Genomic DNA, 72,089 nt, shown 5'->3' with positions numbered 1-72,089 from the left:
GTGTTTGTTGTCCTCTTGTCTCATTCCCACCAAGGAAATTGGACACTGAGATGGGATAGCAGAGTGCAGGCTGTAGCCTCAAAGGTCTAGTGCGCTACAGGTGCCGTGCCCATGGACAGCCATATCCAGATGAAAATACCCATCGTCACGTCTGTGTGTGCGCGTGCGGAGTGACGTCTGGAGAAAGTGTTAAGGAGTGATGGAAGGCAATGACGAGAACCGTGAAGACAACCTCGTGTGAATAGGAGGCTGTGGAACTCAACCACTCCCCTCCAGCTCTTCTTTACCTTGTCAGCGCCAGCCGTTGTTTCTGAGGGCATCAGACTGGACCTCAGGATTCAGTTGTCCTTGGGGATCAGTGTACATCTCCAGCTGTTTTGCAAGCCACTGGGCTTCACAGAATGCCAAGCATTTTTGCTATGGAAATGCTCTGTGTGATTCTGATTATCGCTCTCTCCTCCGATGTCTTCCTGGGCTGCTTTTCGTTTGCTGCTGTTTGTCCACCTCTTTTTGCCTTGGCCCAGGTCCATCTCCTTTTGTCCACTGAACACTCTTTTCCAGGTGGCCCCCATTATCCTGCTCTGCCCCATCTCTTCTTGGGGCTCTCCTCTCCCAGATCCCTGCTCGGTGCCCTCTTTGTCTGTGAAGTCTATGTGAACACCACATGCTGCTACCGGGTCCCTAATGGTACAGATGGTTTCTTCCTTCATGGTACTCGCTACCTGGAGTTCTTGGTGGTGGGCTTTCATTTTATTATTCAGTCTGCTGTTGATATGTTTTGAGTTTGGATTCAGGTGGAGAGGACAGTGTTCTTCTTTATGGTGGCTTCTGAAGTCTGTCACCACTTGCTTAATAAGAGTCAGTGTGAAGCCAATGATTGTTTTAGTAGAGGATCTTTGCATTCTTGGTGTAGGAACCAGATGCTAAGGGTATATAAAGTTAACATTCTCTTAGTTCCTAGCCAACTCTTCCACTGGGAATTGTAGATTTTTCCAAGTCATTCTCTTCTGTCCATTTCATTTGTCAAAGCTTTTGGTGCTCCGAAGGCAGATGACTGGGCAAAGTGTAGCCCAGATGAATCGAATCAGCTGTTTGGCAACAATTCCCATGAACAGGCAGTGTCAGACAGGAAGTTCAGCACCAGGCATCTTTGGGGTCGGAGGTCAAGTAGGGATCTCATTTATCTCTGCCAAGTCCACTGCCCTCTGCCCTTCCCAGCACTCTTTGCCTGCACCCAAGAACCTAATTTGTGTTTGAAAACCAGCAACAGAGGCCCCATGGCCCCATGTTTCAGGCTTAAGCCAGACTGTAGAGAACACCAGAATTCAGGTGGCCATCGTCTGGGATCCAGAGATGTGCCCCGAGCTGCTCCTGAGGGCAGCCTGGAGGCCTGGTCTCCTTCCCAGGCGTTTCTCAGGAGGTCAGAAGCAAGGATCTTGGTAAGCGGGAGGCACGGAAAGGGTGACTTGAAACGGGGCAGAAGAAAGCAGGCTTTCACAAAGGGAAGTTGCTGATTCTGTCTGTGATCAATCATGCTTAACAAAGAGGCCAGTGACAGAGCCTTGCCCACCCCAGGCGTCGCCACCCCACCACTGTCCCCAGCCTATCAGGAGATACCAAGGCCATTTCAGTGAAGGACCCTATTCCCGAAGCCAGCTTTTCCCAGTGCAGATGAAACGGGTGTGCTGATGACAGCACTTTTTTTTTTTCAATTGTGGTCCTGGGTGGCAGGAACCGCCTTCATGAGGGGCCACCCATTTCCCCTGATGCGTCCCCCCAAAATGTCAACCTATACCATAAAGCCGAAAAAGACATTTCACATACATAAAATATGTAATTAAAATGATGAATTATTGTAAGATAGAATATTAGCCTTGTGACATTTTAATCTGAACGCAAGAGAGAGGGAGAGAGAGCACAATCTGAAGCGCTCAATTAAATTTAGAATTTCCCCCCTCCATTGTTATGAATAAATAGGAAAGATTCTGTAGCAGTCAGTGGAATTATTAATTGCAACTAGTGTAGAAGGTGCATGCACCATATCATGAAATGGAATATCATTGTTAGTGACTATATTTCTTGGTAATTAAGGCCCAGACTAATGATGCAAGTTTTCTCCAGCATGATTTTCATCTGATTATGAGCCTGCTTCATTAAGAGCACTCAGACTAACGAGCTGTAGCTGTAATAAAGTAATTTTCTGTCTTGTGCTCTGATTGATAAAGAGTTTCTATAGCTAAAAGGAATTGAAAATATAATTATAATTAGAAATGGTTGAATAAAGTTATTACAGGATTGCTGAAGGGTACTGCAATTGACACCATAATGTTTTTTTGGAAGTGAGCATCTTAAAATTAGACTTTATAAAGCAACAAAACTCCTTTGCTAATAACTGGGCCGAATGTTGCTGCTTCCATAAAACGAACATTTAGATTAAAGGAAAATGAGACTTTCCCACATTGTTCCCCACAAGAAAAACACATGCAGGAGGGATGCCGCCGCCTCTCGCCCGCATTCTTCCCCCGTGAAGCAAGGCTCACAAACGTACTTTTTACTCCATTTATAATCATTTTCCTTCTGCCAGATGTTGGAAAAAGATCTTTTTGATTAAACTGATGTCTTTTTAAGCGTACAGTATAAATTTGGAGTTCCTCCTTGCCAATGTGCAAAGAGTTATGCTGTCTGTTTACATATTTATATTTATGAAGCCGTGGGTTTCGGATAATTTTTCAAATTGTATAGAGGTATTCTTTTCTGTCTTTGCCATGCATTGCTTGATATCAAAATATAACTGGGGAGTGTACAAGACTCCAGCCCCCTCCTCTGGGGAATGCTAATCAACTTTTTAGCCCAGAAACCTTATTTCTTTTTATGATGTTCACATTTATAAACCATGAAAACCCCGTTAGTGCAATCCTTAGTGTGTATGTCATTGGATATGTCTGCAATATTGACATATAAATCTATGGCAGTGGTTTTATTTAGAATTAGCTGATATACTTTGTGCTCCAAATTAGTTTCACATATTTAATTTAGTCTCTTTTGTCTCATTTTAGCTCCCTGCACTGCAGGAGAGACATACATATACTTTAAAGCTATATGGTTATGTAAATCTGTTTTATGCAAACCCATCCAGATATTATTGGGTCTGGGATGAACTGAGGAGCGGCTCTTCTTAGGTTCACACTTTTGATGGATTATTTCAAAACAGTTTCTTCCCTGTTTCTGACCATTAGAAAGACTCAGAATTTTTTGAGACCCATTTTTTTTTTTTAGAGTCATACAGGTATGTTATTGGAATACCATTAGTAAGATTAGAAAGAAAAAAAGGGCAGAATTTTATTGGTTGTTCATTGAAAATGTTAGCTGTGATTAGTTACATAATCCTACATTAACCTGTAAATTAAAATTCCTTGGTGCAATTTGATGGCTGATTTAATTTTGTCTTTCTTTGTTTGCCGCGGGCTAATTCCATTATGAATTCTTTATACAGCCTTTTCCCTCAATGATTAGCAGCTTCTACTCAAGGTCTGATTACCATTGTACACTTAGCACTACATAAAGCCGGGGATTAATATTCCCCCGAAGAATTGTTGCTATGGATCTGCTCTATCCCTTCTAAGAGATGTTTCTGCAGCTCCAATTGTCCATAAATTATGATCTCTGGTGAGTTATCAGTGGGAGTGAGCGGAGCTTAACAAGCTGAAGAGTGCATTCTTGTTCAGAGAGAAAAAAGGCAAGGGAAAAAGAGAAAGAGATTCTCAATTATTAATTGTGAGGTTGAGTTACTCTGAAGTGGTATTTTTCCCATCCCTGCCCTTGTAGACATGTACAGATCAGCATGAGCTTGCACGCTAAAGTAGAAGCTTTAAAAATCTTTCAATATTTACTGATCAGAACATAGGAGAGGGTCCTGGTCAACTGTAAACGAGGAGAGAAAACGCAGTTCTGCTACCCAGTAACAGCAGACAATCGACTATGTTGTGTTTGCAGAAGTGGCATTGTCTTATTTGACATAGTGTGACTTCTACACTTCTTGGTGTATGGATATATATCTAGGTACCATTGTTTTATTTTTTAAAAAAGATTTATTTATTTTTATTTTATGTGTATGAATGTTTAGCCTGCGTGCATGCGTGTGCACCACATGTATTTTTGGTGCTTGTGGATTCCAGAAGAGGGTATCAGATTTCCTGGAGCTGGAGTCTGACAGTTGTGAACTGCCACGTGGGTGCTGGGAGTCGAACCCAGGTCCTCTGCAAGAGCAGCAACTGCTCTTGTCCACTGCACAATCTCTCCAGCCCTGGCACCATTGTTTTAAAAACTTCGCTGGGCACTAGCAAGAGACTGACATGGGATTATTGGCTTATGTATTTTTTTTTTCTTAAGAAGCTGGTATTTCTAGGCAGAGTTGATCTGTGGGTTGATTTTGAAGGGTCTCTGTTGCTTTTGTTGGTCTGAAAATTGGCCGATGATCACAGTGGGGCATGCTTCCCCCAATGAGCCCATCCCAGGGGGCACTTGGGATAAGGCAGTGATCAATTTTCCCGCTGTACAGCGCTGTCTATGGGGCAGCTTCTCACTCCTCTGGAGGACACTGGTCCTACGACAGGCAGCATCTTAAAGGACTTGGGGCGGGAAGTAGGCTGAGGTCATCAAGCTGCTGGCTTGCTGGGTCCTACCACTGCACATCCCAGTCCAAGGGATGTGCACATTTGAGTAATCTATTGTGCAACATGGCTTTCTCCTTTTTAAATCTCTTTTCCTCTCATTTAACTTCTTTCTTCCCCCTTTCTTCCCTCCCCTTCTTTTTGTTCTCTTCTTGGTTCTCTATGCTTTTTTAATTTTATTCCTTTAGATTTCTTCTTCTTCTCTCTCTTCTTTTTTAGTTTCTCTTTTATTTTTTATACTCACCCACACCCCACCAGTTACCCACCCCCTCCAAAGGCTATAGTCCTGAAAATACGCTGGCACTTTAAAATTGAAGCAAAAAGGTGAATTATATTGCTGCTTGGAGTCGGCTAAGGGCAGAGTCCTGAGGGGAGTGAGATAAAATAACAGTCTGAGAAATGCACTTAACCGAGCAGACAGGCAAAGAATCTTTCCCAGGAACAATTGCTTCCCGGTTGGTTCTCCAGCTGCCAAAGCAGCTAATCATTTACAAAGTGAAGATGATTCTGTTGTTGGGAAGATGGCTCCTTTGATTCATCCTTGAGTAGGACTCTTGAACTGTGCTGAATAGTTCCTGGAATGGGAAGTGATGCCTATTTTATCAGGAACCTAATTATGGCAGTTTGGGCACACACATGTATACTCCTTGCAGCTTGTACATTATGCACACACATGCATGTGTGGCAGGAGGCATGCGCACATGCATGTCCATGCAATCTGGCTGATGATGCTAAGAAGAAAGCTCACTCAGCAGCTGCCTATGGTTTCCAAGCTCAGCAGAGATGGGGGTACATTGGTTATTCCTCTTGTCCTTAGGACCAAAAACTGACAAAAGGGACCTGAAGGAAGGATTTCATTCATGATTTGGGGGCACAGCCTGTCACAGTGGGGAAGGCAGGGAGGCTAAGAGTGGCTGTGAGAACTTGTACTCTGGCTTCCTTACATTGCTCCGAACCAATGGGCAAAAACAAAGATCAGCTGGAAGTGGAGCTGGGCTAACTGCTAAGACTATTCCCTCCCGGTGACCCATAGCCTTCAGCTCAGCTCCTCTTCCTAAAGACTCCACAGCCTCCTAAAACAGTATCATCAGGTGGGAACGCAGGAGACTGTGTGGGACATTTCACACTCAACCACAATAGTGGTCTGTGATGCAGAGCCCAGGACACACAAGAGAGTATGTGCATGCATCTGTGTGTACATGCATGCCTTTGTGCATGCATGTGTATGTTGTGTGTGTCTCTGTGTGCACATTTGTGCAAGCATGTGTGAGTGTGTGTGTGTGTGTGTGTGTGTGTGTGTACTAGGACTGCTGTGAGACCTTAGTTACTGTTCCTTGACACGTGTTCTCATTATCTTCGAAAGATGCTGTGGAGATGACAATCTCGTCAAGGATTGTTATGGGAATGAAATGTCACATCATTTGGGAGACAGTTTTTGCCCTCTGATCAAACACCACTGTTCCATGCCATCCTTAATGCTGGAGCCTTTGTATTCTGTAAGGCCAGGAAGCAAGCAGTGAGGGGTTGGAGCTTGGTAGAAGCCTGCTCATGGTAGCCTCCTTCCTGTCATCTGGAATGTCAACTCAAGACCCTGTTGGGCACGTCAGTTTACTCAGCATCAGGGACAACATAAGGGGACCAGGGCTAACTTCCCGAAAGAGCCCAGCTCTCTTAAGCACGAAGTGCTGATTTCCTAAGGACACAAGACAGCATGGTAGACAGAGCATTCTGTTCTTTGTTGTCCCCAGCACAGGACACTGGATGCTCAGTGCTCTGTGCATAGTTTTTACCATTCACCCCTCCCCCAAGAACCAGACACCTTAGGGAAACAGCGGAGCTCCATGTGAGATTTGCCAGTTCATTGGACTTTGCCAGCCACACACAATGCTCTTCAGGTCCCCCACCTTTATTTATTTATTATTATTATTATGCTGGGGAATGCAGGGCCTTGTACTTTTAAGCAAGGACTCTACCACTGAGCTACATTGCCAGCTCAGGAGTTTTGGCAAGCCCATTTTTAGGTATTCCATGATATTCTAGTGAGGCTTGGGGTCCTACCGATGGTTTAGTGGCCCTTAGAAACTGGTCCCCGCAGGGCTTCCCACTGAGCCCATCCAGTCTTCAAGCTCCGTGTGTGAGTTGGGTTTGGAGTAGGTCAGCAGAGCTGAACCTACTTTATCCGCCTAACGATTTGTTGGGAAGCCCACGTGGAAAGGGAGATAGAACAGCAGAAATGTACTCGACTTGGAACATTACGCCTTCAGTTACTGGAGGGGAGCTTCGCTTCCTCCTAAAGCACAGCAAGGCACGCACTTCCCACGCTCGGCAGGACCCGGTAGGTACGGTACAGACCCCGTGTTTCCTGTGTGGGCAGCAACAGCCACTGAAGCAGGGCTGTGCAGTCTGCACTGCTGGTGTCCTGCACGCCCAGGGCCTCACGCCCTGTGCGCAGGCAGCGGCTTTCTGAAGGTGTGAGGCAAACAGGCAAATTGCACGCTTTGGGTGAGTAGAACAGAAGCCAGGGAAGTGGCTGTTTGGCTGCTGTTTTTCTAAAGAAGGTCTTGAAGTGACTTACATTTTTCTTAAAGTTTTTTATTTGATATGTACAAGTGCTTTGCCTTTCCGCCTATCTGTGCACCCCATGCATGCCTGGTGCTTGCAAAGATCAGCAGAGGGCATTGAATCTCCTGGAACTGGAGTTACAGATGGTTGTGAGCCACCATGTGGGTGCTGGGAATTGAACCTGGGTCCTCTGTAAGGGCAGCCAGTGCTCTTAACCACTGATCCACCTCTCCAGCCCCTTGGAAGTGACTCTTATGAGACCATTATCATAAATAGAGCAGCTTTTGCATCCGGCATTCCAGGTGCTGTTCTTTTTCTTGCCCATTCTAAACATGGGGTCCTTTGAGTTCCATAGCTCGATGGATTGTGGTCATCCTCAATGCTTTATTGACGAGGAAACGGAGGCACAGCCTGGCTACAAAGTTAATCTGTGTAAATGACATGTCAGTGACATGTGGCAAAGTCAGGATCTGAGCTGCAGACATTTAATTCCATCATCTCTGTGGCCCTCCGTCTGGAAGCCACACAGGTGGACGTGTCATTTGAACTGGAGGTTTGTTTTATTTATTTATTTATTTGTTGGTGTAATGCATGCCCCACCCCCACCCCGCTTTCTTGACATCAATGATTTGTCTCTGTAATTGAGACTCCCCTCCACTGATTCACTGCTTGGTGCTTCCTGTCCCTGCCTCATTCACATCTCACACCCTCACCCTGACATTTGCATACCCGCCCCCTCTTAGCTCTTTCTGCTGCCTCCCTTGCCAGATACAAATAATGACTGTTCTTTTGCTGGTCCTTGTTTCTGGTGCAGTGGGACAAAGAGGGGACCAGAGAGAAATGTTTCTCAGAGCATGGCTGTGGCAAGCATTGAAAAGAGGGAGCCCTGGTAACAGGTCCAGGGGCAGAGACAATTTCCTTGCTCTATTGATGTCTGTCCCAGGGAAGAGATTCTCAGTAGAAGAGCCAGCTCTGGTTTAAACAGTGTGTGTGTGTGTGTGTGTGTGTGTGTGTGTGTGTGTGTGTGTGTGTGTGTTTGCATGCGCATAGTTTCCATGGGGTAGAAATACAGAGCCCCAAGCTAAGTAGCATCTTGAATAGTAGGCACAGACAACACCATTTATGGCGCAAGTTCAACGTTTTCCTGCCTTCTAACGAGCTGGTGAGAGGGTAAATGAAAGGCCCAGGCAGAGGGCGCATGTATTCTGTGGGAGTACATTCTGCAGGTGTCCATTCCGGGGATGCTTCTCTGCCTTTTCCTCCCTCTTCATTCCAGCTTCAGTTTAAGTTTGCTTTGGAGCCAAGGAGGCTGGATAATTTCCCTTTGCTGTTGCAGGAAGACTTGCGTCAAATTGCATGCAAGTTGATTCTGCTGATTTGCATGTCAGGAAATACAATCCGATAAGGATGTAGATGTACGCCATTGTTTTCCTACCTATTGCCTTTTTGTTTCTTATTTGGGGAGAACCCACTAGAAATAGTAACTTAGGGAGGTTTGTTCGGGTGGTTACATTTTTAGAGACTTCTTGTTGGCTAACTCAGGTCTCCGTTTGTAGTAATTCATTCAATCATGCTTATGGTATGAACTTTTGAGCATTTACATTAAAATACGATACGAAGAAGAGTCAGCAACGGGCCTTGTCTTCTAGGAAATTACAGTGGAACACGTTTTAGAATGCAATTTGGAGTTATTTTGAATTTGAATGAATTTTCCATATAAACAAGGTTCCAACACATTACAATCACATAACATGCTGTCGATTTATCGTTTACAAAATACCATGGCAATCCCACGCGAGAGAACAGAAGTTTCTTCTGTTCCTTATGCAGTTGTAACAATACAACTGGGAAGCATTTTAAGTGCTGTTTTTCCATTCTGTGCAAACCCAGAGCTGCCGCATGTAGACCCCGAGCTTCGGCTTTGGGCAGTTGCTGTGAGGTAGGATTACCAAGGTGTCAGGATGAGATCCGAACTTTGGGCCGGTGCCCCTGTCAGTCCCAACACTGTGCACACTTCTGTTTGTCCTGTTGCACTTGATGTGCCTAAGCTATCCTTTGTGGACCAGAAGTCTGGTTTCTTACAACAGCAAACAGGATAATCCAAACTTTTGATATCTACAAGCCTCCAAGAGTTTCTGCAGGGTTCAAAGTTTGACCCTACAAAATGCTCATATAATCATTTAACTGCCTCAATGAGTGGCCTCTGATTATTAAAGAGTTTTAAAAGAGTGGATGGGAGCATCCAAACAGGCTCTAAGTGTGTGTTTCATCAAAGACACAGTACAGTTGACAACTTTATTATACTATGTTTTTTTTTAAAAACTGAGAACAAAGTGGTCATGCAAGTTCATCTTTTTCAATTTACAGACGTTGGCTTTTCAAAAAATAGGGATGACATCGTCATGGATGGAATTACTGGCTGCTAGGATCACGCTGGCTAGAAGGGTCTGTTTGACTGAAGGGGAAGTTGGTAGCTGGAGTCTTTGGGGGGCACTGGAGTAGCGGATCAATGGCAAGGGGGGGGGAAAGGAAGGAGGGGAGGGTTGCTTAGGGCAGCAGCCATAGCGTACAAGGGAGAGTTCTAGAAGACATGAAGCTTGGTAGCTAGAGGAACAGGAGCCTTCAGCTGCAGGGACCCTTTGTAAGCAAAAGGCGGTAGTGGGAAGCCACGCAGAATGCTTTCATTCTAGTAATCTAGAGAGGAACAAGGTGGCTGGGTGTGGTCGCACATGCCTGTGACCCCATCACTTGGAACACCAAGGCAAGAGGATCCTAAACTTGAGGCTAGCCTCGGCTACATGGTGAGTCTACATGGTGAAACTGAGCTACTGGGGAAGACCTTGTTTCAAAACAAACAAGACAAACAAAACAAAATCCCAAGGCAAAGGACAAAGTGCTCCTTGCTGAGGAAGAGGCAAGGCTATGTTTGGTGAATCAAAGAAGGCTTTAGATGTGTACAAGCTGGAATGAGACTTGAACGGTGTGTATGCTTTTCCTTTCCACACAGACGTTGGGGAACTGATCTAACAAGAACAAATGAAGTGATCTTCTGGTTCATGAAAACAGAAGCATGAAGGCAGGACATGGAAACCTGCCTTTGGAGACAGTGACCCCCTAGACACTGTCACTGGAAGGCAGGAAATGTAGGTACGGCTTTGGGGATAGTGATCTGCTGGACTCTGTAAGTTGGCTTGCAGTTCCGTTGAGGAGAGTAGACCCAGAAAGCTAGGTGTAGGCAGGCGAAGGATTTGGAATTCCAAGTTAAGCTGTGATTTCGATTGAAACGATTAGTCCTGCAATTTGGCAACGGGGACCTTGGGACTTAGAAAGACCCAAAATGACGTTACGAGGCTGTCATATTTTGTGTGAGGGTTTTGAGGGCATGGATGAGGGTGGAACAAATAAGAAAGAGAGGTGGTGATTGACTCAAGAATTGATGTGCTTCTGACTTAATATGACTGAGTTGTCAAGCGTAAGAGTAGGGAAAAGACCAAGAATGACTGAAGAATGATAGTAACATAAGCATAAAGAGGGGAGGGTGAGAGGAAGGAGAAAGATAACGTTTGAAGGTCTGGAGTTCGAGGTGTCCACAGAATGCCCTCATGGAATCCCCTGGAGTCTCAGTGATTTACAAGAACTCCTTTGGAGAGAAAGAATGGAGGCATACGCATTTACGAGAGGACAGAGGGAAAAGGTCAAAGGCTGTGATTTTGAATTCTGGTGATTCATACTTTTAGGGCTTGGGGGAGGAAGATGATCCAGTGGCAAGAGAGACAAGAAAATGAAGTGTTCTATAGAGATGACAAGGAAGGAGCTGGCTTCGGGAAGGACGTGGGGAGCAGTTGGGTCACGTGCTGGGAAGCAGTGGAGGATGTGGCTATTAGAAGTCCCCAGAGACCCTCACATGAGCGGACCCACTTAGAGAGCTGCTGGGACGCCCCCGTCATATTAACTTGCGTGTCTGCAGCAGGGGAGGCAGCGTGACTGCTGGGAATTGGTCAGTTGGGGTGGAAATCCAAGCTGGGAAGGGCCAATGGTAAGAAGCCAGCCAAGGAGAGACAACACAGAGGCAACCCACTCAATCAGCATGGTCTAAGAAACTGTCATGAAAGTTTTTGTTAGCTTAAGTAGATGGTGTTTCCAGAGCCTGGAGAATGAGAAGGGCATGCCAGTTGATGAGGAGTTGGGGACATCGAGGATGCTCTTAAGGGACAAGGCTGAAATGGCCAGCCTGGGATTTGCCTGGGTGGGGGACCGAATGGAGATGGCAAGGTAACTCAGGAGCAATCAGTGTAAGCAGAAGGGCAGATGGTTGACTTTCACAGTGAGGACACAGAATCTGCTTAGCTGGACAGCGTGCTGGGAAGCTGGGATTCAAGGAATGAACTTGGGAGGTTTTTACCTTTTGTATGGGGGAGCTTCCAGTATGTCAATGTCCCTAATGGATGAGAGATGCCCGAAGAGATGTTAGAGTGGAGCTGAGGTCTTTGGGTTCTGTAGGCAGCACTAAAGTGATTCCCAGTGTGGATTCTCAATGCATCAGAGTTAAAGGCAGAGGACAGAAAAAGAAGCTACTCATTTCTGAAGGCCTGTGTCACGTGGCTCTTTCTGAAGAGACAAGAAAAAACTATTTACTTCAGATGCACCAAAGGTAAAACAAAGAAATGTGTGAGCCCAAGTCTAGCCTAATTCAGGAGTCTGAATGCCTCATACAGCTGCATCAGTGAAATCCCCACAGCAGCGTGGGTGGCAACTCAGAAATGCTACATCCCTAGAGTTCTCTGCCCACCTTCCAGCCATTTCCACCAAAAGCCTGGTCCTGTTTACCACTTACATAAACTTGGGGAGGGACTTTGTGAGTCTTGTAACTTTAATGATCCTCCTAAGCCTTGTTAGTTTCCTTAGCTTCTTGAGTTATAAGCCTCTCTCCTCTCTCGGGGAGAGGATGCTTCAATTCAGAAGAATGTCTAAACAACCACCTACTATGTACCAGGTACTGTGACAGAATTTTCTCATTTTGTATAACATTTAAGCCTCAAAAGAACCCTGCACTGAGAGGTAATAGTGCGTTTTCTTTACAGATGAAAAGGAACTCTTGCAAGATAGCTTAAGTTCTCCTGGATCAAACTGCTGGAGATAGACTATGAATGAGAGTCTCACCCCCAGCCTGTGTTTCTCTATGAAAAGAACCACAGGCAAAAAGCTGATATTATCAAAGCAGGGTCTCCCTGGGGTCAGTAGACAGTGGTGTTAATATTTTTGTATAAATGTTAACTATAGAGTGAAGGGGAAATTGCACTGTCAAGTGTGACTGGGAGAGAGGGGTGAGCACTGAAGCGTAGCACACGTAGCAGACAGTCCCAGGTCTTGTTCCCGTAATGGATCGCATCTGCCAGGGAGATGCACTGCTGCACTCAAGAGAGATGCTAGAGGGGTGTAGATGCACACAACAGTGCTAATCGCGGGTGCCCTCAGAGGTGCCTACCTCGGGACAGGGGAGTGCAATTGGGTCCTCACTCTTCCTCCCGTTCTAGCCAACTCAGAGAATGAGGCGAACCTCTGAGAGCCCATGTCCATCACTGACCTTGAGGTGTTTGAGACAACCTTTATCCGGGGGGAAAATATCTGAAACTTGCTCTCATTGAAGACGCTCTCCGCCCACCACTCCCCAGCAAGTTGTGCCTCAGAAGTTCAAGAGTTGCTTCCCAGTAACTGAGAGTAAGCGAACCCACAGTGTGCCTTTGGGTCTCCCTTTTTCTTCTCAGTCAGGGGGCGCAGGCTGTCTATAGCTCCCTCTGGTAACAAAACATCTAAACACATTCAAAACAGGGTTGTTCTCTTTCCCTTTACCCTTGAGCAAGGCACAGGAAATACCGTGAACTGGCAGACACAATCTTGCTAACCCTTTCTCCGGCATCCTAGCTATGCGCCTTGTAGGAAACCCTGCTTTTTTGCCTCTGGAGGGATGCTTTCTGCTTTGCATTTGGGGGTCTGTTTCTAGGAAGCATGTGGTCTGATTTCCCTAAGTACACACTGTTCAGTCACTGTAGAGCCAGAACCTGATCCTGGCTTTGTGGAAATGGTTTTACTTGCCATGTGAAGAGGCCAGAGACCTGAGCTTTGCAGAAGATCTTGGATGCTGAGGAGAAGACTTTATGTGGCACGTGTGCCATCACTGACCATTTCCCTCCCCTGTGCTAGGCATCAACAATCAATTGTGGCATTCAGATCTAGGCTCTGTATTATTCCCAAGTTCACAGCAGCCACTGCTGACTGCTACATCTGACCTGTGACCATGAGCCCTATTACCTCTAACTCATCAGAACAGTTTCTTGGTGACGCCATTTTTGTGTCTAATGTCAACCTCAGCATATTTTAAGATATTCTTATTTACCTCTTAGAAAATGCTCTTCCATATAATAGACTGTAACAGAGCACCCGGTTGTTTCGGGGTGAGAGGACAGGCTATGGGAGGGTTTCAAAAAGGTTACTGGACTTTGCTAACACTCCTGTTTTCAGGTTGGGAAGGTGTAGGGCACATTTTTCTGTTTTCTGTTGAGGCTTTTACTTGCCTACATGATGGGAGGAACTATGGGGCCAGCCTGTGGGCTAGAAAGAACCAGCAGTTGGCAAAAGGTAGCTGACCTTGGATCCTCATCCTTTGGGAGCAGAAAGATGGCTGAATTTCCTGATGACAGAGAGGCAAGCCTGGCACTCTTGAAGGTGAGGGCCTTCCTGCTGACCCTGTCCTTCCCATGACACCCTTCAGGCTTGGAAGGAAGATGGCGTCCCTTGGAGGAAAGCAGTTAGCTTTTCCCTAGTTCTCTTTTTCCAGTCACCCCCGAGCTGGGCTGGCCATGTTCCTAGAGTCTGCTCCCCTAAGACCTTGAGAACCAGGCAAATAGCAGTCCGTCAACATTTGTCTTCACAGATGGTTGACACCAAGGGACTTGAAGTATATGTGCCTGCATTTGGTTGTAGGAACTGAGGTAGAAGGACTTGCCCAGAATCCTTCTGTCCAACACTCCAAGGGGTTGGCAGGATGGGAACGGACAGTGTTACAACACCTGGTCCCTGTAGGTGATCTAGTGACCTGAGAACTGTATTACAGCATTTGTACCGGTCTCTGGTTCTGTGCTAAAATTTATGAATTTATTTATACATTTAATCATTCAACTGTTGATGGCTGTCTCCTCCATGCTGAAATAGATGTGAACATGATATTGCCTTCAAACTTCTCAATACCCACGTTTGGTGGAAAAACAGACCCAGATGCCATTGCTTTGAATAAGCACAGCAGTGATGGAGAAATGCCCTGAGCCATCTGAGATTCAATGAATGTTTTCTGACTCTGGTAGATAAGGTAGAGGGCTGTAGGAGGAAGCACTCTGAGAGGCTGTCAACCTGCACGGTGATGGCTAGCTATTAGAACGGGACCCCCTTCTCTTCCTGTCTCCTGGTGTGCCCCCAGGTGAGACAAGGGAGACTCTTTGGTTATGTAACACACATCAGAGCCCGGGTGATGTTTCCTTGGACATGAGAATGCGCAGGCAATGTGCTGGGACACAGCCAGGTGCAGTCATTGCTCTGCAGTGAGTCTAGAGTACAGCCTGCTGCTTTCCTCTTTCTTTTCCTTTCCCCACCAAGGACATCTCGTCTAAAAGCTATGTGTCAACCCGTTTCTCCTCTCTGTCGGCACCACAGTCTTACTTTTTAGATCTTCCTCCAAACTCACTCATTTCCATCACTTTTTCAATTTCTACCATACTATTGTCCTGACTACTTTCTTTTCCAGCATGGACTCTGTGATTTGATGTTAAACACAATCTCTTGTCAACACCTTCACACTTTGGTCTGTTAATTCTGTCATATAGTTTTGACAACTCCCCACCCATGCTTATTGATGTTAATCTACTCTATAAGCAAATGAGCAAAGGGGGGAACAGATACATCTCAGAGTTCAAGGATACATCTTGAATGGGGGACCAATACTTCATAGAAGTCTGTTCTACCCCTACAGGAGTCATTTCTGATCACCCTCTCCCACCAAATCTTTCATTAATTTCAACTGAAGTACATTTAGCAAACATTGCTGTGTGTCTGGCACAGTGATGAGCTCTGGGGACAGAGCACCAGGCAGAAGTAATGATCACCTAATACAAAAAGCAAAGTAAGAGACTTGAGATGAATTGACAGAAGGTCTGGCTGATTGCTTGTGTGGAATGCTTTGGGGAAACCTCACTGAAGAGGCATTAAGTAAATATATCTGAAGGCCAAGAAAGACCTAGCAAGTGAAGATCAGAGGAACATTCTAAGTAGAGGGTAGAACTCTCAGAGATGGGATTGGGGTTGTCTTGTTCATGAATGTGACTCAGAGGGCAAAGAAGAGAATCCCATAGAATTGCAGATATTGGGGATTGGAGATCCAGGAAGTTGTTTTTGATGGTGATGAGTTCCATGTTCAAGAGAAGTCCCATCTCTATTGGAATGGCAGGTACATGGGAAGTGTTTCATAGGTGACTGAGAATGATGGAAAACGTTCGACATGGTCACTGAATGGGGAAGGGGCTGACCAAGGATAGCAGTAAAGATTGGAAGTCACTCTTTAGTCCTTCTGTGATGGGGATCATCTATAGCTGTGCTATGACGGGCACAGAGAAACTAGCTTTTGGTATTAATTTTGGGATGTTGGTTTTAGATTGGATTCGGGGGGGGTGGAGGATGAGGCAAAAGAAAGGAGCCTACCAATGAGTAAGGAGTTTGAAGATCAAGCCTAGAGCCCAGGCTGTGAGAGGAACAAAGCTAAGTATATGAGAGCCTGAGACAAGGCAGAATCATCCTTGAGACTGAAAAGCAGCCATAGAAGTAATGTTCAATAGAAATTTCATTTATTTTTTAACCCAATAACAGAGCCCGAGCTCAAGCCTGGAGCCTGCTTCTGCTATCAAATTGAGATGCCAGCGTGATACATGGCAGGCTGGGTGATATTAAGGAGTTCTGGTAAGGCTTCCTTGTTTAAGTAGAGGCATTTTCTCATGTTCTAGCAAGGCCAGAAGCAATGATCTTGCAGAAGAGAGAGAAGCAAGAAAGAGGGAGAAGAGAGCAAGTTGCTACAGTGAGAGTCATTGTTGTGTCTGTGATCCATCATGCTAAGTGGCCAGGGACACGGGCTTGTCTTCTCTTCCCAGAACACTGTCATTCTATCAGCTGAAGCCAGGAGAAGGCTGCTATCAACAGAAGACACTGTGGTTTACGGGAAGCTCTGTTCGCTGTAGCATAGCATCATTCTATCTGAGTGTGAGCCGCCTGAGTGAGTGTGAGCTGCCTGAGGGTGAGCTGCCTGAGTGTGAGGGTGAGGCGCCTGAGTGTGAGTGTGAGCTGCCTGAGTGAATGTGAGCCACCTGAGGGTGAGCCACCTGAGTGTGAGGGTGAGCCACCTGAGTGTGAGCCACCTGAGTGTGAGGGTGAGCCACCTGAGTGTGAGACGCCTGAGTGTGAACCACCTGAGTGTGAGCCGCCTGAGTGTGACCCATCTGAGTGTGAGCCACCTGAGTGTGACCCGCCTGAGTGTGAACCACCTGAGTGAGTGTGAGCCGCCTCAGGGTGAGCCACTTCTTTCCAATTCCTTTTGTGTACAGGCAGTGATCATCTCACAGTGCACCACATCCTTTGGAAGATAAGCTTCTCTTCATTTTTCATTGTAAAAATAAAAACGTTTCCTAGTTTTAGCCTTTGCCCAGGGCTTGCTAGGTGTGAAAACATGCAATAAGCAGCCTCACTAGGCCAAATCAAAGTTCTGAAGGAGATCGTGTCCTTTCACTGGAATCTTTCTTAGACACTTTTGAAAGAGTGCAACCTTTCCATTGTTTTTTATTTTTTTTTTATATTTACCTTTATTGGACCAAAAACATTATCAATGCAGCATATATTTAATTTGTTTTCAGATTTAGGTGTTGATGAGTAATGGTTGATTGGTCCTTTATCATTGTGTCCAAGGGAAGCTGAGGCATTGATCTTTAAGGCTAGTCCACAGGATGTTATTTAGTGAACAGAGTAAGAGTATTAAATAAAAATTAGTGACTGAACAGTTGGAGACTGAATAAACAATATCAAACAAGGTTTTCTAAATGCCAAATTTCTGAAAGGTTTAGCTATGCTAGGAACCAAAGAAAGCTAGGAGCGTTGAGAATTTTCAAGTTTTAGGTTAAGGGTGAAATAAGTCTACATCCTTTAGGATACAGGTTCCTCTATGTTAGAGAGTCTTAGGAGAAGGATATTCCACAGAACATACTTTAGGACATACAGCGTTGGGGTTTACAGGAGAGGATTCTGTGTACAGAAGGACATTGCAGTTCAATACACAGTGACAGACCTCACACACTGGAAGCCAAGATGCCAAGTTCTCCTCTGGTTCTATTTACTCAAGTAGTTTGTGCATTTTGAGATCCATCTATATATCTGTCACTCTTAAGCTGTAACTTCTCATATATTTCTTCTATTTGAGTGGCTTTGAGTTATACAAAGGTGTGGTTGATAGCACCTTCTAGATTTGGATCCATCTCTCCATCTGTTTCACTCAGTGCACCCAATACGGTGTCTTTGCCTGTGTCCCCGTCTCTCTTCTTTGTCTGCCTCTCTGTTTTCTCTTCCTCCCCTTTCTTTCTTACCCTCTTTCATTTACATTTTCATTTTTCTTTTCTCCTCTCTCTTCTTCCCTCCTTCCCTCCCTCCTTCCCTCCATCCCTCCCTCCCTCTCCCCCTCTCTCTCCCTCTCTCCCTCTCTCTCCCTCTCTTTCTCTTCCTTCCTTCCTTCCTTCCTTCCTTCCTTCCTTCCTTCCTTCCTTCCTTCCTTCCTTCCTTTCTTTCTTCCTCTCTTTCTTTTCTGAAATACAGGAACTCTGCTGAAGGGAATCTGAGCTTGCCCCTTTGAAGAGGCCACCAGTCAATAGGAGCGCCAGCCTCCAGACCATGAACGAATGAGACTTCATATCATTCTGTGAGCTTCCAAGTCTTCCAGGTGAGCTCCAGACACTTCAGAGCAGAGAGAAGCTGTTTCTGCTGGGCTCTGTCTCAAATGTTGCTCGGTGAATCCATGGACACAAGCAGAGTTTGTTTTATGGTAGTACATTTTGAGACAATCTATAACATGGCCACAGTAATTTAAGCAGGAGGATAAACCCCAGGCCATTGATTTAACATTGGGGAGCTTTGTCTTAGTTCCTTTTCCTGTTGCTGTGATAAAACATCCCACCAAAGAAACTTAAGGGAGTAAGGGTTTGTTTGGCTCACAGCTCCAATTTACAGCCCATCATCTTCTGCAGTCAAGGCTGCAGAACTTGAAGCTGCTACTCACATTCCATTCACAGTTAAGAGCAGAAAGCAACAAATGAACGCTTGCAAGCCAGTTCTTAGCTTGCCCTGTCCGTTTTATACCAGTCAGAACCCTCTGACCAGGGAGTGGCCCGACTACATTTAAAAGGGGTCTGTCAGGGACAAGGACAGAATCTCTAGTTAGTGGAAAAATACAGACCCCCCCCCATAAGACAGGGAACTAGATCATCTTATAGTCAGGTTGTCTCGCAACAGGACATTGAGTCAGAGCCCTTGACCCTTTCACCCTGTAAACATCCTATACAAACATCCTGTTAGCTTGCCCCACCTTATACAGATGACAGCTTCTTGCTCCCCCCACCCTGCAGGAACTATATAAACCCTTCTGGAAGAAAAATAAAGTTGCACCTTGATCAGAATCTAGACTTGATGTATTTTCTTTTGTATCTCCTGTCCCTACATTCCCTCCTTAGGGTGGTCGAGAATCCATTGTAGCCCTACAGGTGGGGCAGGGGTCTTTTTCCCCGTATCCATTAGTCTAGTTAGTTCCTCACAGGCATTCTAAGAAGTCAACATTAGTCTAGACAATCCCTCACAGGTGTGCCTCAAGGCTTTCCAGTGGATAATACTAAACATCACGGGCCCTCTGTGTTGTATTTTAAAAATGGTGGGAAGAAGTCACACCATACAACAAGGCCCATGTGGGAGGTTTATTGAGGGGAAGGGAGAGAGAAGGGGCAGAGAAGCAGGCAGAGACTGGTCTCTGGGGATGAGAGAGAAGGAAGAGAAAGAGAAAGAGATAGGAGGTGATCAAGGCCCACTTTTTATAAGGAAACATAGCAAATGCACACAGGGGGTGCTCTTTGTGACTGCAGCTGAGGACATATCCTGTCAAGACCCTAAGGGCAGACCAGCACAGATACCTAAATGCTAACACTCTGCACTGTGATGACAGGCTGCTTCTCCTCCTCCTCCTCCTCCTCTTCTTCCTCCTCCCTCCTCCTCTTCCTCTTTTTCTCCTTCTCCTCTTCCTTCATATATTTATTTATTTTACATTCCAGCTGCAGTTTCCCCTCCCTCTTCTCCTCCCGGACCCCTCCCCCTTCCCCCCTCTGTTCCCACCCCCAATCCACTCCTCCTCTTCCTGTTTAGGAAAGAGTAGGTCTTCAACAAAGCATTGCATATCAAGTTGCAGTAAGACTAAGCACCTCCCCACATATTAAGGCTGGGCAAGGCGACCCAGTATGAGGGAAAGGGTCCCACCAACTCTTTTGCAGTCTTTTCTTCTATTCTGTAACTATTCCCTGTGGACTCACTGTTGAAACTCCAACTATATTCACTTTTGGTGCCCTAACAAAAACCACACTTGTATTCCTGTACATTTTCTACTTACCTCAAATTAAACAATTCTCTCCTACCTGGAATCCCAATGAACTATATCTTTATGTAATTTATCCAACTAGTTTTTAGAGTTTTTTTTTTTTTGAGACAACAGTGTATCCCATTCTTCTACTTCTTTCCTCTCATTCCTGAACTTCCTTTAGGATGTAATGGAGACTATTCTGAGCCCTGTGCATCCTCCGGGCCACACTGTGAGTATCATGATTTTGGACAGGAGGAGGACAGTATACTATTGAGAAGATCCACATTAAATCTAGAGGAGGTCTCTCTAGGCTTCTGTAGGACAGGGGAGGCGAGCTGGTGAGGGAGAGGCTAGTTCTTTGGGAGCAGTTCTCCATATCAGAGGATAACTATGTACAACTTGATTTGCCCAGCACAAAGTTAGTAGGCACATGGCCAAAGAAATGAGAAATGCAGACATCATAGGGAACTTAGAAGTTCCTGGGGAATGTTGAAGGATATCTGAGAAGACAAGATACCCATGTTCATTGAAGTAGGGTGTGTGTGTGTGTGTGTGTGTGTGTGTGTGTGTGTGTGTGTGTAGGTACTTGAAGGAGTCATGTTAAATGGCACCTAGTGACCCAAAGTGAACTAATGAGCAATCTAAATGGAGTAAGCAATTGCCAAGCCTGCTGTGGTTCATGGCCATCCTGGCCTTGCCACCATGGGATCAGCCACCTGCAGCTGAGGACATCTCCAGAGTTATGGTAATATTGTTTTCTCTTTCTTTCAGGCCTTGGTCTCCTGACAGTGCCCTCTGTTGGCAGAACCATACAGGAAACAGGTGGGAAACAGAACCTGGGAAAGGTAGTTCTGACTTCCAGCCCAACACAAAGACACATATAGACACACAGATACACAGAGATGCACACAGACATATAGACTAACAGACATATGACAGACAGACAGACACAGACACAGAGGTATACACAGATGCACACACACACACACAGATGCACACAGACATATAGACTAACAGAAAGACATACACAGACACAGATGCACACACAGAGATATACACAGATGCACACAAACACAGATGCACACAGAATTATAGACTAACAGACAGACACAGACAGTTTCACTTCCTATTGATCTTGATCACATTGCATCATAACCAAGGCCAGAGAACAACGAATTATTAATGCATGCATATTAGCACTCAGCTCACGTTCTCCAGTCCTATAAAATCTAGAATCCCCAGCCCAGAGAAAGGTGCCACCAACAATGGAAGTGTCCCTCTACTCACTGAGATAATTGCTCACAAACATGTCTACAGAGCAACCCAATCTAGACAGTCCCTCACTGAGACCCTCCCCTTCCCCAGATCTTCAGATTGTGTCAAGCTGACAATTAAACTGTTAAGGCTGAAGGGATAGCTCAGTGGTTAAGAGCACTAGTTATCACTCTTGTACAGGACCTGGATTTGGTCTCTAGTACCCACACAGATGCTCACAACTCCTTGTAACTCTAGTTCCAGGCAATCCAATTCCCTCTTCTGACCTCTGTGAGCTCTTACATGTATGTGACGCACATAAACTCATACAGCCACACATACATATACATTATAAATAAATAAATCTTAAAAAATAAAAGTAGCCATCACAACATACACACACACACACACACACACACACACACACACACACACACACACACATCAACACCCACGCACAGAATCACTGAAGACAAGCATCTCTTTCACACATGAACAACTATGGAAGCTCCACCTACCTTACCCTTGGCCTTGCTTCTGCCCATACTCAATGATATATCTAGAAGGACATCTTAGAGCAAAAATTGAATTATGTCACATCTTTGCAAAAACTTCCCCAGTTTCCCTAAGGGTAAGAAGCCATTATTTCACATACAAAATCTAGAAGGTTCTGCCCACATTCCCCTTGGATGCTTTCTCTGATACAAGGCTTCCTCTTAATTTCTGCAATGCAACTATAATAGTCTTTCAGTTTTGTGAGGACGTCGTTCCTCCCCTCCCGTCCCCTTCCCTCCCGTCCCCCCTCCTGTCTCCTCCCCTCCCTTCCCCTTCTCTGTCTTCTCATGCTTCTTTCTCAGTCCTCTTTACAGAGAACCCATGAATCCTTTACTTGGAATTCAACCCAGTCATCCTTCTCTCATGAAAGCTTTCTTTTCCTTTCTGACTAGGTTAATTACATGATTTTAGTACCAATATTTCCACCTATTAACTTTAATTTTTTTCTGTGTCTTTACTCTCTTTTATCTATGCACTTTAAATTTCATGAACTCAAGAATTACATTATTATTTTTGCTGAATCACACTCACTCAATACCCAGCACAGTACCTTGTACACAAAAGATTCTTAATAAATGAATAAATGTAAGAGCACATGGGTGTATAGATAGTTCCTTCTCTGAGTGCAGGTTTAAAACAGCTTGCCAGTTGTCTGTTTTTTTTTTTGTTTTTGTTTTTTTTTTTTGTGGTTTTTCGAGACAGGGTTTCTCTGTGTAGCTTTGCGCCTTTCTTGGAACTCACTTGGTAGCCTAGGCTGGCCTCGAACTCACAGAGATCCGCCTGCCTCTGCCTCCCGAGTGCTGGGATTAAAGGCGTGTGCCACCACCGCCCGGCCAGTTGTGTGTTTTTATTGTGCTCTTGAAGTGTTGAATTCACTCCTGGGCTATCCCAGGCATCCTTGAATTATTAGAAAAATGACAATCATTTTCTCTAACTGTTCTGTTTAAGAGCTATGCCTATCTGCATAAAACTGCAACACTGTAACATGTCTCCAAAGCTATTTTGCTTTTTTTCTGACAATCCTGAGATTCCAAACTCTCCCTAAAGGCCCCAGCCTTCATCCGGAACCCTCCCATGGGAGAGGCCCTCTGAGAATATTGCCATTGGCTTGCTGGGTTTTTTTGAAGACTCATGTGTTTAGGGAATAAAAGTCCAAACTGAAATTGTTTGAGTTTGCCACTGGGGAGTTAAACCACTTGACTCTAAGATGATGGCAACAGAGACACATAGAAAAATAGATGAGCACCTGAATTGTGAGAATTCCCCAGGTCTCTCTGGAAAGCTACCAGAGGAAGTGGGAAACAAACCATTCAGTTCTCTCCAAAGGTCCACACTGGTGTCAGAAACTGTTCATTTGCTTATTTCTTTGGATATGTACATATATAAAACCTTTCACCTTTAGAAGTTGCCTTGAACCAGTGGCGGATAGTCAGTTTATATGATGGCCACGTTTGGTGGTGAGGTTTGTGTGGTGGCCATGTTTAGTAGCGAGGTACCATCTGGACTTTCAGTTTGTTATGAGAGCACACCTTCTAGGCCTTGGTTTTATAGAGGACAGGTGAAGTGGGCAATAAGACAGAAATATGACACTGATCATGAGTGATGGTTGGTGTTTATTCCCTATTCCTAAGCCACAGGTAAGGTGTCCTAGTCAAGGACTTTGGTTGACTGGAGACTCGGTCTCTGCCAGATGGAGGAAATAGGAACCTGAAGGCATATATTTTTGCAGTGTTTACAGTGCATGAAAGTTTCCTTAAATATATAATCAGAGGTAATTAGTGTACGTGGTGTAGCAAGGGATATAAACACTATTGACATGCTAGTCTCGGAATAGGCACCATCTGAGTTGATTTGCCTTTGACAGTTCCTGATTTTCGATATTTTTGATATTTTGGGAAGCAGATGTGATGAGGGTAAAGAAGTTTCAGCTCGAGAATAACATCCCTTGGTTCCAAAATAAGAGGGTGCCTGTTTGCGCCCTCCGCCTTCTTAATTTGCAGAGATGCATCAGCCTGGGGAGGGTATTGTCAAGGGCTCGGTAAGGCAGGTGATTCAAGATGGCAGACTCTACTAACGACCATACTAATTAGCTTAAAGTAAGGATACTGCAACCTGCCACAATGATTGATGTCTTTCTACTCTGGGTTGAATTTCTTGCATCTATCTCTTCTGGTCTTGAGGCAGATCTGATATCAAAGTGTTTTGTTACACATCTGTCCAAAATCTATTAATAGTCATTGCTAAAACTAAATGCTAAAGCATTGTGTAAAAATATAAAACATACAGACATAAGACAATCTGATTATTAATACTTTCAAGTAGAAACAAATGACATTTCTCTATTTAAGACACAATGGATAGCTCCACACACCTTTGCCATTGCTTTTATGTGTGATAGATGTGCATTGGGTTGTGCTGGCCTAGAGTTAGACTCAGTATCATACATGGATAGGACTGAGTCTGAGGCTTGGTGCCTTCATTTAGAGTCCTAAGGAGATGCTGCTGGGTCTCACTGCTTGAACTGCTACATAACAAATCATCTAGGGGCTTAATGGCTAACAACAACATTATTGGTTTGGAAAACGATGTTTCTATAACTTAGGGATTTGGGGATGGGTTAGCTGGCTGGCTCTAAGTGTCTCCTGGGATTATAATCATTAAGTTGGGGCACAGTCATATGAGGACTTGGAGTAGAGGGTCAGCTTCTGAAATGGCTCTCTCACATGGTTATTCACTCAGTTGTTTTTTTTTTTTTTTTTTTTTTGGTCACATGTGTCTGCCCAATATGATTATTTGAGTGTCCTCATGATAGGGCAGCTGTAGCCCCCATAGTGAGTGAGCTGGAGGGAGCGCAAGGGGAACACTTTTACATCCTCATCCCAAGAGTCTGATACTTTGCCTCTTCCACATTCTCTTTGACAGGTTACTCCACATTTACACTCAGGGGGCAGGGATTAGACTCTGCTCATCGAAGCTGTTGCTGTCAGAGGATTTGTGGACAGACTTCTAAATCCTCCGCTGCTGCTTGTGGCCATCTCTACTTTAAATTGTTTCTTGTTTGCCCTGTAAAGTCTTGTTTGTCTCGTCTGCAGGACATGATGCTTCCAGCCAAGAGCCATGGCTGCTTTAACATGCTTTCATCTTATTGCCTGAAGGCACCACGCTTACCTGACAGAAAATCCACTTTGGCTAAAGTTAGTTTAGGGTGGTGTGTGTGTGTGTGTGTGTGTGTGTGTGTGTGTGTGTGTGTGTGTGGTGTTTGACAGTGTCACCTAATTGTGTGATTGCTTCCAATGTCTTGTAAAAAAAAAAAAAGACTTCAAAACAATTCACTCCAAAATAGCCTTTTCCTATCTTGGCTACAGTTCTGGAAGAGGATGGAATATTTCCCTTTTTCAAGATTCTCGTATTTTCTGATCAAATAGCTTTTGTCAACGCATGAGTCAATTAAAATTTGTATTGTAATGGGAAGTGGTCATAGACTTGTGGTCACTAACTTTTGGGGGTGAGATGTTGCAAAATCTGGACTCCTTGAGTCCTTGTGAAGACTACTGCAGGATGTAGTCTGTGGCCAATGTCAAAAAGCCTTTCTGACCCTGGCATACTGTGAGGTCAGCCAAATCTGTCCCTTTGAGGGGACTGGTTGCTTCTTTCTCCAGGACTAAGCTTTAAATATTCACATGCCCCCAGTGTTGTTTGGCTGATTCCTTTTTATCATCTAAGATCTCAGTCTACACTTGCCTGCTCAGAGCAACATCAGACCCCTCCTCCCAGGTCTCATTTTCCCCAGAGGTGAGACTCTGATTGTCTCCTCGGCAACGTGTGGCTGAGCCTCGCTCTCTGGCTTCTCTCCCTTGGCCATCTTGCCCTTAGCCCCAGATGACAAATTCAGTTCAAGAACTCACTTCTGTCCCTCTTAAATATTAAATATTAAAAAATACATAACTGAAGACCCCAAAGTGATAAAGAAAAGACAAGTTAAATCCCTGTGAATCTCTAAGTGACATAAATTCTTGGTTATTGGCAATTGTGAATCTTGTGCTTGAATGATATGGCCATCATGGTCTGCCCAGTTCCTCCTCTTTGTCTCCAATGAGTAGTGTTTGTGTGGTTATCTTTTTTTTTTTTTGTTGTTGTTGTTATTTTTTTTTGTTTTTGTTGTTGGTGCGTTTTTTTCTCCCCCAGTTTTATAGATAAGAGGAATATAAAGGACAGCCTCCGGGGGAAGAAAAAGCTATTATTTGAACTAGGAGAAGCCACTTCTGAACCCTGGGTACAGTCCTTTCTAAGTCTACCCTATTGCTGAAAGCATAGAGCAGCCTCTGCCTGTTGGAGTCTGAGGTGCTAGGCAGACAATGTCCTTTCTCTCAGAAGTGACAGCATGTGGTTAGAGGGTAGCTTGACTCCTCCTATTGGAGAGCTTAAAAATGCAAAATTTTAGGAGCGTGCATTCCTAAACAACATATGCTATTCAGCAGTGGAGAAGTAAACATTCGTATTGCACAGGTGTGTACCAATGGTCTTTGCCATGAGACTGGCAGTGGTGTGAGTAGGGTGCCTATCATCCGTTGTCCTGCAAACCCAATCTTTCTCCACCCTGTTCTGACCCTTCAGAAGGCTGCCATGTTGGGGCAGCAGTAAACTCCTGTGCTGTTCCTAGGTGGGCTAGGCCACTGAGAGGCTGTCAGATACCTTTCTTTTCGATATGACAAAATACCAACAAAGGCAACTCGAGGGAGAAGGTGTCTTTCTGGCTTACAATTAGATGGGATACTACATCATCATGGTGGTGATGAGGATGGTGGGAAAAGCTTGAAACGGCAGCACACAGTCCAGGACCTGGCCCGTGGCATGGTGCTGCCCACATTTAGGATGGTGCTGTGGCCCTTGACGCTTGCTTGTGACTTGGACTCTGACTTCCGGCAAGGGGGCAAAGAAAGGATGGACGTACTGACACATGGGCAGTACAGTAAACCTGGGATCAGGCGGGAGTTTTCTGACCCTGTATAACCTGGAACCGCAGCTGGGAACTTCAGCATGTTTATTAGGTACAGCATTGTGGGAGGCCACCTCTGTAGGTCAGTGGTCTCAGGCTGTGTATGTCTGGGAGAGGAAGCTGCAGTTGCTAGTCTATGCACACAGTGATCAATCCTCCATAAATACTGAGACTTTTTTTGTTTTGTTTTGTGTTTTCTCTGTGTAGCCCTGGCTATCCTGGAACTTGCTCTGTAGACCAGGCTGGCCTCAAACTCACAGAGATCCACCTGCCTCTGCCTCTGCCTCTCGAGTGCTGGGACTAAAGGTGTGCACACCACCACCACCACACAGTGACACTTAAGACTCTTGAAGAGAGCTTTACCAGTTTCCCCTGGGTCCACAGCATTGGGTCCTCAACGTGGCCGTGTCCCCATCAACAGTACACACTCACTCAGGACATCACTCACTCGGTGATCCTCTGCTTCCAACAGAGTAGATCTTCCCACCTCACTCAACCTGTTTAGAAAACCCTTCCCAGACACACCCCAGAAGCATATTTTCAAGGTGATTCTAAATCCAGTTGACTGGACAGTAAGGATGAATCACCCCAGAAGGCATCAGCAAAGGTGGGTCAAAGTGAGTCAGGGTGTTTTCTCTGGCTGGTTTTGGTGGATGCTCTCCTTGGGGTCCTGAAGTACCCTCAACCATCTGGTCCCTGCATTTGTCTCTCAGGTGTGGGGTTGGAATCTCTTCATTTCTGCTTGCTCTGGTAGATGGCACTATTCCTTCCTGGTGTCTCTGAATCTTAGTCACACTTTGGGAAGAAGTCTCTTTATTATAGGTAATACCTGCTTCCTGTCAGAGACGGAAAGCCCTGTGAATAAATGTCAGTCTCTCCCTCTGAATACAAAAGCTGAATGCCTGCGTCCGGATAGATATTTGGGGCTACGCAGTTTCCTGGCATTCCAGGAGAGGACGGCAAACATGCAAGTCTGCTGTGTAAGTTATACACATCGAACAAAGTGAAAATGCACAGGGAAAAATGCGCTCAAGAAGATTTGGTCTCATTCTGAGATGAAGCCCGGATGGCTGTTGTTTGCATTGACTAACAGAGATCAGAAGTCCACCAGCAGCTCTTCAGGCCTGGCTAATTCCCCTGGGAGCCAGCTGCAGCACAACAAGGCGATAATGTTTCAGGTGGAGGACCCGCCTAGCAGATGTGAGGCTCTAGGTTCAATCTCCTGTGCCACAAAATAATAAATAAAAAAACTTGCCTGTCACAAGTCAGGCAGGATCTAGTCAGCACAACAGATACCATTATCACTGTTATCTTACCTACAGACAGGAGACAGTTACCACAGGTTGATCGCATGGGTGAGGCAAACAATCAGTGCCACTGAGAAAGCCCAGCATTATCACAGCAGGAAGCCACTGTCAGCCTAGATCTGCAAAGGGAGTTACAATAAACCCGCAATCAGTGGTGAAAACCCGCACCTCACAGAGGCCAGAGGAAAAAGGCCCTGGATTCGTCCGTGATTGGCAGCTGTCACTCATTGCTCAAGTTCATGTGGAAGCCACAGAAGCTCAGGCCGCTGGCTGGACTCTCCGGTGCTTACACTGATGTGTACCACTGCTCTAAAGTTAAAGTTCTTTCTTGTAGAGCCTGTAAGTGTTACTCTGTGAAAGGTGTTGGAGAGGTGAAAACGATAATTAAATCTTATCTCCAGTGAAATTTTATGATGGAATAGTCCTATTCCCCGGAACTATGCTTTTGAAATGGTTGTGGCCTTTGGCTGCATCTTGTGTATCACCAATACAGAACGTGCTAAAACCAGGCTCTGTTGTCCAATTATTTTTATAACGCTGTCTGAATGGATTCTCAATCACGTGGGCTCAGCTTTCTCACCCGTATAACAAGAAACGGGAAGGAAAGGCTGAAGCCACTATGTACCGGGCTGATTAGTTCCCCGGGGCACCAAAGCTAAGGTGCCAGAAGTTAAGACACCAGCACCCTTCTGAGGGACTTTAACCCATGCACTGGCAAAGCTTCGAGTCTTTAGGGACTTACGGTTAACTAGCAGCTTTAGTTTAGAATATTCTGGCTGCTTGGTAGCAGCACATTGTCAGCTTTATGCTGTGCTCATTTTCCCACTCAAGCACTTACCAAGTCCGTTAGCCACTGAGGCTGACATCAACTGCAGCCTGCACCACATTAGATACTAAAAAGTATCACAAAGTCTAGCCTTAATAGTAATACATCACTAGTATGTTTTTGTTTTTGTTTTTGTTTTTGAGACAGGGTTTCTCCGTGTAGTTTTGGTGTCTGTCCTGGATCTCACTCTGTAGACCAGGCTGGCCTCGAACTCACAGAGATCTGCCTGGCTCTGCCTCCCGAGTGCTGGGTGTGCACCACTTCAGCCCGGCTGTAATACCTTATTATTATGTTCTTAATTTTGACAAATTGCAATGGTTCTATAAAATTCTAGTGCTGGAAGAAGCTGGGTGATGGACATGCAGTGACCCTCCTCACTCTCAGTGGCTTTGCTATAAATATGAAGTTACAATATAAAAAAGTAATTAAGAAGAAGAAACAAGGAATGTCAGACCACAAAAATCAAATACTTTTCAGTTTCCAACTTCCCAAAGAGGAAGATGTAAGCCCGTCATGCAACACAGACCATAGAATGGGCAAAATAGCCATCCATGTATGATATGTTCTTTCAGGGCAAAAGGAGACTCTGAGGGCTGAGGAGACAGTTCCATGGCTGAAATGTTTGTGACACACCTGTGAAGACCAGAGTTCAAACCCCAGAAACCCACATAAACATTGGGTGAGTATGGCAGCCCATCTGTGGGTCTAGTCCTGGAAGGTGGAGACAGGATCCCCGAGCAATCAGGCTAGTAAGACCAGACAGATCAGGGTGGCTGTATTTGATTGTAAGACTGCCCCAGTGAGTCGGGAAAGACCAACCAAGGATGATTCCAGACATCAACCCACACACATGGACACACACGCACATGTGCGTGTGTGCTGAACACACACACACACACACACACACACACACACACACACACACACACTTTTCATGCCAGGATATAAATTTCATTGTGTGTATTCAAGGCTTACAGCATAGTTATAGGATCCACATATGGAGTGAAATGGCGGCTGGAGTGAGGTAGATTAATACGCTTGTTTCATTGTTACTTTTTGTGTGTGTGACAAGAATGGCTAAGTCTGATGATTTAATAAAAATCCCCAGTATGACTTTCCTGGCTCTGGTCCTGAGACTGTACAGCAGCTCCCTACACTGCTTCAACTGCACACCTGCTGCTTCTCTTCTTTTGACTCTGTCTTCCCATTTATTCCCCTTCATCCCCCAGTGGTACCCATTGTTTCTTTATCCATGTAGCTAATGTGTTTGATTTTTTTTCCCTTGATTGTTGAAATGGAGTCTCACTTTGTAAACCCCATTGGTTTCGACCAAATGGTTGCTCGAAACTCCCTATGAAGAGCAGGCTGGCTGAATTTGGGGTGATCCTCTTGCCTCTGCTTCCCAATGTTAGGTTTACATGCATGTGCCACATGCCTGACTTCTTTTCCCAAAACAACAACTCCTCCTCCTCCTCCTCCTCCTCCTCCTCCTCCTCCTCCTCCTCCTCCTCCACCACCACCACCACCACCAACAGCAACAACACAAAACCCAGAGCCTGGGGAGATGACTCATTTGGAAAGGTACTTGTAATGCTATCATGGAGTCATGAGTTCAATCCCCAGTCCCATGTAAAAGCCCCAGGAGCAGCAGCACACACTGCATCCTCGAAGCCAGGAGGCAGAGACAGAGGACCCCTGGGGCTGGTGGGCGGGCCAGCCTAGCTGAATCAGTGAGCTCCAGGTTCAGGGAAAGACCCTGCCTCAAAGAGTGAGGGAAAGTGATAGTGGAAGACAGCTGGTACTGACACACGTACCTGCACACGCGTGTGAGCACACACGATAACTGTAAAGAAAATCAGCTAATGTGAAAGGAAGACAAAGCCTTGGAACAGATACTTCCCAGTGATAACGGAAAAATGGCTACTGAGGACTTGAGAAAGTCAATGCCATTAGTAACCAGGGAACCATAAAGTCACAAGGAGAGACCAGTACAGGCCCCCATGAATAACTAAAACCCAAAAGGGTGACATCATCAAGTTCTGGTGAGTTTACAGAACAAGGAATGTGTTTTCTTCTAAAAGGCGGTTCATACTCTTCTGTCATGATCTCAAAATTCCACTTATAAGTATTTACCGAAGAAAAAGAAAAGCATGTTCACACATATAGCAGATCTACAGAGTGCTTTTCAAAAAAGATGTATTTACTTTTATCTTATGTGTGTGGGTGCTTCGCTTGCATGTACGTATGTGACCACACATGGAGAGTGCCTGTGGGTCACCATGTGGGTGCTGGGAACTGAACCCTGGTCCTCTGAAAGAGCGACGAGTGCTTTTAACTACTGAGCCATCTCGCAGCACAACAAATTTTCATAGTGTTTTTATCCATACTGAGCCAAACTAATAACCAACCAAAGGCCCATTAACTAAGGGATGCTCAAACAAATCCTGATGCAGCTGTGCCACAGAAAGCCACCCAGCAGCAGCGTGGAAGGGACCATGGGTACACACCTCAGCGAAGACGAACCTCACAAAAAAAAAAAAAAAAAAAAAAACACGAGGAAGGACACTTGCACCTTTCATAATCTGTCGGAGAGGCAACTTTGGTGTCTAGGGAAGAGTTGTCAGTGATTGCCTGAGGTCATGGGTCTCAGCCAAGGGAGGCTGAGAAGTGCCTGGAATGTGGGGCACACGGATGCTCTCTGTGGGTGAACATGCTGTGTGTTATGATTTTGATTGTAATTATACAGGTGTACAGAGGTCAAAACTCATCACCCTGCATAATCGTTGCCCTTTGTGTAGGGTGAGGCTGAATAAAAGCGTGGGCTAATGATATCTACTCAAATCTTTTCAGTGGATTTGATGAGAAAACTAGCTAAACTAGTATGACTTATGAGAAAAATGTGTTGCACCCACACATATTCATCCAGAACCTGGTATCTGGGTCTCAGGGGAAACTAGAGGCAGAAAGGAAGACTTCGAAGCTGTATCCCTGGGGCTTTTGATCATTGAAACAAAAACCATTTGTAAATAAGTAACTTCTTGAAATTGGCAATTTCCACAAAACTGATCACACAATATCGGAGACAGGGTCTCAATGATGAAGGCCACTCTGGCCCACACTAGTTGTTCTGTGGTACCCAGGGACAAAGTATTGAAGATGGGCAAACAGAGAGAATAGAACAGAGCATATCCACATTAGCAAATACGAGGCTGTGACATCAAGAACATCTCATGGCTTTTCTTCGTGTCTCCTATCTGGCTGTTTCCTCAATGGGTTTAGGGTTCTTTGGGCACGTGTTCTGAACCAACTTGTGTTTGTAGAACTCTCTGCTGAGCACCTTGCTTGTACCCCGGAGCTAGCTGCAGTCCTTTCAGCCTCTGACCAAGACAGAGTGTAGTGGTTAGGGGCTCTGTGAAAGAGGAAGTATTTAAAATGAAATGTTTTTGTTTTAGAGACTTACCAAAATGGTTTGGACTGATGAAGCTATTGCCACATTAGTTTTACATATTAAATTGTGTGTCAAACTTGAATGTGAATCTGAGTAAACAACAACAACAACAACAACACAATTTTCCTACTTTCTACCATCTTTTATATGGAAAAATAGATTCAGAAGTTGAGTTCCAGTGAGTCATATCCCACAACTAAGGAGATCGTAGATGCTGGTGAGAAGCTGGCATATGGGTTAGACCGCCTGCCGGGACAAAGGCACAGCTCTATAATGGGTCAGATAGGATGCACGCTTCTTCCTGTTTAACCATCCGGAAGCATCAGCTAGCGGGGCTGGTAGAGGGTCTCCGCTGCCCTCCATCTGCGCTTCCACGTCTGCGTCTAACGTGGCTGTCCCAGCTGAAGTATCACAAGTATCACGTTTCATTCCAGACAACGTGCAGGACAAAAGAGGAATGCCAATTCATGCTTCCCTCCGAGAGTGCAGCCCAGAAGCCACACATACGGCTTTTGTTCATCACGCACTGGCCAGAACTTCATCTCAGGAGCACACTTAGTTGTAAAGGAGGTTGGGAAGATCAGGTCTTAGATAAGCAAAGGTGTGTTCAGCCTTGTTGAGGGAAAATCTAGTCAGGTCTCTAGACGTTGGTGACAGCCAATCAAGAGGGGGACCTAATCTAGAGACAGGACCTTTATGGGTTCTACCAGAAGAAATATTTGGGGACAGCAGGGCTTCAGGGTTAGGTTTAAACATGGTGGTACCATCCAGGAGGTTGTCTTAGTTGACTCACCCTGACTCCATGGATGATGGGGATGCTGAGAAAGGGCTGAGAGGTGACTCACACAGGCGATTTAAGACACAGGGCGGAGGGCAGCGGAGAGTTTCCTGAGAAAATTCATCTTTTTTAGCCCATGAACGTGAAAGAGAGATGCTTACACCGACCCAAACAGGAAGATTATTGGGGAGAAAAGCCAATTCTTCATAGAAGCAGCTCTTGTAAACACAGTTTGGGGGTTACTCCTGATGGTAATCTAGGTGGGAACTGAAAGGTGACCTGGTGCTTGACCGTCTTTGAGCCTGGGCCTAGTCTCGATTTCCCCCAATGTAAACACACTTCAACCACAGTGGGAGACTGACCCGGGGAAATTTGATGTGGGAGACAGAGTGGGGGTCAAATAGCACACCCATCACTGAACATTACCTTCCCTGCTAGTTCTTAACTATGCTTAGAAGCTTAGAAAATATGCAGAATGATGAGCTTACCAAATATGGATGACAGAATGTGGACATTGACTACGCTGACTCCTAGTTTTCACTCACATTCCCAAACCAGAACTGGTAATGATCAGAACATCCCTCTTCTCCCTCCCTCCCTCCTCCTTTTTGTCTTAGAAACTGGCATGGGTTTAACTTTGGAGTCAATTAAAACAAATTTTACACCAAACCATGTTTTCAACAATATCCAGGTGGTGTTCTCCCAAGTGAATTACTATTTTGTAAAACTTAGAAATACTTCTAAATACTCTGTTTTCTAAATGCTGAAAAGTGGACAGCTCTTTTTAGAAAAACTGGGTGGTTTTAAATAATTGATAGTCAGCTAACAGAGAAATAACTAGTGGTTTGCCTGAGCAGTGACTAGTCGGCCCACATACATAAAATTTGCATTGTCTATCTCTAAGGTGGTGTGTGTGTGAGGTGAGAAGAGTGGAAACCCAAATTTTGAAAGCATGGCAGCCGAGAGCTGGGTGGTTCTGTGTGTTTGCTGCAGGAAGGGGATAAGAAAGGAAATATTTGTTTCTCTCTCAAGAATTGTTAGAACATTCCCATCTTCATGGAGCCTTACCTCAGGGTCTTTTGACAGCTCTGCCCGGTTTCTAAAGAACCCATTGGAAAATATAAGCAGACAGTACTGCTGGACTGGGGAGGAGGGCGCACCTCTGGCCACTATGAAATGCTTTCCTTTGTGGGGGAAGACACTCTTTTTCTTTTGCACGTTTTATTCAACATTTCCTTGAATAGTAGGTAGAGACGATTCTTAAGGAACTTTGGTGGCCAGTTGATCCTATTTGAGTTGAGAGATTGATTTTCTTTTTTTTTGTATGGAAATCCTTTCTCGAAGATTGCACCTTCCACTAGGAACCAGTGGTTCTTCTGATGTTAAAAGGAATCCACGTACAATGCGGGCGGCGATGAAAAGGCTGCCACACAAAGGCACAACTAGCTTTCCACATTCAGCGCCTGTTTCCTGCTTAATTTCTTTTTCCTTTTCAAAATAGTCATAGGTATCAGACAACATTTTGGACTAATGGCCTGGAAAAATTCATTATAAAATCATTTTGAAGCCGGGCGGTGGTGGCGCACGCCTTTAATCCCAGCACTCGGGAGGCAGAGGCAGGTGGATCTCTGTGAGTTCGAGGCCAGCCTGGGCTACCAAGTGAGTTCCAGGAAAGGCGCAAAGCTACACAGAGAAACCCTGTCTCGAAAAACCAAAAAAAAAAAAAAAAAAAAAAAAAAAAAAAAAAAAATAAAATCATTTTGAATTACTCAGGGAGCATAGAGAGCCCGAAACTATTGCCTTCCACCGCCCCACCCCCATTCCATACCATTTTTGTCCATTGTGGACATTTCTCAAATTTGGAATATTAATGAAAAGGTTTTGAACCCGCTTCTCCTCACCACAGTGGGGAGCTAAGCAATTGTTTTTGGACTGGTTGTTTTCTCATCTCCAAGGAAAGGAGAAGCAATAATAATTGGACAAATTCCTTCCAAGAGTGGTAGTTTGGCTGGAAGGATGTCTGAAGTAGTAGTTTAAAAAATTTTAATAGTAACATGGGTGCACTAAAGTGTCGTAGTAGAAATGCAGCCTGCCATGCAGCTTAGTTCTTAAGAGATTGCACTTTCTCCTTTTATATTAGGAAGTGATGGTACCATATCATCCTGCAGGTATTACACATGTCAAAAGAGTAGAATCATCTTAGCTTAAAGGCAGATTTAAACATGGGGGAGAGGGAGAGGGAGAGAGAGAGAGAGAGAGAGAGAGAGAGAGAGAGAGAGAGAGAGAGAGAGAGAGAGAGACAGAGAGACAGAGACAGAGAGACAGAGAGACAGAGAGACAGAGAGACAGAGAGACAGAGAGACAGAGAGCCCTGACCTGGACATTGGTCACTCAGCCTTTGCATGCTGGGCGTGCTTTATTAAGTAAGGTTAGGGGAGGCTTCTGAATGTGAAGGAAATAGCCCACCTACAGCTCGCCAGCTCACTTCTGACACTGAACTGTGTTTGTCAAGAGCTAACAAAGGAAGCCCAGCTATTCTGTCAGTTACGTATAGATGTGGACATTTTTCATTACCAGCCATTCCCAACAGTGGTTTTTATTGGACAGAACAAGCATTTGTATACATGACTGGCATTTTGAGGAGGTTAAAAGAGAATTTTTCTGCGGAGAGCCCGCTTGGGTAGGGTCCGAGAGACCTATTCTTAGATACACTAGTAAACTCTCCTGGACGTATGTCTCTGAGCATGTGCCTCTACGAAGCACTTAGCCATTGTTGTCCTATCAACACACACACATGCTTGCTGAAAAGCTTACATTTGCACACATGGAGAATCTATGGTGGGATCTGTGATGTTCTAGGGCTGCCTGTTCACCCATAGGGGTCCACTGAGAGGTATGTACGTATGTACATATGTGCATATGTATGTATGATGTATATATGCATGTTTTGTAAGATAGTTGCTAACCACAAACACTGAAAATTAAATTCTATAAATTTATAACTAAATAACATATAAAACAGAGGCAATGGCTATTTCAAGCTTACCTTTTCCTATTAACTATTTTCCCATGGCCAACACTCTTGTGGTTCTTTCGTGGCTTCTCCCTGCAGAAGCACCTGGGATCATTGCTTGCACACACTCGGGTTCTGTCTTCAGTGCCAGCACTGCGGAATGACGTCACATAAATAGAAAAGCTGGGACATCTTTTGGAGGATTGTGATATAATCACAAAAAGATGAAAGGCAAAATCTGGTCAACCCTCTAGTATGTTACGTTTTAGACACTTAAATGGAGAAAATGGACATTTTAAAATGCTTAATACAGTGTAATAGGATCCTGCTAGTTACAAGATGATTTAAAACCTTAGAGAATTCACTGCACACTAAAAGATGTGTATGGCTGGGCTGGACCCAGAGGACAGGGTTAAGTTGTATACTTCTAGAAAATTCATTTCTATCTATAATGTTCTCTCATTTGGAGGTATATATAAGTGTCTAAATTGAGGACACCTGTGAATTCAAACCTGGCCACTTGATACTTCCCATGGGTGCCATGAGAGGCCTTGATCCTTGATTTTGATCTAACTTTTTGTCTGTGAAATGAGTGTACTAATGATAGTCACTGCCTAAAGTTCAAAGAATGCTCAGTAAGATTCTACTTAGGATCACGACTGGGCAAGCCGCTACAAACGGCTGCTGGAGGAATTCGCCGCCACCATCGCCGCCACCTCCTGGACTATGCCCAGGGAGTGAGTTCTGCTCTAAGCATTTACCCCATAACAGAAACCCTGCAGTATTCTGTAATCCACTTCCTAAATTAAGTACAGAATGATAAAAATATACATCTCTACAGCTTTCTTTTTGAGGGTACTTTTTTTTGGGGGGGGCGGGGGTGCTCCATCTGCTGTGCTGGGTGGAGAAGTTTTGCCATTGTGGTTTGTTACCTGTTTTATGAATTTTCCCCCATGAGCCTCTGTAATCTAGCATATGAAACCCGCTTCCCCCAGTAGGACTTACCTTTATGAATATCCGAGAATTCTTCCTAGAGAGGATCAAATTGTTTAGTTCAATATTTAATCTGTTACTTCCTTTCTAAGGACACCTTGTGGACTTTACCACGCATCTGGTGATACCGAGGGTATTGATCAGTCATAAACAAAACAGAGGAGGGACGGCCAGTACAACCTTTCCCACCCCCACCTTATAATTAAATTTTGATTTGGGATGCTTTTGATTAATCTTGTTTGTGAGTGTGTGGATTCCTGCCTGCCAAGTTTCTGAAGTTGCCGGGCATCGGTCTCTGGTGGACGGCTCAGCTAAAGCACACTATGATTGCGTTTTTATGGTTTTCAGATATTTAATAGCTCCTTCCTGTCATTTTCTGAATGACTGAGTACGGCTCGGCCCTCTGGGAGCCATGCAGCGCCGAGAGCCGGGAGGATGACTGAGGTCTGTGTACTTGACTGATTGCCTTCGTCTTAATTGTTCTCTTAATTAGCTGCAGGAGCAACTGCATCTGGGGAGAGATCACGGTATTGGTAAACAGCTCCACCCTGGAGCTCAGGGTAATGTCTTTTGGAATCCTGACAGCCAGCAGCTCCCGTGCCTGTCTCTCTTTGGTGACAGGGACTTGCCAAATTGGCAGCCCCCAAGGCCCATGTGCTTCTCGTGATCTGTCACGCTGCACGTCTCCCCCGCACACACCCCCAGAAGCAGGTCTCCAACTGTTTGTCCTTAAACAAAATAAGTTTTAGTATGCAAAGAGCTGATTTTAATCAGTTGGGTGGACGCACACAGAAACAAAAGGACAGGGTCCCGGATGCGCTCCAGCAAAGCCCTCAGCATGCATGGAAGAGTGTGCAGGTCCTGGATGTGCTCCAGCAAAGCCCTCAGCCTGCATGGAAGAGTGTGCCCAGAGTCCCATGGAGCAGGGCTGCTCCCGCCCAGCCGCAGAATGTGTTCTCTAGGAAGGAGACACTGACCTTTGGGTTGTGGCAAGGGTGCCCAAACCTGGCTCACCTACTCTTATTACCTACCAGGCTTTGCTTTCTCCTTCTCCTTCCCCTTTGTGTTTTTCCACTGAGCTGTCGTATGGAGACGGGGCATTCCCTCCAGGGCGGGGCGCATTTATCTAGTGTGAGGGGGTTGGAGCCTGAAGAGTGAACAGTCCAACTTGTGTGTGTGTGTGTGTGTGTGTGTGTGTGTGTGTGTGTGTGTGTGTGTGTGTGCATTATTGTCCTGTGACCGGGCTGGGGTATTTGGAGTTGGTGGAATCTGCCCAGGCTTCCATTTATGTACAGTAAAGAAAGGAAAATGGTCTTTTTTGGGTGTCTGATTGCAAGGTCAGCACTTAAGAAACACTTGAAAAACCTCTGTAAAGCAATAAGAAATCGGTATGGAGATGACATCTTGAAAATGCAATTGATCAATTTTCTGTATTTTGCAATAAAATAACAGGGAATTCATTGGTATGGGGTTCAAAGACACAAGGAGAGTCTGTCTGGTCTCAGGAAACATTGTGTAGGAGTCCTCTCTAATCTGAACAAGGAGGCTACCCACTCAACACTCTCGTGAAAATTAGGTGAAATGGTACTAGTAAGGTCTCTTTGAAAACTAAACTAAGGTTTATGAAATTATCTCCCATCAGGACCCATCAGGACCTCAGGTGTATTTCCAGAGCACTGAAAACAGAGTGGAGCTCAGATGGGATGGTGTCTCACCTGTGATGATGGTGTCTCACCTGTGATGATGGTGTCTCACCTGTGATGATGGTGTCTCACCTGTGATGATGGTGTCTCACTGGGTGATGAGGGTGTCACACCCATGTGATGGTGTCTCACCTGCGATGATGGTGTCTCACCTGTGATGATGGTGTCTCACCCTTGATAATGGTGTCTCACCTGTGATGATGATGGTGTCTCACCTGTGATGATGGTGTCTCACCTGTGATGATGGTGACTCACCCGTGTGATGATGGTGACTCACCTGTGATGATGGTGTCACACCCATGTGATGGTGTCTCACTGTGATGATGGTGTCTCACTGTGTGATGATGGTGTCTCACCTGTGATGATGGTGTCTCACCTGTGATGATGGTGTCACACCTGTGATGATGGTGTCTCACTTGTGATGATGGTGTCTCACCTGTGATGATGGTGTCTCACCCTTGATGATGGTGTCTCACCTGTGATGATGATGGTGTCTCACCTGTGATGATGGTGTCTCACCCTTGATGATGGTGTCTCACCTGTGATGATGATGGTGTCTCACCTGTGATGATGGTGTCTCACCTGTGATGATGGTGTCTCACCTGTGATGATTGTGACTCACCCGTGTGATGATGGTGTCTCACTGGGTGATGAGGGTGTCACACCCATGTGATGGTGTCTCACCTGTGATGATGGTGTCTCACCTGTGATGATGGTGTCTCACTGGGTGATGAGGGTGTCACACCCATGTGATGGTGTCTCACCTGTGATGATGATGGTGTCTCACTGTGTGATGATGGTGTCTCACTGGGTGATGAGGGTGTCTCACCCGGGTGATGAGGGTGTCTCACCCGTGTGATGATGGTGTCTCACCTGTGATGATGGTGTCTCACCTGTGATGATGGTGTCTCACTGTGTGATGATGGTGTCACACCCATGATGATGGTGTCTCACCTGTGATGATGGTGTCTCACTGTGTGATGATGGTGTCTCACCTGTGATGATGGTGTCTCACCTGTGATGATGGTGTCTCACCTGTGATGATGGTGTCTCACCTGTGATGATGGTGTCTCACCTGTGATGATGGTGTCTCACCTGTGATGATGGTGTCTCACTGTGTGATGATGGTGTCTCACCTGTGATGATGGTGTCTCACCTGTGATGATGGTTTCTCACCTGTGATGATGGTGTCTCACCGTGTGATGATGGTGACTGTGAGGTGACGGCTTGCAGGCAGATGTCTGTCATGCCACCCTCAGGACGGGACTGGAAGGGCGTGGCAGTGTTTGTGTGTAATCTGTGAGGTTACTCTGATGTTCCGTGTTATCATCCCAGTATCGAGACCACTGTCTCTTAGTGTGGAGCGTGACCCTTTCCCTGGGGCTCAGCCATCTTTGTTAGCATTTTATGATCAGCCTTCAACCGTCTGTGGTTGGCTGCCTTCCACGATGGCAGAGTGCTTACCTATGTGACCTGTTTTGATAGAGTAGCCAAACCCTTGTTATATTTTCATGGGACGGGGGGAGGTGAAAGTCATAGATTTTGGTAATAGGAAAATGGCACACAGATGCCCAAAACCGATAGAAATAAAACATCAACATCAATAACGCTCATAGAAACACCAGTCCAGTTGCTGGGGAGGTTTTCCTTAGACAGCATCCTCAGCAGAGGTTGCTAGTGCAGCTTCATGCTGGCGCACGCAGGGACATCTGCCCCGGGCTGTGCTTCTTATCACCGGTGCCATGCCATCTCCAGCGCGCTGCAGAGGGGCGCGTCTTCTTGCCTAGCTTCACATTCCATCACCCTTTCTCGTGCTCTCCTTCAGAAACTTGACTAGTAAAAGCGAACCTTGTTTCAATAACTGGCGTCCACCCATGTTTGGGGGGAGGATGAAAGGGAGGAAGGGGAGGGGAGAGAGAGAGAGAGAGAGAGAGAGAGAGAGAGAGAGAGAGAGAGAGAGAGAGAGAGAGCCTCCTGGGAACATTTATGCTTTACTGATACACAAAGGAAAAATGGTTAGGGCCCCACCCTTCTCTTCTTTTCCTCTTCTTCTCACACCCAGTGCAGCCATGACTGGTGGAGCACCAGCTGTCACGTGGATGGTGTGTGGTGTGGAAGGAAGGACCTGGGCTCAGGAAAGCAGGGAGAGAACACACACACACACACACACACACACACACACACACACACACACACACGGAAGAGCTGCAGTGACTGTCTAGCCATATGGCTTGTTACATGAGAAAAATCATCTCTGTGGTTTAGGCTGTGAGCTGTTCTGTTTCCTACATCTGAAGGCATTTTTCATTGATAAAAAGGACCCTGTGAATGTGAAGAATGTGTGAAGTGCCTAGTAAGTGGCCTCTGTAGAAACCTCTGCTTCAATGGAAGCTTCCTTTTCTTCTAGAGAAGACTCAAGTTTGGTAAAGAAGGGTGGCCGAGCCAGCCAGTTGGTTCTCTGCCTGATTTATAAATAATGTTTTATTGGAACACAGTCACACGCACTTATTTTCATATTGCTGGTAACGACTTCGCCCTAAAACAGCACTGTTGAGTAGTGTGCCACTTTGTGAGTGGTTGTATGTGAAACCTATCTGTGACCTGTCCAGAGTCCTTTGAGCTTGTGTGATGTCACCTGTTTTCTCTGGCCATAGCATTCCTTTGTTGCAGGGAGAGAGGTCTGCTGGTTGAGGAAAAGCGATTTACTCTCATTTAATCCGTGTGTGCGGGTGGGAGGGTGCACTCAGCCGGCTGCCCTCTAACAGGATCCAACATCGTGTTCCTAGAACCGGGTTGTAACGATGCTAGAGTCTGCCTATTCCAGGCGGTTCTTGGAAAAACACGCCCGGTGCTGAGAGAAGCTATTCTGGACATGACTTGTCTGCGTTCCTGTGTCCTCAGAGAGTAGAGTATGTGTTATGCATGTTATATTTTGGATATGATGGCTAAAAGGCTCATGTATTAAAAGCTCAGTCCCAGCCGCTGGTGCTGTCTTGGGAGAATCGGGGAACTTTTAGGCGGTAAGTCACCATGGATGTGCCATGGGGCCATGGCCTTGTCTTACGCTCTCTGTGTCTCCGCTTTCCTGCCTCTGTGACATGAGCCGTGAGCTGCTCCACCCTCCCCACCGTGATGCAAAGTCCTTCCTCCCTTACTCTGCTCTCTCGGGTGTTCCGTTCCAGCGAGGGGAGTCCAGTTCACAGTGTCCCCATCCTGTTGCCGCTCTCGGCCAACATCCATGTCTTCTTCAGGGTCTGAAAACGAGCCACACCCACTGTAGTGCTACTTCAGAGTGGGCAGGAACCAAACCTCACCCTTCTTATCCCTCTCCTTACGGAGGAGAAGAAAGGTTAGAGTGGGATTGGGAAGGGACAGTGACAGCAATATGACAGTGAATTTGCTCTGGTAGTGTGGCAATTAGTCTGTCTAGAGTTTCAGTCTATTCATGACTTGGGGTTTTACTTCAGAGGGGCAAAGGAAATCCCCAAGCTCTCACAGAGTACAGGACGAAGCTTCCAGTTGCCACAGAAAAGGAGCTGGAGAAATATCCAGGTCTTCGGTCTGGAAGACACCTAGCCAAGTCGTTTTTGACCTTGGAGAACTGAAAACGTCAGGCAGTGTAATCATTGGCCTATGGCTCGGGGTACGGAGCTGGAGGTCAGAGGATCTTGATCCAGAATTCTGGAAGTAGAATTCAGTTTCCACGCACTGGTCTGACGCCTCCTGACCTGTTCACATTCTGATTCTGGAAACCAGTCCCCCAGCAGGTGGGCTGGATGTTAAATTTGCACTGTGCTTCCTGGAGAGGAGGAGAGGATTTTCATGATGTGACCTGTAACTCAGGTCTGGAATGGAGGCAATAAGTCTGGAGGGTCCTGAAAAGGGCACGAGAATGGGCCTTGGAGTCACAAGGCAGACACTGCAGCTGACGTGAGTTCTGTCCCTGTCCTGAAGACATTCTGTGTTAGGACAGCAGGTTTATTGTCACGTTGCCCCACCCAGCCCAGGTGCACCGTCCCCTCCCTGGTGCAGGCAGCTTCACGACACAGGAGAAAAGGGAGACTCAGTGCTGTGAATATCGCTCTGTATAAATAAAACGCGGATTGGCCGGTAGCCAGGCAGGAAGTATAGGTGGGACAAGCAGAGAAGAGAATTCTGGCAACAGGAAGGCTGAGTCAGGAGACGCTGCCAGCCGCCTCCATGAGTACCAACATGTAAGATACCGGTAAGCTATGAGCCATGTGGCAAGATACAGATTTATAGAGATGGGTTAATTTAAGATGTAAGAACTAGATAGCTAGAAGCCTGAGCCAATAGTCCGAACAATTTAAATAATAGAAGCGTCTGTGTGTTTATTTTATAAGTGGGCTGTGGGGGCTTGGCAGGACCCAGAGAGAAGCTCTCCAGCTACAACTCAGAGCAGGCAACAGACGGCTATTCAACAGAGATGGGCTTGAACCTTAGTTGTCTGAGGCCAACCATCCTCTTCCTTCACCGTACCTGCTTCAGGTGAAGGGGAAGTTGGTTGCGGATGGCTCTGGGCACTTAACTCACAGACAAAGAAGACAGGAACTGGGCTAGCTCGTCTTACACCCACCTGGCACACACACTAGAGTTATCTGAAAGGCAGAACATCAATTGAGAAAATGCCACCATAAGATCGGGCTATAAAGCATTTTCTTAATTAGTGGTTGATGGGAAGGGCCCAGCCCATTGTGGGTGGGGCCACTCCTGAGCTGATGGTCCTGGGTTCTGTAAGAGAGCAGGCTGAGCAAGATATGAGGAACAAGTCAGTAAGCATCCCTCCATGACCTCTGTCTGCATCAGCTCCTGCCTCCAGGTTCCTGTCCTGTTTGAGCTCCTGTCCTGACTTCCTTTAGTGATGAACGATGGAAGTGTAAGCCAAATGAGCCCTTTCCTTCCCCAGTTGCTTTCTGGTCATGGCGTTTTGTGGTCACAGCAATAGAAAGACTAAGACAGGCACACCTGATGGCACCTGTGGAAGTTCACAAATAGTTTCTGATGTTAACCAGCTGTCCTCTAGGTTACAAGTTCACAAAGGTTCCAATGGGAAGGGGGGAGCCTAAACCTTTGGTTCAAATTAGTACAATTCCCGACAGCCTCAGAATGCTGCCTTTCTTCCCAGGTCTCCTGCAAAGTGGTGCTTGCAGGGAAATAGAAGAAAGGGGGTAAGGGTGGGTTCTCTTCAAGCAGCTGCTTGCGAAGAAGAGGGTCTTCCTGTCCAGTGCTTTAGGGAAGTACTATTGAAGCCCTTGGAACCAGGAGCATTTAGAAAATTTCCTTTCTTCTCTTCTGCCAGTTTTTCCAAATATTACTTTTTGAAACATTTCAAGGTTTCAAGAAAATGCATGCCAGTTTTTAAACATTTCTTCAGTATCAGGCTTTATATATTACACAGTTCCTCTTTAAAAGGATTTGAACTTACAGCCTAAATGATTCAAGCTTAAAAATTAAGTACTTAATATGGAATTATATTTTTATTTTTACAAGATTTTTCTAATTTATTCTTTGGAAATTTCATAGATTTGTACAATGCATCTTAAATATATCCACCTCCTACCTCTTCCTTCCAACTCCCCCTGGACACCCCTCCTCAATATATGTCTCTTTCAGCTTTAAATCCTGTTCCTTTAAATAACCCACCGAATGCAATTACTGATTCCCATATGCACATAGCTGTGGGAGCTAGCCACTGGGGTGTGGGCAGCATGCCAGTGGCCATCCCCAAAGAAAAGTGGCTCCCTGTACCCAGTAGTTATCAACTGCCTATAGCTCCTCAGCTAGAGGTGGGCCCCAGGACCCCCCCCCCCCCCCGCCCCACCATGCAGGGGACTTTTTAACTAGCTTGATCTCAGGCAGGTCCTGTGCAGTTTATCCCAGTTGCTGTGAGTTAACATGTGCAATAACTATGCCATGCATTTCCCAGTACTCTTCCCCAAACCTCTGCCTCTTATATTCTTTCCAGCCCCTTTCCACAACTTTCCCTGAGCTCTGGGATGGGGTGAGTGCAGACACAACAGAGATGTCGCTTCTATAGCTGACGACTCACAGTTGAAGCACATTGAACAGTCGTGAGTCCCCGAGTTAACCACACAACCCACTGTGCTAAGAAGCTTCTATTTTTCTAAATGCTTCTTTTGAAAAGAATGAATGAGCATCAGCTGGGTATTAATGGTTTGGGTGTGACGAGATCCCAAAGACCAGCAATTGAAGACCTAGTTTGTAAGAAAGAGTTGATTCGTGGAGTGAAGGCAGCTGGTATTAGAGTGTAAGTATGTGAAGGACAAGAGTGTAGGGGGGTCTTTGATGGGGATAGTCGGGGGTGGGGGTGGGGTGTGGGGGGGTAGACAGCTGCACAGGTGTTATGGTTTAGTATTGAACTATTTTCTGAACATCTGGTCCCCAGGTGGTAGTACTGGTTTTGGGACTGGAAGAAACTCGGAGTTTGGGCCTAGTTGGAAACAAGTGCATCATGGGTAGGAGGGCACTCGTGGAGGGAGCATGCACTTGCAGGTGGTATCTGGCCCCTGGCCCCTTCCCTTCCCTCTGCTTCTTGTCCATCCCGAGTTGACAATTCTGCTTCTCCGCATTTTCCTGCCACGGTGATGTTTTGTCCCCACAGGCCCAGAAATACGGAGTCAAGTGACTACAGACTAACCCCACCAAAACTGTGAGCCAAGTTAAGTCTTTTCTCCTTCACATAGACAGGCATTTTGTCATGATGATGATAAAAGCTAACTGGTATACCAGGTTAGCCCAGAGCTCAATGGGATTACTAATAACCCAGCCACTGGTGCAAGCGTTCCTGAGATTCTCCATGTGCAAACACTCCTGTAGTCACCATATTTCTGACAATAGGATTTTGTTGTGCTGATCAGCAGGATTAAAAGTGTCAACAAAATGTGTGGATTCATACATTTCAGAAGCACTGGGAGGCCCCAGAGCTTTGGGAGGCACCCTGGACGTGTAGCACCCTGGAGAGGCGGCTCTAGTATTGCTTCTCATCTGCCTTTCCTGACCACTGTGCTGCCAGTCTAGGTAACCAGGAGGCTACTGTCACTGTTCATCCTTCTAGGAGGTGCAGATATTTGTGAAGGAGCCAATTCTTATCAAAGTCTCAGGTTGATCATTTATCTTCCTATGCGGAGAACACCTTCCCTGATAGCAGTTCAGGAAGACACATCTGCCCCTGCACGGAGTTCCCGGTACCCAAGGCCTTTCCTTGTGGTAGGAACTCATGCCCTCTTCTGGGTATGCTTTCCTCGTCTCACAGTTCGATTCTCCATTCACCAATACCTCTGGCCAATAACTATTAATTATCACTTTGCTCTCTTCCCACAGCAATTATTAATTAAGCTGCCTAGAGAGTCATAATGAGAAATTAAAGGCTATGATAATATTATAGGAAGCAATGTCCCTTGGACTTGATGATCCATATTCTGTTCCAAATGCAAAGTCAGGTTCGTTTGTTTAGTTCTCAGGAACTGACAGAGCCTCCTTCGGGTAGACAGTGCCCTGCCAAGCCCCAGGTTTCAGAGCTATGGGCTTGTGTTCTACTGAGAACTTAAGACTGCTTATGGACTGGTTTTTGTTTGTTTATTATATTCCTCTGCTTCTTCTGTTTCTCCTTTTCCCTTGTGTCCTATTCTATGGAGAACCAGGTTCAACCTCCCTTTATTCCTTCATTACCCATAGTTCACTCCTACAACCTTGGGTTAATTGCTCTTCTTCTGAGTTCCTATGGTAACCCTGTAAACATCTACATTACAGAATTAACATTTCACAATCCTTTTAAGAAGCTTAGCTACTTCTTAGTGAGTTTTGCCAGGGTGACTATTCTGTTCTCTCTACCCATGTAACTTATGGCACCTAGCCCGTCTGTCTCTTAGTGTAGTAAATGCTGAAGTTGCAGAATTTGAAACAAAAACCAATGGCTGGGAGCTACAGGTTCCGTTCTAGGAAAACTCTTGGGGCTGGGAGAGGAAGGACATGGGTACCCTTTTTCTTTGCTATGACCACACTGTCTAACAGAAACAACTTAGGGAGGAAAAGCCTGTTTTGGATCATGGGGAGGGTGTGGGGAAACAGCCATTCATGCCATGGTGGTCCAGGAAACAATGATGGGGGAAGCTGGGGATAGCAGATCCCAGTGTGCTCCCTGACTCCCTTCTAGCGGCCTCCCTTGACTTCCTTCTAACTTTGCCTGTCTCACAAAGCTAGAGCCTCTTAGCACCACCACCTGGGCACCGAGGATTCCAAACATGAGCTTGTGCGGGACGTTGCTGACCTAAACCATAATAACAAGCCTAGAGGCAAGCAGCCACATGAGAAGGGCCCTGGAGCTGGCCTTCCATGGAGGTCAAAGTCTTGCTTATCTGGCTCCTTATGTCAAGCCGGCCGGCCAGCCTCACTGCATGCCACAGCCAACACTGGCATTCTTGCTTAATCCCCCTGTCATCTCCAGCTTTAGCCTAGACTCTGCCTCTCTGAAATCCAATATTCCCTGTTGTCTTAGTTAGGTTTCTATTGCTGTGATAAACACCGTGACCAATAGCAACTCGGGCAAGAAAGGGTTTATTTTGGTTTACAGGTTACAGTCCTTCATTAAGGGAAGCCGAGGCAGAAACTGAAGCAGAAACCATGGGGGATCACTGCTTATTGTCTTGCTCTTCATGGCTCGCTCACTCAGCCAGCTTCCTTTCCACCAGGACTACCTCCCCAGAGGTAGCACCGTCCGCAGTGGGCTGGGCCCTCCCACATCAATCATTAATCAAGAAAATGCCCCATAGACTTGTCTACAGGCCAATCTGGTGAGGGCATTTTCTCGATTGATATTCCATCTTCCCAGAGACGTCAAGGTTTGTGTCAAGCTAGCAAAAACCAACAGGCTCACCTTCATATCTTTAATTCCTTAGCTGCATATTCTAGACCTCTAGACCTTCCTCAAGGCTTCCTTTTCCTGCGGTTAGGACTTTCTGGTTTTGACCCCCAGCATTCTCCTTGAACATACTTAACGACTTTGCTCTGTGCTCTGGCATCCATGTCCGATTTCCTCCCTGGCACAAGGTGCCTACTGACTTAGACCCAGGTTAGCTGGCTGTTCCTATGTTATGACCCCATGGGATGGCCACGATAAGCCACAGCCATGCTCTGACTTGCCTCCCTTAACAAAGAGCTGTCACAGAGGTCTTTAGAACATCTTCTGCCTTGATTTAGAATGCATAAGATCACAGATTGGGCAATTTTAGCATGTACAGTATATGCTAAAAAATTGAAAGAAACTTGGGGTTGAGAAAAATGGAGGTTTTGTAATGGGTGGGTGGGTGAGAGGGAAGACAGATTTGGAGAAAAGCCATACTGCAGGGTGAAGTTGCTAAAAGACGAGTCCTGCTGATAATGCAGAGGCAGGAGATGCTGGAGGAACATCTGGTAAGAATCACCTGGGTCTGTCCTCTGAAATGATTACTCTACCAACTTCCATCTGAAAAGCACGGGAGGCGTTGACAGCACCACAGACTTGGTAAGACACACGTGAGGAAGGCTTGGGCAGGAATACACTCTACCGCCGGCCATTTTGGGGTGGTTTAGAGAGACTCAAGTCCTTTCGTTCAGACTTCTGGGGAAGATATTTCTCCCCTTTCTGCTGAATTTGTGGTCGTGGAATTTAAGCCTGGGGAAGGCCACTGCAATGGAAAGGCTTCCTGAGAGTCACTCACTTCAGTGAGGTAGAGCACTGGAGATGAGTGGGGTGTGGACTTCCAGTCCTTTGGAGGAGAGATCTGCTCACACAACACTTCACTAATGCACACCCTTTTTGCTAAACCTTTAGGGAAAACGTCTCTCACTCATCAGCTGTAGCCTTAGCTTCCCAGCGCGGTTTTCATGTGTAGAATGTGCAACAAATTATGCCTCGGGTACATGGTTTTAGTCAATAATATCCTTGATAGCACTTCAGATGACACCAATCAGCTTAAGCAGAAAAGGAGTTCATTTGAGGGCTATCGGGCAGGCGACATAATTTAGGAAAGGCAGAGACTGAGGGAAACAGAGTAACCAGAAACTCAGCTAAAGTTGAACCAAAGGGACAATCCTTTTAGGCTCCTGCGACCTCTGGATACAGCACCGTATGGTGGTCCAGTGTTTGGTACTGTAAGACTGACGGATCCATTCTCTTCCTGAACTTGCTTTATACAGAAAGCCTGCCTGGTGTTTCCAATCTCATCTGGTCAGACAACAGAGACTTCCTCACAAGGGAAAAAGGCTTGGACATCAGCTAGCCCCTACAGAGAAGAAAGTTCAAAACATAAGAGTTGCCGTGAGAATTATGTGCAGGGAGGCAGCAGAGGCCCATTGCCAGGTCAACCGAGGCTTGTATCTTGTTCTCTTCTTCCTGTTTCTGATCTGCATGGCTTTACCAGTCTGGTGAGGCCCTCAGTGTCTGGAGACATGCTTTGACCAGGATTCAGATCCATATCTAACTGGCCACAGTAGGCGAAACATTTTCCTTCTCTGCAAACCAAGGCATTCAACCACTTTGCCACTCACCAAACATCTCCACGCTCTACTCAGTCCGCCTGGGTTTCCTTTGCTGTAGGATTTCACAGCCACTCCATTGGCTCTTCTGTTTTGAGGTCATAGTTAGCGTCTACTACATCATGTTGCTAAAACTGCTTAGGATCAACTCTAGCACGTGGAAGGTGATCTTTGAACCAAAGTTTAGTTAATAGTAGTCCAAAAATAGGAGCACATTGATGAAAGACCACAGGTAAGTTGTATTCCTAGTGCCTGGCTTCTACGAGTGTTTGAGTCTGGAGTGGATGGGTAGGTGGCACAGGTCTGGAAAAGGTGGGCTCTAGCACCCTGTTCCAACTCTAAGACTCATTCCTGTCAGTGAGCTAACTATTCTGTGCCTCAGTACCAGCTTCTGTCAGTGATAACAGTAATTTTACCTCAGCTCTGTCTGATCTCAGGAAAGAGAGAGAGGTGTGTGCTGTGGAGTCGGACACCTCTTTGTGAACGTGAGTGTGTGACATGGGTAGGCCTTCCAAAAAACAGTCATCTAGGGAGAACCATCATGAGTTTGGTGCCGATGGGGAAAGATAATAATGCAAGCATGCCTTTGAGGATCTCAGAGTCTAGTGAACTCATAACCCGATTCTCACATGCTCAAAATGAATCTTTAGCAAAGATTGGATTCTCAGGAAGCATCAAATAAGAGGAGGAAAGTTTCCTGTGTCTTGGAATCCATTTTTTAGTCTCCCAGAGGATCTTTTGAAAAAAGATCTCCTAGCATTTCTTTTCCATAAGTGAGGAAAATCTTTGCCTAGATAGCACACTCTTATTTCCTTCCTGGCATTGCCAAAATTTTCCAGAATAGCCTGCTACTAGAGTTTTAGCACTTTGCCAAAGCCCTTTGCTTCCACAGATTGGCAATTCTCATGTGTGTGTATGTGTTCATGTAAGCATGCATGCGCACATGCCTGTGTGTGTGTGTGTGTGTGTGTGTGTGTGTGTGTGTGTGTGTGTGTGTGTAGTTAGAACATATTCATGTGTGAAGACCATTGTTATGGGAAAGGTGTGGACGTCAGGAGAGAGAGCAAACTATATTGCTCCAGTCTTCCTTTCTTCACAGTGACCCTCTGGACAGTCTGCTCGTTTAGGTAATTGGTATTAAGTAATCCACATTAGGTATTAATTAGGCCTTTCAGTGCCCAAGATCCTCCGTGTCTTTTTATTCTCTGAGTACTGAAGGTCTGCAGGTGGCATAGCCAGGCAGGGATGAAAGAGCCTTTGCAAACCCTCTCCCCCTGGCAAACTCCGGCTTGCCTCTGACAACAGCGTCTCCGGTCTCCACTGAGAGTTGCCCATTCATTGCAGAAGTTGGTGCAGTTTCCTCCATGGTGCCTTGGCAGGGGAAGGAGATTACTTCTCCCCCAGTGCCTAGCTCAGTGCCGCGGGCTGCAGAGATGCTCGGCAACACGGCCCTCATTACCGATGCTCATCTGCCCTGAGCGAGATGCCTCATCACTTGGCTTCTCTGCTCAGCGAATTTTCCGTTCTGAGTGTTTCTCCCAAATGCACTCAATTGTTCCACAAGCCCACAAAGGTCATACGGTCCATGGAGCAGGCATGTAATTTGCTGATCTCATGATTAGACATGCACACAAACCTCAGTGCTATTAAGATGAACTCTGCAGTTGGCCTCTGGATGGCTTCTCCCTAAACAAATCTGCTGGGCACGTGTGAGTGGAATTAGTGTTCAGATCATGCTGGCCTGCCGTGCACCGTTATGGAATACTTTGCTCTGTAGTACTTCCATGGCTGTGGGCAGCCAGGTTTCTGTGACCAGAGAAATCTGCCTTGGTCCCAGTTGCCTTCCTGGGTTTGAGAACCCTCAGGTGAGATGCTCCTCACCTTTAAGTGGTGTTCTGTGTTGGTTAGACAACTTTGAGAAAGATTTCTTTCTTAGCTTTTATTCCCCCTATGATTTTGTTCTTTGGTTGTCTTGGCAACTGGAATAATAATCTTCAGTGTCTCTGTTTGTATATTCTTTGGAGAATATTTTATCACAAATCAGGATGCCTTGCTTATTCCTCTGAGTCCTTCTTGGGTTGTCCACATACTCGTTTTCCACATCTGGGAGAAAGAAATGGGAATATGATGTAACCTGCCACTGGGATGAGCATTAGGAGTCCTCAGCTAGCTCAGGGCACTGCACTTCTGGCTTCTGGTTTCCTAGATTGACTGGAATAGGTGCTTTTTAGACCATCTGAACTGTGACAATCTAAACCAGAATTAGATGAGAACATGCCGTTATTTATTTATGCCGTGATTCTTCCAAGAATCCTCTCCACTATGCACAGGAGTTTTCTGTCTGTCGCCCTCTCATTGATAACACTGTTCTTCATTTGCTGAAATATGTCACCTCAATTCTCAGTCTTTGGAGGAGGTGGGGAGTACTGCTGAGGCAAAAACAGGGTACCTGGTCAGTGCTGGCTCTGTCTCTAACCACTGTCTCTCTGTGAAGGGAGTAGATGCCAGGGAGGCTCTTCTGTGCTCTTTAATTGATTTCTTGTGTTTGTCCCCATACTCTTACAGCTTGTACCCACTCTGTTCCCCACACCCTGCCCCTTGACATGTATCTACAGAGGATTCAGGAAGACCTCAAACGGCTCTGAGGAAACGAGTCCTCAGGAGGCTTCTGTCATGGTGGAGCACTTACACCAATAGGCAGGCCCGTCTTCTATACCTGACTGGGGTCAGCATTGACTCTGGAGTTGTTTGCCTCCTCGTGAGGTGGTCAGGGAGGGTCTGTTGAATATGCATTTCAAAGTTGGAGGAAGAGTGTCAGCTCCACTCAGGCAACGTGTCCTGTGTCATAGGTCAATGGAGACAACAAGCAATAGACAGCATTCTTCCTTCATTTAGGTAGAAAAGCAAAATGCTCAATAGTGGAGGTATCTTCTGTGACTTGAATGGCAAGTGCATTCTTATGATTGAATTTGCAGTCTCATCACTGGTGACATCATACCAGCTGGTAAAACGCTGAAGAACTTCTGTACTGGGAAGTAAATAGCTGTTGTCTCAAGTTTTCCATGTGGCCAGCCACCATAGCCTCCCTTTCATTTCCCCGTAGGAAGCCAGGCTGTCCCATGACGAGCACGGCGGCGGGTAGCATCTGGCTGCTGCGGCAGCTCCGAGAGCTGTTCCTGCAGATGAGTCCTTAGGCTGTCCCTTCTGTTAGACATCATACATTTTACTGTCAGGTCAACATAGATGATAGCATTGGTGATCTTGGACTGAGCTTCCGCTCCTTGTCTGGGACCCCTCTGTAAACCCTGGAGACAAGAGACCGCGGCTTCCATCTGTAGTGCCCGACACCCACAGTCCTTCAATTATTTTTTCCCCCGGGAGTAAATGAGCTCATCTGATCCTCTTAGGTTTCAAACCAGATCTTTTGAATTCCATTTTATAATTCCTAAAAAGGAGACCAGAGCAGATGCTGGGCCTGGGTAAGAGGCAAAAGAACGGCCATTGAACTGAAGAATATAATTCAAGGTATGAAGATTCAGTTCATATGGTGCTTGAGATGGTCTGATATCTTAGGTCTCTGCTAACATGAATGGTCTGTTATGCCCTATAGTTTAGACAGTGAGGTTTTAGGTTCCTCATGGAGTATGCATAGAGGGCAGAGAAGTGTATATAAGTTAATTAGAGCAAGGGGGTGGCTCTGGACTCAGCAGAAGGGTCTCCTTAAATCACCATTAGGGAGGAAAACACAATTCTCTGCAACCACACAGAATGGTCTCCCTAGAGGAAGTGGAAGGAAAAAGTCAATGTGAACGAGCAGCAAGTAGACACCAACTATCACATGTGCTGTCTGAGGGCCGGCAGGGAAGGGGACATCAGTATTCCAGAGACACTAGGGACTTCTAATTTAGGTAGCGACATAGCGATATTTGGAGACCTTTGGCATAGTAAACAATAATGGAACCACTGGAGAAATCTGCTCAGAACAGGAACTTGGATTCAAGGGGAAAATTCCCTAGCTTGAGAGCTTCTGTGTGGCTTACTTTCATTATCTGGGTTACACAGAGATAAGAAGCATAAGCCCAAGGCTGCATTTTAGTAATTATTACTAATAAAACCCATCAAGATAGTAATGTCCACCATCTCAATTAAAAATGTCTGTGTAGATAGGCATTGACTGCAAGAAAAGGATGTTAACCCATAATAATCACTGTTTTTTTTTTTTGTTGTTGTTGTTTTGTTCCTACTCGGCTACTCTACTTTATATATTTTTGTCTTGCTTAATCCTTAGGAGATAGGTTTTTTGATAATGGCAAATTGGATCTCAGCTCTTCACAGTGTCTGTGGCTTACAAGGTTCATGGTGATAGAAAGCACTTCTCTCCTTGACTTAGATTAAATAATTCAACTTTTGGCTTTTAGGATCTTAGGATACACAAACTAGACCTTTTGATGTTTCTGCATAGTTGGGTTTGCTCCTTTGCTCCTGGTGATTGTCATGGGGAGTATACTTATGACAATCTGTCGGTGTAAGGAAAATAAGGAAAGATATGCAGCAAGCCCAGTCTGGAATCGGACACTGCTGATCCCAGCTTGTCCCAAGAGGGAGTGTAACTACTAGATGACCTATGAACAAGAGAATCACATTTTTAGACCCTAAAATTTTGAGCTCACTTACAATCCAGCAAAAACTAACACACAATCCTAATTCCCAAGTTTGGAAAGAGTTCAAAGGAGCAGCTCAGATGGAATCAGCAAAAGAACGCGGGAGAGGCTGGATCCAAAGCACAGCCGACCGCATCTCAAAGCCTCTTTCCTGCTCGGAAAAGACGCCTAGACGGAGACAAGCTTCAGTTGAAGTAAAATGTTGAATGCATCAGAACCGCTTCCTCTAAGACTCACGGCTGAGGGAGGGAAGGAACAGCGTGTTAGGGAACGCTTGCTGGAGACTTGTCTTTGCTTTGAGAGTGGGACTCTTTAACACAGGTGTGGAGAAAGTTGATGGGGATATTTCAGGTTGCTGTACACTGCCACCTGTTTCCAGGCTGTTAAGGGTTGTCCCCCTTCTGGGTCACAATAGATTGGGTCTTCAGTAAATCCTTTTCCTGAATAGTTAATACACTGAAGACATAGTTAGACTCTACATAGAGGGCCTCATCTTTTCTTTTATTAATTGTGAGGAGAGATACTATTGTTATTTTAAATATAAAACTTTTCTTCTGGAGAGTTCCTGCGCCATAATAGACATGAAGAACCCAGTGGTGTTCTGTCCTTATAAGAAACTTATGAGAGTGGGAGGCCAAGTGTGAGCCATTTAATCTGAATAGTACCGTGAGGTGAAACTCCTGGAAGCTGTAAAACAGAGAAGTCCAAGTGAAACAAGAAGCTGAGGGTCAGCTGCTGTTGTCAGATCAGCCCTCCAGGGAAGCCGGGATGCATGAGAGGGGAGAGAAGAGATGTGATGGGGAGGAAGGGCAGTGGGCAGGGCCGGAGGACATAGCAGACTTGGAAGAATGTAGACTGGCTCTGCTGAGTGGGCAGTTGCTTGTGTAGACTACTGGTCAGCTGCAACATTCAGTTGGAGCCAGCATCATGCATCTTCAGACCTGCGGACACATCCCCAGGATGGACCCATTTGAAGGGATGGTATGAAGATTGACTTGCCAGCCTCTTCCTATGCTACTGTCCTAGCCAAAGTCTTGACGAAAGGTTACAGAACTCTTCAGCCTCACCACACTCATTTTGCACTTCCTGACTTAATCTTTACTCAGCTTTTCTCTATGCCTCCCTTCTCCCAAGGCTAACCAGAAGGACCCACTCACCCAGTTAAGCTGCTGCATGCCAACAATCTTCAGGAAGGAAGGTAGGCTGGCCCTATGTGGAGTCTAGAGAGGATTTCCCAAGCTTTCACATTCCTGCCACGTGCTCATGGGCTCTGATCAGTCCAGCAGTGAGCTTTTAACAGCTTTGCTACCAAACGGGAGTAGTTCAGAACACAGTTTTGGTAGGTAAGAACGCCAAGCTCAGTAAACAGGGTCCTTTGTGTCCCACGGAGCTTATCTTGGTGGTGTGAAAAATACTGAACATGGCTGCCCCTCTGCCAACAGATTGAACTGGATAATAATGGTGCCGTTAGTTGCAAGGAATGCCTCCCTCTGAAAGTCCTCAGAGGTTGTCAACCTGGTCAAGCTAACTATCTCTGGCAGCCAGTTTGACCTCCTGAAGCTTTGGCCGTCAATCCACAGTGGCTGCTGTCTTCTGAATTAGCTTCAGATATCCCCCAGAAACCTCTTCATAGAAGGAGGGGAACCATAGCACAGCATTATTTAAATTAGCCAAGGCAGCAACTTGAACAGCTAGTGCATGGTTTAAAGTCCTTGGGTCTGGGTGAGCATCTCTGAAAGAAAGCTGCTTCTGTGAAGTGTCATTCCCAGGATCTCAACCTTGGAAGCAGTGACCGATGCAAAAAGGCATTTAGACATCAGTGCTGGGCTAAGCCAGACTTTGAAGACACATCTCCAGTCTCCCTCACATCACTGACAGTGTGTCTTCTGACTCCTTGATCTGTTCCAGGCATGTCTTGAGCCTTCACGGTGCCTCCTGGTGGTTGCGCTGTGTCTCTGTTTGACTTAGTTGCTTTATTTGGGTGGATTTTTTTTTTATTTGGTTTTGGAGATGGCATCTTGCAATATAGCCCAGGTTATCCTGGAGCTTGCCATGTAGACCAGGCAGACTTCAAACATGCCCTTTTTCTGCTTCTACCTTCTAGGGCCTGAGACTACAACTGCATCCCACCCTGCCTGGATTCCTATTTATTTATTTTTATTTCCTATGAATTTTTATTCAAAAATTTAAAATCAGAAATTTCATCATATGATCTTCTCTTCTGAAGGAAAATAATAGTTATGAGGAAAAAGGATGCAGTGTTAATTTGAATCCTAAACCCTAGCATTACAGAAGTTTCAATAAACATAGCTAAGTTTAACTGAAAAGGCAAGGTGACTCTGAATTTTTAGCATGTTCCAAGCGTATTATTTTGAAAATTTGGAAGTCCTTGTTGAATACTTTTGAGTGGGTGAGCTGTTTAAGCTTCATCTCTTTTGAACATCCTTTGTACCTCTCCTAGGCCATGTTAGACTTCTCTTTTTGTTAAGCCCAGGAACACAAGTTCCTTTCCTGTTGCTGTGGTAAAATACCCCGACAAAAGTGACCTAATGGAGAAGGGTTTATTCTGGGTCACAGTTCACAGTACAGACCACCACGGTGGGAAAGTCAAGGCAGCAAGCAGGATGGTCGTCCTGCATCCACAGTCAGGAAATAGAGAGCAGTGGATGCTGCCTAGTGTTCTGCTTGCTTTTTCTGTAGTCAACAGTCAGGACCCCATGCTAAGGGATTAGTCTCACCCACACCCATAGTTGAGATGGGTCTTCCCACATCAGTCACTGTAATCAAGACACTCCCTCACACTCATGCCCATTTCCCAAGTGATTGTCGATCCCCTCAAATTGACACTCACCTGCACACCTGGTGCTCACAACCTTGCCACTACTGACCCTTTGAGCCAAAGATTCTCCACTGGGGTAGGGTGCTGTCAGTACAGTGTGTTTAGTGATCTTTCTCCACAGCTCTCAGTTTACCTACCCCTGAGTTGGGACAGCCAAAAGCATTTCAAAGCTTAGCTGCGACCTGACCTTGACGAAGGACCCCAGTTGAGAGCCGCTTGGGTGCGAGTGCTCTCTGGCCTTTGACACCACGAGGAGAAGCCTGCTTTCCGTGGCTGCTCTGAACTCTGCTGACACACTCCTGATCAACCAAATGATGGGCTTCCGGTCGTCTTGGGTAACACTTCAAAACAAGCAACCCTACAAACAGGCATGTACCGTAAAGCACTCGGGGAGCTTTTCTTGAGGTTTATTCATACCTGGCGTAGTATCATGGGAAACTTTTTAAAGCATCTTCAAAGGTAAAACATTAGTTATTCCCCAACAGCAATAAAGAGGGTGATATGGCTGAACACATGTCATATAATCAGATTTTTAAAACTCTAACTCATCAATTGATGATGATAATATACTTGGGTACTGCCCATGTTGTTAACCTCAGCAATCAAAATGAGGTAATTATACTAATTACAAGCCTCTCAAAACCCAGCTCAGTGTCCTTGTGCCTGAGAGGTACGCTGTACCACAGCGGCTTCGTCAGGCTCCAACGCCCCGTAAAGACCTCAGAAACTCATTCTCAGGCCGGAAGTCACTGAGCCAGGGAAAGGAGAGGTAGAGGTGAGTCCATGGGCAGACTGATGGCCTTTCACGCAGGAATGGATGTACATGTTGAAAAGCGTTGCAAGTGGCGGGCTGGGCCCGATGGTCTGGAACCAGAGATGTAAGGAACACTGGAGCCTGGTGAGCTGTGACTGTACGAAGTGTTCTGGATGACATACTCTGTCATCTACTGCAGCTGGACTGCTGAGAGGACATTAGGGAAAGACGCAGGAAGTGCACCCTTATTTGGAGATCTTTCTGTGGGTAAACTGCGGTAACAATTCGAGCATCTACTGGGAACCATATTTTATGCCCAGATATCTTGATCTAACTTAGCTGGGCTAAGTGAGTAAAATGTGGTGAGTCTGCAGCTGGTCATGGCAAAGAGAAGTTAGTTATTGAACTGGAAAAGGATATGCCATCAAATGTGAGAGCTTATATGTCGGTGCATGGATGGGAACATGGAAAAGCAGAGAGAGCTTTGTTCTGCTTGAGAAAATAAGGAAGAAAAAGATTTCAAAAGCTAAGAGATCTTAAAAATCATGACACCCAAGAATTGTTTGGAAGAATTCTGCTCATTGTGGAGTTGAGTTTTTCCATTCTCTGACCAAATCTGCTACTCTATAATAATTAGACTATTACAATAATATGCATTACCTCAGTAGCCAAATGATATGTCATATCTAAGCTATCACTCATAAAGCATTTACTATTGGATCATAGCAGCAATAGAAAAAAATGACCAAGTGCATCGGAGTAGTCAATGGGCGAACAGAATGAAATGCAGTAAAACAAAGGACAGACATTTGGCGGAGCCACTGAAAGCCTGCGAAGGCTTATGTGGTATAAAAATAATCACAGATCTTACAGACTAAACAATACACTCTCTCAACTAATTATTGTCTTACAGTGAGTGACTTAGCGAAGATAAGTTGATGGGAATAATTGACAAGTGCCCACAAAAATTAAGTCATCACTCAAAACATTACTGAAATAGAAGGAACTTTAGGATTAAAAGAAAAATTAAGATAAGTAATTCCAGGAAAACCAAACAAAATGTTCTTGGATTTGGCACCAATTAGCTCTCTCTGAGAGTGTTGCTCAAAGATGTGTGACTGAATTGCTGGCAAACGTTTGCAAACCTTCTAGGATATAAGGGCTGCAGCATTGTGGTTACACGGTTATCCAAAGGGGCACATGAACCGTGGACCAGTCACTTACTGTCTCGTTTGCAGGAGAGGTCACTGAAGAAATCCAGCAACAAACTGTTAGGAAGCACTGGTTCTGACTGGCAAGCAGGCTAGTCTCCAAAGCCCCTGGTAACACATGGTGGTTTTGAAGGGCGTTCCTTGAATTCACCACATCAGCCAGACAGAAGAGCTGGTTGGTGACATCTGGAAACAGCTGCCTCTTTTTACTGAAAGACAATGAAATTTCAGGTTGGGTTAAATGCAACTCGCTAATAGACTTACCACCTACAAATTATTGGCAGACACTGGGGCTGAGATTCTCCTACATTGTCAGTAAGATTGGGGCATGATCAATAAACAGAAAGGTTATAATTTGGACAAAAATGTAACAAGCAGATCCTCAAATGAGTTCACGACAGAGCAGCTGATCAGAATCATCTGGGACAATGGCAGCAGTTCTTCACATGAGATGGAGCCTGGGTATCCTCAGCCGATCACACTACCCTTGAGAGGTTTTTCTTTAGGGAAAAGCTTGAACCCCCTAGATCTACATCAGCATCCACAGACATCACCCAGAAACTCAAGTGAACGCACTCCTGTTTAACTGGCCTTCTGATTGCAGCTAATTCCACATGGTACTTTTCCCGTAATTGAACTTCAGGGGTCAGCAAACTATGCCCTTCAGTGCCACATTCATGGGATTCTGTATTTCACAAAGTCTCACTTCTTTCATCTTTAAAACGGGAATAGCAACAGTGCCAATATCTTTGGGTTCTTGTAAGGTTTAGCTCAGATTAAAACCAGAAGACATGTAGAATGCTGTTTGGGGGTGGCTACAGTTCAAAGACTGGCTGGGGGAGTATTTCTTAAGTCACTGTATTTTCCTAAAACATGCAACACAGTCCACTCTGTTGGAACATAGAAAACCTCAGTTGGTTTGTGGGCTGCCACCAAGGCTGGAAGCAGAGATCCAGGCTGTAAATCACCAGAGTGATTAGCTTTCATGACCCAGCTTTAGGCTGAGGAGTAAATGCTAGGGCAAGCAAGCATAGGTGACATTGTGGACAGGCAGTGGGATGAGTGACAGGCTGGGAACATTAAATACAAGGCAGGACACAGCTGAATCTAGGAAGAAGGCTGGAGTTGGAGAATCTTGGGATGCCAGCACTGTAGGCATGGCACTGAGCATGCCCAAAGAGCATGACTGTAGCAGAATATGCAGATCCTGAGGTCTGCTTTGAGCAAGGCTCTGTACCATTTGATTTTTTTTTAAATAACAGCATTTGCTATATGGAGGCAATCATTTGGAGGACTCTCACATCTTCTTTCTTGAGAGATCTCTGTCTTCACATGATGGTTCTTTCTAGACTGCCACTGTGGCAGAGATTGCTGGTGCTCACTAACCCTATTTACTCTTCTTACTGAATGTAGGTCACATTCCAGTGCCTTTGTTACCTGTATTCTGGGCAGGGGGATGTGAGGAACAGCAGTGTACAGTTTCTAGCCCCGACTCATGAAATCCTCCTACCTGTATCTACCAAACCCTTTTCTCCTGTTCACATCCTAGGATGACATTGACTTCCATGATAGCTTTAGAAGTTGCACATTGAAAAGAATAGAACCAGAGCATGGACAGACCATGGCCAATGATTTACTCTTTGAAAGCCAGGCACCCAGCCAGAAAAGCTACCCTGAAGTGTTGCAGTTTTGAATATGTTCTTCACAAAAGCTAATCTTATCTTTGATTATGTCTTCTAAGTAGCAGGTTATCCTTTGCCAGAATTCAGAACAGAAAGACAATCACCATGGTAAGTTAGATGGAAACAGAATGATTAGCTCTCACAACCACACATGCAACCTATAGGCATGCTGTAAGCCCTCACACCACTCTTGACCCTGGGGCTTGACATTTCTTAAGCAGATGACTTTTGCTAGGATTGTAACATTGCTCTGGCCCAAAGAAGAGAAGAATAAAAGAGACACAATTCTTAGCATTCATAATTCTCTCATAACTTAGAAATATGACTGATAACTTTCATATTTCATCTACATACTGCTTCTGAGGGGTCCCTGAGATGAGGAATTACTGTATTATACAGTTCTCTACACACTAACATAGGGATGGAAGCCATTTCTACAAATCACATGTGATCTAATGGCCCATTATGTATTCCTTCTGAAGCGCATACCACTGGCCAGGCCTCTCTAAGCACCCTGGTTTTTGTTTCTGTTCAATGTATTTTTTTTCCATTCCAGGAAGTTGACCAGATTGCTGTAGAGGAATATTTTCAGAGCCACAAGAAAGGTCACATAACCTCAGTTTGTTAACCAGTTGGATGAACCTTTGGAAAGGAAGAGATGGCATTTCCTGGTCAGAGTTGCCTTCCCGACTCACCTCATCTGTCTGGGTTGGGTGCTGATGGGACCTGTTGGTGTCCTGCAGAGCATTTCCCATCATGGTTATGAGTGATTTGGATCATCAGGCCAATTGCAATCTGGCTGTTAATAAGGCTCCAAAGTCAGAATAGGTGATGACATGTGTCACGCAGTCACACAAAGAATGCAAATTTGATCTTTTATACTTATTAAAGGATCCGCCAATTTACAAATCCCCCAAACCTTTGTTTTGTTGCCAAGTGGGATGAACCCCGATTACAGCTTTCATCTGGGGAAAGTACCTTCAAATTAAAGGCTGTGCTGCTAAAGCTCTGAGTGTTTCAGGGACACTCTTAGTCTGTTATGATTCTTCTTGTGGACCGAATCCATAAAGGTCAGAACTTAACAGTACTTACTTTGGTTTAAGACCAGACCTCAGGACCAAGATTACATCATAAGCCGTATTGTGTGCATGAGTAACTTAGAGCATTCTCCAACTTCAGTAGCACAGGGCTGTGGCTTATTGAGCAGAATAAGAAGCTGAAAGATGACATTCAACTAGGGTGGGTTATCAATGACCACAGTGATATCTCATTCTGATGACTGAGTCATGGCCAGGAAATTGAAATGTTTTCATGCCAAGGGCAAGTGGTGGAAGCTTAGATACTAGTGTTACAGAAGAGCTGGCCATTCAGATATGAAATAAAATAAAATGGAATCAAACATTAATATTATTTTCATTAACAATAGATTTACATTTTCAAGGTCCTTTATATTACAGACATGCTAAATACTATGTCTACTTATTAGTTATTCTACTGCTTTATTTGAGCCACACAACAATGCAGAGAGGTACAAGAAAGGGGAATGTCTTTAACAAGTGGAGCCATAAAATATGGCCCATTTCCATATGTGGGTACTCTCTGGGAAGTACAGAAAAGGTCAAATGTTGGCACACAGACCTCAAGGCCTCCAGGCAATTTCAGAGTTCTGGGACAATAGCTGCATAGGTTCTCTGTGAGTTGCGGTGGCAAGGATCCCTCTGTCTTATGGGCAGGGGGAGAAGGAAATTCTGCAATGTGTCTTCTTGTAAAGATTGTGAGATCCATACATTGAGAAATTGACCTGTGCCCATGTATATAAGACTGGGCTTGGAAATAGAAAACCACGACTGATTATTTCCTCTCAATTTTATGACCGAGTTTGGCTTAGGGAAGGTAGAGAAATGTTTACAATTAGCTCAACAAACGTTGGTGAAGATGAGCTAAGAAATATGGGTCACAGTGAAGGGTAAAAATCTCACGATAGCATGGTGCGGGGAAGGATGGGCCAATAACAGGAGCCAATCAGGATTATGCTTAACGTTGAGATATGTGTCACCTTTTCTTAGTGTCCATAGCCAATCCTATGTAGGACAGGTTTTCTCTGGGTTGGTAAGTTTTATCTAGGCATTAGATAAAATAGTATTTATAATAGCAAGAGCCGTGGGGTATCTGTATGTTGAAGCCCCATTCAGACCAATATGCTATAATACCCCATTTATTAATTTTAAACAATTAAAGCAGTGGTTATTATTGTGACTGAATAAACAGAAATGTCTCAAGAACATATTATATATAAGAAGATAAGAAAGATGGGTCAGGCTGTGATAAATCTGAGAAATAGAATTCATAGAAGTAAGTCAATCTTCAATCTGGCCACCAAGCTCACCCCCAAGTACATCTTCGTCCTGGACACTGGTTAGAAAACTATGCGATGTTGTCTCTTAACCACAGGAAATCATTGGTTTTCATGTTACAGCTCTACTTCATGTGTCCATTCAGGGGGCTATAATTCTAGATACCTGACACAATTGGGAGATTGGGAAGCTCAAAAAGAGTTCAATAGAGCTCATGTTCACTTTGTTAGAAAGTGATTCATGAGACCGGATCAATCTGAGCTATGGAAAAATGAAATAATAATAGAACCTAGAATTTATAGGAAGCCTTCACACTCCCAAGAGTATGAAATGTTTGCATGTGCTCAATTTGATTTAGGTTAATATTCTCTCCATTAGCCAATGCAATGCAGTGGAAGAATCCCATTTCAGAGAGGAGGAGCCAGGCACAGAGGGGTGAGGCCACCACCCAGCACATGATGCTCAGTGTTTCATTCACCAGCTCCTTTCCCATCGATGCTGATGGTGCTGCTTCTGTTGAATTTACCCTCACGGCAACCAAAACGCTGTACCACACATGGCCCATCCTCGTCTGACTCCCCACACCATTATAATCTCTGCCAATTGCATATGCTTTCACATAAAGATTTTTTAGTGAGAGAACCAGAATTAAAGAATTTCTTTAGAAGACTAGGAGATCATTACTGTCTAGTGGAAGGGAGGATGCCTCGGCTAATTGCTGTTCTGCCCCTTTGGAAATGTTGGGAAATCAGTAGCCAAGGCTTAGTTAAGGATTAAAGAAATGCAGGTAGAGCAATAAGCCCCCCGCTGTGGCTGGGGGGGCAAGGGCAGCAAATCCAGGCGGTGGTTTTCATGTACAGTGTATAATTTGGGCCCTGACAGAGCTTAGATGAGGAATAGGTCTATATAACTATTGATCCACAGAGCTATCAGGGACATCATTTAAGTTGATGGCTTGTGTTGGTCCCTTAGGATGTGGAGTCAGCTTTAACCTGCAAGGAGAAAAAATTAAAGGTAAATGAAAAGAAAAGGGAAAGTGTTCCACGCTCTCCCCTTTAATCAGAAGCACTTCCAAATGACCTTGGTTTCCAGCCACCGTAGCGTTAGTTTATTCACTTATTTACTTACTGGCTTATGTTGAAGAAGACCTATCACTTAACATCCCGTTAGATGTTTACAAATATGTCACCCACACCTGTTCCTGGACAGTGATTATAGCCTGAGACAAAGAGAAACAGGCCACCCTGGGCACAGTAACACCCACAGGCCAATGAGTGTCCTGGGGTCGGGGTGGGGAATGGAGACAGAGACTCCACGAAGAGTTAGTTTCCTGGCTTCTTTCCTGGAGCCTTCCTGTATCTGGAATGGCAGATGTGGATATGCTCCAGGCCTTTCTTTGCCCTGAATCTACAGTTCTTTAAGCCACTGGGCATATTCCTAAGCCTTGACTCTGTCTCCACATTAAACCCGTCTTGGCCCCTTCTGCTTTCCCTATGAACTCTTGTGCTGGACCACTCTGTGAACATTCTACTTCTCCACGCGCCTGTCCTTTTCCTGGTTTCTGAATGTATGGCTGCACGGTGGCTTTTCTGTTGGTGGTGTTGCTTGAAGCATCACTCTGGCCTACCTGTCTGGTGCTGCTGCTCTATCTGGGACACTTTGTACTTCTTGGACCACAGTCTCACAGTCTCTTAGAGATGAACTACCAATTTTGAGGGAAATCACTTAAGTCATTTGGGGTAGAGGAATATGTTCTGGGGAAAACAATTTCAATAGGAACACAACACTTTAAAAAAATCCTTAGAATGGCCCTTATGAACCATTGAAAGAAATGTGTGTTTCGTTTATGAGAGAAGGAAAAAAAGGAGTTGGGTAGAGAGGTTCTGAGAAAAGAAAGGGATCCGGATAAAGAACCAATGAAAATTCCCCATTGGAATGGGGCAGAGCAGTTCTTAATGAGAGCATCTAATACTGGATTTTAAGTTATGCTCATTTTATGCTCTTCTAAGTCCTTCCAGTTCAGACTGCCCTTCCAGTTATCTTTGTTAGAGATCCTTGGGTAAATAGTCCACTGGATCCTAGCCATGGTCCAGAAACCACAGTGAATGCTTTCAAGGAAGTATGCTTTCCTCCAACTTCATACCTTGCTGAAGGGTTAGAGCTAAACACACCTAAAGGCTAAAAGGATAAAATGCTTACACAAATTCATGGCTAGTATTGTTCATTTTTTCCATCAATTCAGATAATTTGTAATCAATCCATGGTCATTATTCACTGTTGGTGGGAAATAAGATGCTGTATATTATGCCTGTTGACGTGCATACCCCTGAATGGCTCACAGTCCTTGAAGGTCACAACAGTCTCTTATAAAATTTATTATTCCTCCAATATGTACCTGCAATGAATATTTGGGGCTATTTCATGCAGACAATTTATGAATTGAAATAAAAATGTTTTATATCATACATCATCTAAAAAGGGAAATCTCTGTTCCCATCAGAGCTCTGACCCCATGTTCTTTTGGCTTTCCATCTAATTCTCTGACTTCAGGCCTCAGAGGCTCGTCTGGGCTTTGCAGTTTTCAGCCCACACAATTTTAATGACCTCTCCAAATATAAAGACTGAGCTCATCTTACCTCATCTGTCCAGATGTCTAGTGGATACTTACATGGTTGGCATCATACAAATGTTTCCATCAAAAATGCCCGGCTCTATGCCCACCAGTGTTCCTTCAAGTCTGATTATGTATCAGCATCCTTACTCTCAAGAACTCTACCCATCTCTGTCACCTACCTTCACCTACTTTGGCCTCTTACCCCACCCAGCCCCTTGGCTTCAATTTGTTTTCCTTATCCCAATATTCAGCCTGTGTTAGAGAGATCACCCTCAAACAGAACTCATTAATCCATTTGTCCAACCTTGATATTATTGAGCCCCTTCTGCATACAAAGCACCAAACATGCAATGATGGATAAACAGACTAGGTCATCAACTAGATTATCCAAGAAAACCTCCAAGTACATGAGCAGAAAATGATGCGACCCTTAGCAGTGTGTACAGAAGGCATTAGCTCATCCAGGCTGCTGGGGAGATGGTGTATAGTCAGTTATACAGTATGGAGAATCAGGGAAACAGACAAAAATGTATGTATTAGCAGGGAGGTGTAGGGATCTACTCCGGCCAACTTACCACTTACTATGCACCACACTCCCAATTATCAATAAGGGAAGCAGGACATAACCAGTATAGTCTCTAGCCAGTTTGGGCCAGCTTTCTTCCACCTTAGTCCGGATCATGCCGCCATGCCTCTATGTCTGTGTTGTGGGTAGGACATCTAGCTGTGGTTATAGGCTTGTCTCTGAAGGCTCCTTCCATGAACCTCATTGGGACACACCTACCTGTCTTGTGTTAAATTCCTGGCAGCTGTCTCCTGGCAGGGGCTTGGACTGGACTCAACTTGTTCTTCTGACAGGGGAGTAAAAGGCCAAGTTGTAGAAATGTAGCTCTATACTTAAGATGCTCCCATTTGTCTTTTGTTGTGGCAATAAAAGAATGCTCGTTGTCATTCACACTTGATCTTAGCCAAAAGGCCGAGAAGCGATCGTTGTCATTCACAATGGGTCTGCGAGGATGAAATGACTTGAAATTGTGGCAGGGTACCAAATTGGAAGGCCTTGGGATGCATGGGAAGAAGATGAAAGCAGAAATGGGGATGTACAACTTGTTATTCTGAGATATCAGGAGAATAAGAGAAAACCAGCACTGCTTCTGAGAAGGGGGATAACAACAGACCTCAGGGCAGGGTGGACCCGGATCTTGCATGTTCTTCTTCAGGCAGAAGCAGCTTCAGAGGGAAAGACAATATAGTACCCACTAATCATGACGTCACAGAGGTAATGGGGACTTAGAAAGAGTTCAGTAGATTCCACGTCCTTAAAATTGTAGTAGGACAGAGCTCAGGAGAGGCCACAAAGCCTAACGTGACAGTCATCGTGGTCCCTGTTGGGCAGTAAAAAAAGAGCATTTTCTTCCACTTCTTCCTAGTAGGGGTGGAAGATCCCACCTCCACTAGCTCATGGACAATATAGTCCCAGCCATGTTGATTGATCCCGGGTATGGCGCCACACTTGGCAGAAGCTACAGCTGAGGCTGGACTTGGTGGTACCTGTTTGCCAGCCTCTGGGAGATGTCTGGACTTTGGTGGGGGTCAGACTGGCGAGTTAAATGAAAACACAACAGGACACACCGCCTCTGAAACCCAGCTTGTGACGGGATCTTAACTTCTTCCACTGCAAATCCCTTTATATTTTATTTATTTATTCTTCTCTTCTATATTATATCCCAACTGCAGTTTCCCCTTCCTCTTCTCTTCTTAGCACCACCCACCTCCCCCCCCCAGATCCACTCCTCATCCCTTTCCCCTCAGAAAAGGCAGGCCTCCCAGGGATATCAACCAAACATGGCATACCGAGTTGCAACAAGGCTGGACTGGACAAGACTTCCCTCATAAAGAGGCTGGACAAGGTAATCCAGTAAGAGGAAAAGCATCCCAAAAGCAGGAAAAAAAGAGTCAGAGACATCACCTCCCCCAACTCCCCAGTTTTTTGGAAAGTTATTATATTCTTTGAGATGAGATCTCATTTACTCTGTGCTGGGCTCAAACTTGTGAAACAAATGAAACTGACCTTGTATTCTTGATTTCCCTGCTCCTACCTTCTGAGTGCTGGGACTACAGGTGTGTGTCACTACTCCCAGCTCACACTGAAATCTTGAAGGTGGTATTAATCCCCACCATTTTTCCTATGACACAATAGTGCGTCTTATTTACAAAACCCAGCTGGAATGGCACAGGGTTTGAGGCTTCTGCTTGAGCCTCACCACTACAGTGGCTTTGACTACAAAGGACGTAAGGATGTTGCCAGCAAGCAGTTGTGTCCTTTACAGTTACACCTATGACCATTCATTTGAGGGCAGATAGATTTGTGGACCACTCATATAATCTGCACCTATTGTGAACAAGATGAGATTTAGTATACTATTTATTAGTGGATCCCTTTACATTGCTAATCTTTTAAAAATATGTTTTCTATTCTTTGAAAATGCATGTTTGCAATATATTTTGATATGATTCCCCCTTTCCATTCCCCTCTCAAATTTGTCAAGACTCACCATTTCTCCCTCCCAATGTCATGTCCTTTTTTTGTAACCCACCAAGCCCAGTTAGAGCTGCTCACGTGTGTATGTGGATATAGGACTATCCACTGGAGCATGGGCCATCTAACTGGGTCCACATTCCCAAACAATATCGACCCTTCCTTCCCCAGCAGCGATCAATTGCCAATTGATCCTCAGTTGGGGGTGAGCTTATGGCCCCTCCCCATCCATACTGCTCTTTTAAAAAATACAGTATTTTTAATTTGTTCTTTGAGAACTTCACACATGCATGTCTATATTACAAACATACTCACCTATCACTCCCTCTCTCTGACTCTTCCCAGATCCTCCCATCCTTTCCATGTTCCCTCCCAGCTGTGAATCCTCTTTGTTTTTCCTTAAATTTTATAATCTACTGAGTCCGATGAATGCTGTCCATGTTTATGGATATGAGGCTATTCACTCATGGTCAAACTCCATCTCCTAAGAAAAGTGACTCTCCTTCCTCCAGCATCCATCAACCATCAGTAGTACCTTAGCTAGGCATAGGGGCACCTGTGTGCTTCCTCCATCCATACTGGAAGGTTGGTTGGCTTAATCTTAATCAGGTCTTATGCCGTCAATGGTCCTGTCATGTCTAGATAATGTTTCACCATGGTCCTTCCCGACCTCTGTCTCTTACAGTGTTTCCCCCGCCCCTTTCTAGTGATGTTTCCTGAGCCTTCAGGGAGGGCACATGACATAGATATCCCATTTATTGCCAGGCACTCCACAGATGCTGCTCTGATAAGGACTGAGAGCCACAATAATCTACAGGTATAGAGACAGAAGGCAGTTTGATACTAAGTCAGTCTAGCAAAGTAGTAGTAGGTTCAATCCCCTCCCACCCCAAGGCATATGAGCGCTCTAGACACAGCTTCTTGGCCAGATGTACAGTAAGGCATGGATTTCCTCCTGTGCAATGGTCCTCAAACCCAATCAGAAGGCAAATGGCCACCCTCTTGATAGTCATGCCATTGTTGTACCCACAAGCATATCTTGACAGAACTGTTGTCATTGTAGCTTGCAGGATTTACATGAGGGTAAGACTGTTCGTTATTTTTTTTCTCTAGAAGCCTTTATAGCACCTTCCAGTCGTCTCAAAGCCGGCCAACAGGGAGGAAGCTTCCAGGTCAGGTAGTACCACCTTGACTTCTCTAAGTCCTATGCAAAGCATATGGTGTCTCCAGCAGCAAGGTCCTACTATCGAGTTCTTGTGGGCACCCAAGAGCAGTTTCAATAGCCTGCGTTGTTTTAGGGTTCTCTGGGACCCACCAACCTCCAATTCAAGGAGGAGAGATACAGAACACTGGATCTTTTCATTTGGCAACTTTGGATTTCAGTTGTTATGATGAGCACCATGACCAAGGGCAGCCTGGGAGGGAAGGATTCTTTCATCTTAAGCATACAGTCCATCATCCCTGGGAGTCAGGAGGTGGGAACTGATGCAGAGGTCATGGAGGAGTGCTCATTGGATTGCTTCTGGCTTGCTCAGTTTGCTTTCTTACTCCCACCTGAACCACCTGCCCAGGGCCAGCACCTCCTACAGTGGGCTGGACGCTTCCACATCAATCATCAATCAAGAAAAAGACCTACAGTCCAGGCTGGTGGGGACATTTTCTCAACTGTGGTCCCCTCTTCCCAATGACTCTAGCTTGTGTCAGGCTGACAATGCACTAGCCAGCACAGCAACCCATGGCTTCTGGAGAGCATTATTTCTCCCGGTGGGTAACTCCTAATCAGCAGCCCATGATTTAGGTTTGGACAAAGCCCTCCCCGGTTCCTTGCCTGTCTATGGTGCCCCTAGCTTTCCAGGCTTTGTTAGCTATCTATCTATCTCTTCATGAGTTGGGCATACCTTGTCACCTAATTATGCAATCAATTACAGTCACTGTACTTCCAATAGAGTGGATGTTTGTGTTTCCCTTGAAATCCACATGTTGAAATTCTAATGCTTAATGAGATGGGAATGGGAGATTGGGGTTTTAGGAGACACCTGTGTTATGAAATTGGGTCTCCCAGGACTGAGATTAGTGCTCTCACCTGTGGCTACAGAGATGAAACCTGTCTATGAACTAGACAGCTGAACTAGATAATGGGCCTTGCCAGACATAGTCTCTTTTGCCACCGGGGTCTTAAACTCTAACCTCTATAATGGTATAAATAAATATTTGTTGTTAAGTCACCTAGCCAATGTCATTTTTGCAATGGCAGCCCGGTCAGGCTGATGGTGTCCTTCTTGACTATCATCTCCACCAGAGTGACCGACTCCACTTTGACCAGTAAGACACTGGTCAATGCAGCAGCATCTTCTTCCCTGAAGCCTGGTTTGTGCAGCTCCTCATCAATAACCCCTTGCTGTCCAATTGCTTTGGTAAATGGGGTGTCCTCTGGGCCCTACAGTAGGGCATTGTCATCAAAAGTGCTTGTACTGTGTAGCAGATGCATATTAGCACACCAGTTTCCATGGCCTTTAAAAAATCTTCATCTTACCATATGTTGAGGCAGCTTTAGCATTTCTCCTTACCTCAGATCTTTCAAGGGCCATCCTAACTGCTACATGGACCAGGATATAAAGTCCTGTATTACAGGAGAGTGTTTTCAGATTGAGGCTCCTTTACTTGACACAATTCTAGTTCCTTAAGGTCCAGTCCCACACACAACCTCCCATTTTCCCTCATGATAACTTAGTTTGCTCTGTGAAGCATCCTGGAATATATCTTTGTCCCCTTTTTGCTGGATCAACCCATTAGTAATCTGTGGTATTGTCACTTGATTATGTTGACCTCAAGTGACTGTATGTTGTTCTCTCTTGACCAGTGGGTTGATGGAGAACTTCAGGGGGACTGCATGTTGCCATGAGAGACACAGAGGCCTCTTTATCAGCTTCAAGCAAGGCAGTGGTCTGGAGTAATAGGAAGCAGTGAGGTACTCCTGTAGATCATAAGCTCAGATGGATAGTCATGGTAGTCCTGCTCAGAATCTAGACTCTTCTCTGGCACCAAGAGGGTTCATTGATGACTTTAGTTGGGGCAGCAGAATGATCAATTTTTTCCCCCTTGAACTGCCTTTTGCAAGGAGATGTGATTGTTGTGGGAGGAGAATCTGGGTGGCCACTCTGGAAGCTGTTCTTGGAAATCTGTAGAGCTCTCGGTGGTTTGAGCTAGGGTGGTGAGAATGAAGACGGAGGGAAGGGAGGGATGGGGGTGAACACAGAGAAGAGAATAGCATCCCAATCAAAGATGACCCTGGGTATAGTCACAGGAAGAGAAGGTTTGGGGATGGGAGAAGAGGTACGGTGAGTTCCGTTTGGAGTTTGAATAAGTCCAAAACACACTTGGGCAACAGTTGTCCTAATACAAAAGGCAGATGGGAGATGTGTCTGGGTAAGGCCTGCGTTTGGATCCCTATTTGCTCATGTTTTAAGTGAGCCAGTTGGCTTTCATAGTCCTCCTTCAGCTTGGAAATCCTCTGGCAGGAGGTGGAGGGTTGAGGTTCAACCTCTACAACCTAAATTTTTGAAAGGACTCTTCAAAAATAAATAATTTTGTTTTGAAATCAGTGGAATTAATCCAGCACCAGCTTGCCTCTGTGGCTACAGAAATGGAAGTAAGGAAGTGGAACACTGAGGGCCTGGGGATGCTGTGCCCACAAATCTCAAGGAGAGGAAATGAGCCGCAGGTATAATTGGGAAGGGCGTGCCCACGGGCTCGCCAAACAAAAATTTCTTCTGAAATCCACGAAGACTGTTTGACCAGGCTTACTGGAGTCCAAGGAAGGACTGAAAAGAAAGAAATCAGGAAAATGGCTGCATCACATCATCTGTGGTAATATATGGAGATGTGGACACGCGGTGTTAATAAAGATGGGTGAGGAAGCCCTGGGGCACAGGAAACAGTGGGGTGCTGGATGCAGGGAGGAGTTGCACGAGTTGCTAAGTACCTGGTGTGCACTGCTTAGAGCATCATTGTCTTTTGTTGTTGTTGTTGTTGTTGTTGTTCTGTGGTGTTGACTGCAAATGCACACCACATTTCTGGGCTTC

Source organism: Peromyscus maniculatus, chromosome 10 (assembly GCF_049852395.1).
Source record: "Peromyscus maniculatus bairdii isolate BWxNUB_F1_BW_parent chromosome 10, HU_Pman_BW_mat_3.1, whole genome shotgun sequence".
Lineage (NCBI taxonomy): Eukaryota > Metazoa > Chordata > Mammalia > Rodentia > Cricetidae > Peromyscus > Peromyscus maniculatus.
Note: the sequence above shows the minus strand (reverse complement) of the source record.